The 72089-nt window shown below is 35.3% G+C and overlaps 1 protein-coding gene across 1 annotated transcript; it reads left to right on the forward strand.

Moving 5' to 3' along the window:
• The first annotated feature begins 570 nt into the window (after positions 1-570).
• Positions 571-2063, forward strand: LOC101898504 (septin-2-like). Its single transcript, XM_005186446.3, has one exon. The coding sequence runs from the start codon at positions 669-671 to the stop codon at positions 1926-1928; it is 1260 nt and encodes a 419-aa protein (XP_005186503.1). The 5' UTR covers positions 571-668; the 3' UTR covers positions 1929-2063.
• The last annotated feature ends 70026 nt before the right edge of the window (positions 2064-72089 follow it).

The following is a 72089-nucleotide window of genomic DNA, read 5'->3' on the forward strand; positions in this document are numbered from 1 at the left end:
GTTAAGAAAGAAGTCATTATGAGATCTTTCATATGAAGGAGTCATGTTTTGAGGTCTCTAAGCCGAATATATTTTCTTTGTTTTAAATATGAAATATATTTAGAGGTCTCCCAAAGATAGTTTGGCAGAAACATTTATACCGATACAGCTCTTAGCCCTCTGCGTAGCTGCCTCTCCTGCCTCATCCCTTTCAAAATATTTTTATTTTTACAACATTACCAAAATGTCACATTTTTGCTTCCATAAAAATATTCCAAGACATTTCACAGAAATTTTTAGCTGATGTTTAAGTGATGTTACATTTGCAGCTGCTTAAATATTTAGACCAACCCACATGCTACATATTAAGGACTTAAAAACCTCCTTGTACGATTATTGCTATTAGCTGCTTGTGCTAAGCCATAATCTTATTACCTGCTTTTATGATTTTAGTAAGACGAACTAAAACTCTTCTTGGAAAATAGGAAAAAAAAATCCAAAGGAAAATCGTAAAGGGCAGGACAATTAGATTTAGCAAACTCTGTCCTGCTTTCAGAGCAGGTAGGCGGAAATAAGCAAATAAATACAAGCGGAATGCTAAGGGCAAGCAACATTCGTAAAAACACACTCCCACCTACAGCAACGCTACTACTCAGCACGGAAGACAAAAATTAAGAGAAAAAGAAACCATGACCATTGAAGTATCAGTGCCGCCCACCAAGGATTTGGTCACCCGTGTCCTCAAGCAAGCTGGCCATGTGGGCTTCGACACCCTACCCGATCAGTTGGTGAATAAAAGTGTACAAAATGGCTTTGTTTTCAATGTCATGTGTATTGGAGAGACGGGATTGGGTAAGTCAACCCTAATGGACTCTCTGTTCAATACCAGTTTCGAATCGGTGGCCAGCCCCCATACCCTGCCCAATGTAAAGCTAAAAGCCAATACCTATGAGCTGCAAGAGAGCAATGTCCAGCTGAAACTGACCATATGCGATACGGTTGGCTTTGGTGATCAAATCAACAAGGAGAATTCCTTTAAGGCCGTGGTGGATTACATCGATGTACAATTCGAATCCTATCTGCAGGAGGAATTGAAAATCAACAGATCTTTGGTAAATTTCCATGATAGTCGCATACATGCCTGTCTGTATTTCCTGTGTCCCACGGGTCATGGTTTGAAATCTCTGGATTTGTTGTGCATGAAGCAACTGGATAGCAAAGTGAACATAATACCTATCATTGCCAAGGCGGATACGGTCTCCAAGGCAGAGCTACAACGTTTTAAGTCGAAAATCTTGGAAGAGTTGAGTAAAAATGGTGTAAACATTTATCGTTTCCCCACCGACGATGAAACCGTGGCCGATACCAACTCCACCATGAATGATCACATTCCCTTTGCCGTGGTGGGTAGTCGAGAATTTGTGAAGATTGGCAATAAACAAGTCCGCGCCCGTCAATATCCCTGGGGCACAGTGCAGGTGGAGAATGAGGTCCACTGTGACTTTGTAAAGCTGCGGGAAATGTTGATACGCACCAATATGGAAGATATGCGGGAGCAGACCCACCAAAAACACTACGCGTTGTATCGTCAAACTAGGCTACTGGAAATGGGTTTCTGTGATTTGGATAATGACAACAAACCCGTATCGTTCCAAGAGATATTCGAGGTAAAGAGATCGACTCATCTCAATGAATTGCAAGCCAAGGAGGAGGAGGTACGACAAATGTTCGTGCAACGTGTCAAAGCCAAAGAGGCAGAACTGAAGGATAACGAAAGGGAACTACATGCCCGTTTCGATAAACTGAAGAAGGAGCATGCCGAAGAGAAGCGAAGATTGGAGGAAACTCGTCAGAAGCTGGAAGAGGAATATATTGAATTCACCACCCATCGGAATCATTACAATTCCAGTAATCACACCATGACTCTGGGGAAAAGGGGAAAGAAGTAATTTCCTGGCGGAAAGGAAGTGTCATTTATTGTAGAATTTCTGAAATAAATCAAATCCGTACCAATTTGTTCAAAACATTTTGAGTTCTTTCTCCATCTAATTTTTAATAAAATTTTGAGTTTTTTAATTAACAAAGATCGAAATTATTTTTATAAAAATTTAGGTACAAAGGTACTCTTTAGTCTTCTGGGAGAAGATTTTCCGGTCTACTGGGAGTAGACTTTCTCGTTTCCTGGGAGTAGACTTTCTCGTTTCCTGGGAGAAGACTTTCTAGTCTTCTGGGAGAAGACCTTCTGGTCTTCTGTGAGAAGACCTTCCGGTCTTCGATGAGAAGACTTTCTGGTCTTCTGTGAGAAGACCTTCTGATCTTCTCTGAGAAGACCTTTAGGTCTTCTGTGAGAAGACCTTCTGGTCCTTTATGAGAAGACCTTCTGGGCTTCTGTGAGAAGACCTTCTGGTCTTCTGTGAGAAGACCTTCCGGTCTTCGATGAGAAGACTTTCTGGTCTTCTGTGAGAAGACCTTCTGGTCTTCTGTGAGAAGACCTTCTGGTCTTCTGTGAGAAGACATTCTGGTCCTTTATGAGAAGACCTTCTGGTCTTCTGTGAGAAGACCTTCTGCTCTTCTATGAGAACACCTACTGCTCTTCTATGAGAAGATCATCTGGTCTTCTATGAGAAGACCTTCGGGTCTTCTATGAGAAGACCTTCGGGTCTTCTATGAGAAGACCTTCGGGTCTTCTATGAGAAGACCTTCGGGTCTTCTATGAGAAGACCTTCGGGTCTTCTATGAGACGACCTTCGGGTCTTCTATGAGAAGACCTTCGGGTCTTCTATGAGAAGACCTTCGGGTCTTCTATGAGAAGACCTTCGGGTCTTCTATGAGAAGACCTTCTGGTCTTCTATGAGAAGACCTTTAATCTTCTATGAGAAGACAAGACCTTCTGGTGTTCTATGAGAAGACTTTCTGGTCTTCTACGAGAAGACCTTCTGGTCTTCTATGAGAAGACCTTCGGGTCTTCTATGAGAAGACCTTCTGGTCTTCTATGAGAAGACCTTTAATCTTCTATGAGAAGACCTTCGGGTCTTCTATGAGAAGACCTTCGGGTCTTCTATGAGAAGACCTTCGGGTCTTCTATGAGAAGACCTTCGGGTCTTCTATGAGAAGACCTTCTGGTCTTCTATGAGAAGACCTTTAATCTTCTATGAGAAGACAAGACCTTCTGGTCTTCTATGAGGAGACCTTCTGGTCTTCTATGAGAAGACCTTCTGGTCTTCTACGAGAAGACCTTCTGGTCTTCTATGAGAAGACCTTCTGGTCTTCTACGAGAAGACCTTCTGGTTTTCTATGAGAAGACCTTCTGGTCTTCAATGAGAAGACCTTCTGGTCTTCTAAGAGAAGACCTTCTGGTCTTCTATGAGAAGACCTTCTGGTCTTCTATGAGAAGACCTTCTGGTCTTCTATGAGAAGACCTTATGGTCTTCAATGAAAAGACCTACTGGTCTTCTATGGGAGGACCTACTGGTCTTCTATGAGAAGACCTACTGGTCTTCTATGAGGAGACGACACATACTTTTTTTAGCCAGCTCAGAAGCGAAATTTCTGCTATAGAAAATATAGTTTCTAATTACTGCCTATTTCTACACAAAGAAATCTGTTCTCAGTAAACTGATGACAATTTTTTTTACCCTCAGCCATATGACCAGGGAGGGTATCTACCATTTGATACAACCAAAAAGGTACCTAATCGAAATAACTGTTGTAGATTCTAGACTTCTAAGGACCAAAATCGTTTCAGAAGATTTGGAGTCGATCTAGCGATGTCCGTCCGTCTGTCTCTCTGGTTGGTGCGCACGATAACTCACTCCCCGATAATAATATCATTATTATATTATCATAATATTTGATAATATTATTATCAAAGTTTAATAGAGTTTGGGGATGGAATATGTCGGTCCAGTCCTTCTGGTACATCCCCACAAAAATTGAATATTTTCAAAGAAATAATTCAGTAAACAGAAAGAGAGGAGGTAATCCGATTCTGGTCCAACTTTGCAAATCCTAATATTTGCATCAGTGCTAGGTCAGGAGTGAAAAAGGAAAATATCGGTCCACTCCATTAAGTACCTCCCCCCACAAAGGGTCAACATTTTGAATATCCATGAAGCTCATAAAAGCGAAATTAACATCGGATTCCATTCAGCTTTGGCACATCTCAAGACTCCTATCAACAAAAGATCTGGTGTGAAGATGGCAGAGATCGGACAATTTCTTCTGATACTTCACCCGCAATGGTTGAAAGTTTTAAATAACCAAAACTATTATAAAATCCGAAATAAGCATACGATTCTCTTCATACCTCACACATCCCATTATTTCTACTAAAACAAGATCAGATGTGACGATGGGGTACATCGGTTCACTCCTTCTTGTACCTCCCTCACAAAAGTTCATAGGACGAGAAATTAACATCCGATCTCATATTTATTTTTCTCAACCAGAAAAAAATGTAAAAATAGTCTCACCTCATGGAATGAGATTTTTCAAATAAAAAAATCCATTAGCTCATTAAGGCTTGTTTTTTTCTTATAGGAAGCTTTCAGTCCTTTGCTCAATTAATTTAAATGTTTTAAGAAATGCATTCGTTATATTTCCTTCGAAGCCCATATCATTTGCTACAAAGAAAACATTTTCAAAAATATTCCCTCAACCAGAATTCCTTTTGATATCCTTGTATTGGCAAATTCCATTAAATTGGTAGGTTGGCATTCTTCTGCTGCACTCATTCATGTCTGGCAAATTATTAAATATTAAATGCTTCAATGGATGTGAATGTTAACAAATGTATTATTAAAATTGCAATTTTTATTAATCATCGAAGTGTGAATATATTTTAAAAGTAATTTTATCGGTCGTGGACGATAAGACATGCAAACGCTTTTGGGGGGGCAAGAGGGTCAATCTCTCATGGCATGACTGACCACAAAATTTTGCATCACATTTTGTAGGCCACAATTGGAATATGGAGATATCTCCTTAGTTGTTATTATGAATAATTAAATGAAGCGAGAGGGAAGAGATACAGAGAGATATCACATCCTCAGGTCATAACCTCAATCTTGGCTGCCTGTTTGGCCGGAAGTTGGTGCCAGAAATCAATTTGTTTATTGAGAATATCCATTCAAGCTGAAATTGATTAGATGTGAATGGGATTGGAAATAATTTTGAAGAAATTTGAAAATATTTAATGGTGTTGTGGTCGTGTAAGATGAAATGATTCTTTTAAATATTTTTAAATAAGTAAATCCGGAAACGGAAGCGATAGGAAAAAACAATATAATTTGTAAAGCATCAATTTTTATAGAAAAGAAACGACGGACACATAGACCTATATCAATGCAATTTTCCTTTGGTAAGTAATTTGGTATTACAGTTATGAGGTCATATTTCTGATATTGTTATATGAGGAAAAAATAATATTGCATGCACTGGAAAAAAAAGGATTTAACCTGTTCTAAGAATAGCTATGGAATAGAATCGATAACTTTGAAAAGATTTTAATGGCCTGTGTTTTTATACCCTACACCACAAGGTGGTCAGGATATTATATTTTTGTACATATGTTTGTAACAGGCAAAAGGAAACGAGATAGGCCCATAGTTCCTTTTGGTGATCAGCATAGAATCACATTATAAGTCGATTTCTGCATGTCCGTCTGTCCATTTAAATGAAATACAGGTAGCATTTATTATCCGATCCAGATGAAATTTTGCACAAGCCATTTGTTTGACCCAAGGACGAATCCTATTGAAATTGGAGATATTCGGTAAAAATTTGGATATAGCTCCCATATATATCTTTGTCCGATTTGCTTTCAATTGTGCACCAATTGTGTAATATCAGCCGAAATAGTATGGAATTCTGCGTATACGACCAAATTAAGCCTGGAAATAAGTATGCCAAATTTGATCAAAATCGGTTCAGATATAGCTATAGCTCCCATATATATTGTTCATCCGATTTGTTATTTTAGTCCTCCGCAGCCGCAGTATGCACTCTGAAACAACAATATTTGGGGAAAAATATATCAAACACAGCACAAAAATACCTTTCCCCAAATTTTTATACCCTCCGCCATATGGAGGGTATATTAACTTTGTCAGCGTAAAATTCTATGTCGATTGAGCGAAGTCCGTCTGTCTGCCTGGCAGTCCGTCTATCTGTCTGTCTGTAGTAATCACGCTATCATTCGAACGCATCAAGGTAGAAGGCTAAAATTGTGCATTCATGCGTATTTTGCCAGTAGGCAGGTTATGTTCGAAAATGGGCCATGTAGGTCCACGGTTTCTTATAGCCCCCATATAACGATACCTTCCGATATTCGGTATTTTGATGATTTTTAGCGACATTATTCACCGGAATTATTTCAAATTAGGTATTTGAAGATTGAAATGAATTCTACAGCCTATGCTGGTCCACATCTTCGTATAGCAACCATATGACGGTACCTCCCGATATTCGGTATTTTGATGATTTTAGCGACATTATTCATCGGAATTTTTTCAAATTTGATATTTGAAGCCTAAGACAAAAAATTGTCTGTGCTGGCCCACGTCTTCGTATTGCCCCCATATAACGATACCTCCCGATATTCGGTATTTTGATGACTTTAGCGACATTATTCGCAGGAATTGTTTCAAATTTGGTATTCGAAAATCGTAATGTATACTACAGCCTAAGACAGAAAATTGTTTGTGCTGGTCCACATCTTCGTATAGCACCCATATTACATTATTCACCGCAATTTTTTCAAATTTGGTATTTAAAGTCCCAAATGGATACTACAAATTTGGTATTTGAAGTTCCAATGGGATACTACAGCCTAAGACAGAAAATTGTATGTGCAGGCCTACGTCTTCTTATAGCCCCCACATAACGGTACCTTCCGATATTCGCTATTTTGATGATTTTAGCGACATTATTCACCGGAATCGTTTCAAATTTGGTATTTGAAGTTCCAAAGGGTTGCTACAGCCTAAGACAGAAAACTGTCTGTGCAGGTCCACGTCTTCGTGTAGCCCCCATATAACGGTATCTCCCGATATTCGGTATTTTAATGATTTTAGTGACATTATTCACCGGAATTGTTTCAAATTTGGTATTTGAAGTTCTAAAGGAATACTACAGCCTAAGACGGAAAATTGTCTGTGCAGGTCCACATCTTCGTATAACCCCCATATTACGTTACTCCCGATATTCGGCATTTTGATGATTTTTGCGACATTATTAGCCGGAATTTGGTATTTAAAATTCGTAATGGATACTACAGCCTAAGACAGAAAGTTGTCTGTGCAGATTCGCGTCTTCATATAGCTCTTATATAATGGCACCTCCCGATATTCGATATTTCTATGATTTTAGAGACATTATTCACTGGAACTGTTTCAAATTTCGTATTTGAAGTTCGTAACGGGTACTACAGCATATGGCAAAAAGGTTGACGCCTTCGTATAGTCCCCATATAACGGTTTGCAATTGAGTGGTGGTTTTCAGATTTTTTTTTTTAATTCAGTTTCCTTTCAAATGGTGAAAAGAATTAACAGGTCGGCCCGGCCGAATTAAGCTGCTTTTTACTTCTTAAATTTTGGATACAGCTTAGGTTTAGATTTGCATACAGCTCCCACATATATCTTCGTCCGATTTGGCTTTTATTGTGCACCAAACGTGTAATATTAGTCCAAATTGGATGGAATCAAATCAAATTTGGTGAAAATCGGTTCAGATGTAGCTGTAGCTCCCATATATATTGTTTTTCCGATTTGTTATATGAAGCTCAATTAAATATGCAAAGGGGTGTAGGGTATCATTAAATCAGCCCCAACCGACTATCTTTACTGATCCTGAATAATGTCATATGTAAATCTGCTTACGAATCAGTTTTTTCTGAGTGTATTTTATTTTCCCTTCATTTAGCAAATCTCATTGCATGTCTTTGTCTCCATAAATTTACCATTGTGCAAATCTGGCGGAGAAGGTATCAATGTGTATGTATGTAGATTGAAATATATGTACTTTACAGAAATGTATCTCTTAGATATTCAGGACATTTACTTCTTCCCTTTTGTCTTTTATCACTGGCCACCTACATACATGTATATGAATATTGAACCCAAAACAGCCAAGGCCACATGACCTGAATGCCTTGTAGCATAGAATCTTACCAACTGCCAAGACGAGCTAAGCGGACAAATAAACTAAAGAGGAATGCAATAGAATGAAATAGATTCAACATTTAAAATTTATGAATTGCAAAGTAAAATGCATAGTTTTGGCAATTATTTGTTATTGTTGTCACACCAGCTGAGCAGAAGCAAAAAAAAAAAAAATAGGGCTTTAAATGGACTTACCTTCGAGACATTATCAAATATTTTTGAAAATTTTTTGGGTTCGATAAATGATAATTATTTAAATGCTAGTCTATTGCTAGTGCTCTCGCAGAAGGTTAAATGGTCTTCTCATCAATGTCCAAAAGGAGTTTTCAAAGAAAGCCATCAAAATAAGAAGAGAGCAGAAGGTGTTCCCATAGAAGAAAGCAGAAGGTCTTCTCATTGAAGAGAGTAGAAGGTCTTCTCATAGAAGAGAGCAGAAGGTCTTCTTAAAGAAGAAAGCAGGAGGTCTTCTCATAGAAGAGAGCAGAAGGTCTTCTCTTGGAAGAGAGCAGAAGGTATTCTCATAGAAGAGAACAGAAGGTCTTCTCATAGAAGAGAGGAGAAGGTCTTCTCATAGAAGAGCTGAATACCTCTTCTCATAGAAGGACCAGAAGGTCTTCTCATAGAAAGACCAAAGGCTTTCTCATTGAAGAGCTGAAGGTCTTCTCATAGAAGAGCTAAGAGCTAAAGGTCTTCTTATAGAAGAGCGAAAGGTCTTCTTATAGAAGATCAGAAGGTCTGGTCTTCTCATAGAAGAGCTAATGGTCTTCTTATAGAAGAGCTAAATGTCTTCTTATAAAAGAGCTAAAGGTCTGGTCTTCTTATAGAAGAGCTAAAGTTCTTCTTATAGAAGACCTAAAGGTCTTCTCATAGAAGAGCTAACGGTCTTCTTATAGAAGAGCTAAAGGTCTTCTCATAGAAGAGTTAACGGTCTTCTTATAGAAGAGCTAAAGGTCTTCTTATAGAAAGAGCTTAAGGTCTTCTTATAGAAGAGCTAAAGGTCTTCTTATAGAAGAGCTTAAGGTCTTCTTATAGAAGAGCTTAAGGTCTTCTTATAGAAGAGCTTAAGGTCTTCTTATAGAAGAGCTTAAGGTCTTCTTATAGAAGAGCTTAAGGTCTTCTTATAGAAGAGCTTAAGGTCTTCTTATAGAAGAGCTTAAGGTCTTCTTATAGAAGAGCTTAAGGTCTTCTTATAGAAGAGCTTAAGGTCTTCTTATAGAAGAGCTTAAGGTCTTCTTATAGAAGAGCTTAAGGTCTTCTTATAGAAGAGCTTAAGGTCTTCTTATAGAAGAGCTTAAGGTCTTCTTATAGAAGAGCTTAGGTCTTCTTATAGAAGAGCTTAAGGTCTTCTTATAGAAGAGCTTAAGGTCTTCTTATAGAAGAGCTTAAGGTCTTCTTATAGAAGAGCTTAAGGTCTTCTTATAGAAGAGCTTAAGGTCCTTCTTATAGAAGAGCTTAAGGTCTTCTTATAGAAGAGCTTAAGGTCTTCTTATAGAAGAGCTTAAGGTCTTCTTATAGAAGAGCTTAAGGTCTTCTTATAGAAGAGCTTAAGGTCTTGCTTATAGAAGAGCTTAAGGTCTTCTTATAGAAGAGCTTAAGGTCTTCTTATAGAAGAGCTTAAGGTCTTCTTATAGAAGAGCTTAAGGTCTTCTTATAGAGAGCTTAAGGTCTTCTTATAGAAGAGCTTAAGGTCTTTTAGGAAAGAGCTTAAGGTCTTCTTATAAAAGAGCTAAAGGTCTTCTTATAGAAGAGCTAAGGTCTTCTTATAAGAAGAGCCTTAAGGTCTTCTTATAGAAGAGCCTTAAGGTCTTCTTATAGAAGAGCCTTAAGGTCTTCTTATAGAAGAGCCTTAAGGTCTTCTTATAGAAGAGCCTTAAGGTCTTCTTATAGAAGGTCTTCTTATAGAAGAGATTAAGGTCTTCTTATAGAAGAGCTTGAGGTCTTCTTATAGAAGAGCTTAAGGTCTTCTTATAGAAGAGCCTAAGGTCTTCTCATTGAAGAGCTGAAGGTCTTCTTATAGAAGAGCTTAAGGTCTTCTTATAGAAGAGCTTAAGGTCTTCTTATAGAAGAGCTTAAGGTCTTCTTATAGAAAAGCTTAAGGTCTTCTTATAGAAGAGCTTAAGGTCTTCTTATAGAAGAGCTTAAGGTCTTCTTATAGAAGAGCTTAAGGTCTTCTTATAGAAGAGCTTAAGGTCTTCTTATAGAAGAGCCTTAAGGTCTTCTTATAGAAGAGCCTTAAGGTCTTCTTATAGAAGAGCCTTAAGGTCTTCTTATAGAAGGTCTTCTTATAGAAGAGATTAAGGTCTTCTTATAGAAGAGCTTAAGGTCTTCTTATAGAAGAGCTTAAGGTCTTCTTATAGAAGAGCCTAAGGTCTTCTTATAGAAGAGCCTAAGGTCTTCTCATTGAAGAGCTGAAGGTCTTCTTATAGAAGAGCTAAAGGTCTTCTTATAGAAGAGCTACAGGTCTTCTTATAGTAGAGCTACAGGTCTTCTTATAGTAGAGCTACAGGTCTTCTTATAGTAGAGCTACAGGTCTTCTTATAGAAGAGCTACAGGTCTTCTCATAGAAGACGAGAAGGTGTTTTCATAGAAGACGAGAAGGTCTTCTCATAGAAGACGAGAAGGTCTTCTCATAGAAGAATAGAAGTTCTTCTCATAGAAGAGCAGAAGTTCTTCTCATAGAAGAACCCGAAAATCTTCTCATAGAAGGACCAGAAAATCTTATCATAGAAGGAACAGAAGGTTTTCTCATAGTAGGTCCGGAAGTTCTTCTCGTAGAGGACAGGAAGGTCTTGTCGCAGAGAACAGGAAGGTGTTTTCTTAGAGGACCATCAATCAAATCCAGCCCGGAATTCTAACCCAATTCTTTTGCTTAATTTATTGACTATCAGTCATCATGAGTAATTATCTCATTCCGTTTTCTTCTATCAATTAAAAATCAAGCACTTCCGCTTTTCTCTTGGAAACCACACTTGCGATTTGTAAAATCAACATTGCAATATAGGATTGAATAAATGAAAAAGCTTATCTTCAGACCACCTCTCTTTAATACTTCTACCTCTACACTCTCCCACTTTCTTTATCATTCTCTACCTCATCGACCTAGCGAATCCTTGTCATTCGATTAATATTTTGTAGTCATGTAGACAAACGATAAATATTCTCAGTGATAATGGGATGACGCACCTGGTTATTAACCTCAATTTTTATGGCGATTTTTTTGTCTCCACTTTCCTCTTCCGCTCTCCACTACAACTTCTCATTTTCATCTCGTTGGGTTCATCGCAGACTAATTGAGTTGAGTTTTCTTGGCTGCTAATTGCATTTGATTTCATTTTTTTGTAATATTTAGTTTCTTAATCCGAACGGGGAATCATGTTGCAAGGACTCTGTGTCTACTTTAAGTGGTACAAAGGAGACAAGTACAGACACAAAGGGAGGAAGAGAGAGACCGGGGACGAGACGATTTAGGGAGAACGAATTATATTGCCGCTGTCGTCATCGTTGTAAATTAATGTTAATAGTCAGGCCATAGCCTGGCACAAATACACAGACACACACACACGCCACCCACCCATACAGCCACAAACAAAATGAGACACTTCATTACATTGCAGTTCGTAATTTTTGTTTAAATTGCACAAGGACACGCACACACAGGCACACAAACATTTCGCGACAAAGATGCCTATTGTACTACAATGTCATCGTTAACTTTCACTGGGGTTATTTGTGCAGCGATCTACGACGACAATTCACTCGGATGGCTGGATGGACGGATAGATGCTGGTGGTAAATTACGGTTAATACGGTTATAATCAAACACTCTAAATACGTGCGCAAACACACACACACATAGGTACACCAACCAATAGGCCACCATGGTTATAATTTTGCCAACACAGTTGGTGTGTGTTTTTTAATAGGTTGCCGGGGTCTACCAGGAGTAATGGGGCAATAGTAATGAACTGTATCAAACACACACACACACACACAAATAGCGTGTTGAAGCTCATCGCTTGGCGTTTACAAATAATTAAATTTTATTGAACCTAAATATCATTAAATAACACACATAGAAGGACTCACACACACACGATTACATTTTCATTTGAAATGTCGTCTAATAATGATGGCATTTTCAAAGTTTAAATGCCTCTAAACAGCCAACAAAGGTATGGCGAGCAGAGTTGCCCAACAATTCGTTCTGAGATCAAGGAAACTAAGGAGAGTTCCCTAAGGAGAAAAACAAACCTTAGCAGTTATGTAAATAAAAAATAAAGAAGTAAAAAAGTATCGGTTGGTTTTGCCGACTGATGTATACCCTCAGCCCTCTTCACCCTCTATGGAGTGGGTTTTGAATGAATGGGTCAATATTGTTCATTTCGTATCCGACCTAAATAAATATGATATAAATATTATAATAGCAGATGGATAAATCAATTGTAAAGAATCGCTGAGTTGTTTCGCAACAGATAAAAATAGTGAAAATTGTGTCCCTTTGTGGGTGAGGTACCAGCAGGTGTTCGTAGATATATAGCATCTTCACAACAGATCTGGTGTTAGCAAAAATGCTTCTATGTGTGAAATTTGAAGAGAGTTGGATCCTTATTTCGCTTTCTTTGAGCGTTATGTTTTTCAAAATTAGATTATTGCTTCCCTTTCTGTACAGAAAATATATATTTTTAAAATTTCGACCATTTGTGGGGGAGGTACCAGAAGAAGTGGACCGATATACTCCATCTTTACACCAGACCTTGGGCTAATAAGATGATTGGGATGTGTGAAATGTGAAGACAATCGGACTCTTACATCACATTTTATGAGAGTTGTAATTATTTAAAATTTTGACCATTTGTGGGGGAGGTACCAGAAGGAGTGGACCGATATTGTCCATTTTCGCACCAGACTTACCACTGATGCAAATATTATGACTTGCAAAGTTGGAGCAAAATCGGATCATCGTTTCTCTTTCTGTGCAAAAAATATGTATTTTTTTGAAAATTTCGACCACTTGTGGGGGAGGTACCAGAAGGAGTGGACGGATATAATCCATCTTAACACCAGAGCTTGGGTTGATATAAATATTGGGATATCCGACATTTGAAGACAATCAGACAATTATGAGAGTTGTAATTATTCAAAATTTTGACCATTTATGGGGGAGGTACTTGAAGGAGTGGACCGATATTGTCCAATTTCACACCTGACCGAGTACTGACGCAAATATTAGGATTTGCAAAGTTGGAGCAAAATCGGATTATCCTTTCTCTTTCTGTGCAAAGAATATGACTTATTTCTGAGCTGTGAGCTGATATTAACCATTTGGCGCACAATTAACCCCAAATCGGTTGAAGATATATATGGGAGCTAAATCCTAATCTGATCCGATCTCGATTAAATTTGACAGAGGTATTATTGAGCGGGAGGGGATAGAGATAGAATTCTGAAATTTGATATTTAGATTAATGATTTTATTTGTGTTTCAATTATGGCAGTGGTATTGGTCGTAGGGATAGGGATCGAATCCTCAAATTTGATATTGAGGTTTGCGTTGGATCTGAATTTGTGATATAATGGTGGTTTTAGAAATTTGTACTATAATTGTACGAAAAGTACAAATTTTGTATTAGGTGAAGGAATAGGGATAAAATGCTAAAATTCGATATAGATGTCACTGTTGGTGTCTGTGGTTGAGATAAGAGCTGTTTTAGGAAATATGTACCATAATTTTTCGAAAAGTACTAAGTGGTACTAAATTGGGTGAATTAAGTGAAGGGATCCCGAAAATTGATATTGAAGTCTCTATTGGATCTGGAAATTAGATATGGAGTTCGGTTTGGAAATGTGTACTATAGTTGTTCGAAAAGTTCTAAATTTCTTAAAGCGGGAAGGGATAGAGATACAATTCTGAAATTCCATATTTAGAATACTGATGGCATCCGTGTCTGATATGGCGCTGGTTTGGAAATGTGTCCTATATTTGTACGAAAAGTAGTAAATGGTACTATATTGACATTGAGGTCTCCGTTGGTATCTGGAATTACGATGTGGAGGTAATTTTGGATATGCGTACTATAATTGTGCAGTGGTCTGGACATGCGTCCTATATTTGTACAAAATTGTACTAAATTTGGTATTGGATTAGCTTAAATCCTGAAATTTGATAAATTATGTTCTAATGGCAACCTTATACCATGGTTCTAATCGCTGTGGTGGGAATTGTTAGAAATGTCATATATTTTCTGTTTGTCTGAGTAGCATATGTATGGGTGTGTATAAATAGTGTTAATGTCTGTGTGGTGCCAGAGGACATAAAATTTATTATGTGTGTGTGTGTAGATTGTGCCAAGCCATAGCCCAGACGACATTTAACAATAATTTTTGTCGCTGTTGTCTTTTTTCTCCACCCGTTTGTCTCTGCTATACGATTTTAATTAAAAAACATCCAACATTAAATTAGAAAGCCAGCTGTAAATTAGAAAGCTAACATTAAATGTGCCAAAATGGCAGACTAATAAATGTTTCGAATGCCGAAAACAAAAAATAGTGCTTTGCGACTAAGCCAGCTTAGTGGCTACATGTACAAGGTTTGAGTTGCATTTGCTTATGGTCATGGTCTGTGCATCAATTAACCTGCCTTAGAACAATATCTGTAAGGTCTATTTGGATGGTATTTTTTTATAAAAACAAGTTGAAAAATATCAGTCGCTTTTGCCGACAGATGTTTACCCTCAGCCAATGTTCGATTATTAAAATATGTTTGACTTCTGTTATGATTATTCAAATTGTAGACCCTATATGGAGTTGGGTCCGAAGGAATGGGTCAATATTGTCCGTTTCTTATCGGGCCTAAATAAATATGATATAAATATTGCGACGTGCCAGGTTCTTCATTTTATATGAGGTATGTGATCATTTTTAGAAAATGCTAAAAGTGGTGTGTGCAAAATTTGAAGGAAATCGAACATTTATATCCAGTTTTATGGGAAATCATAAATTCCATATTCCTTGCAGATTTCTGGATATTTAGATATAGCAAGTTGTAAAGAATCGCTGATTTGTTTCGCAAGTTATGCCAGATATAAGTATTGAAAATTGTCACACTTTGTGAGTGAGGTACCAGAAGGGGTCGGATGATGTATATTGTCTTTACAACAGGTCTTGCGTTAGCAAAAATATTTGGATGTCTGGAGAGTTGGATGCTTATTTCGTTTTCTCTGAGCGTTTTCCTTTCCAAATTCTTGTGGAGATACCAGAAAAAATTGTGCGATCTTCACCATTTTTATAACAAATCTTATGTTGATGAAAATATTGAGATGTACCAAGCTTGAATAGAATCGGACGTTAATTTCGAGTTTAACAAAATGTTGACCCTTTGTGGGTGAGGTACCAGAAGGGGGTTCGCAGATATATATCAGCTTCAGACCAGATCCTCTTTTAGCAATTCGCTTTAATTGATTGTTTAGTATTTTGTATTTCAAAAGAGGTAAGAAATGGTCCGATCTCTATAAACTTAATAACAGATCTTGTGTTGATGGAAATACTGAAATACGGATGTTAATTTCGCGTTGTGTGAGCTTCATGGATATTCAAAATTTTTACGCTTTGTGGAGCAGGGACCCGAAGGAGTGGCCCGATATATCCTACTTCTGAGCAAATCTTGTGTTAGTAAAAATAATGGTTTTATAAACGTTTTATGACATTCATGGATATTCAAAACTTTGACCCTTTGTGGGGGATGTACCAGAAGGAATCGTCCGATCTCTACCACCTTTATACCAGATTTTGTGTTGACGGAAATATTGAGATGTGCCCATTCAGACTTGGCACATCTAAATATTTCCGTCAATCAGAACATAATTTCGTGTTTTATAAATTTAATGAATATTCAAAAGAAGTGGAGCGATATGTACCATCTACCATCAAAATTGTTAACCCTTGTCGGAGAAGCATTTGATAGAATGGACCGATATTATCCCTTTTTGCACCTGACCTAGAACTGACGCAAATATTGGGATTTGCAAAGTTGGAGCAAGATCGGATTATTGCTTTCCTTTCTGTGCAAAAAAAAACAAATTTCTTGAAAATTTTGAACTTCTGTGGGCGAGGTACCAGAAGGACCATCTTAACACCAGACCTTGGGTTACTAAAATTATTGGGATGTATGAATTTGGAAGACAATCGGACTCTTACATCACATTTTAAAAGAGTTTTAATTATTCAAAATGCTGATCCTTTGTGGGGGTGGTACTAGATGGAGTGGACCGATATTGACGATTATCGCACCTGACCTAGCACTGACGCAAATGGTAGGATTTGCAAAATTGGAGCAAAATCGGATTATCCTTTCTCTTTCTGTGTAGAAAATATAATTTTTGAAAATTGTTGGGGAGGTACCAGATGGAGTGGACCGATATTGCCCATCTTCGAACTCAATCTAAGTTTGATAAAAATATTACGATGTATCAAGTTTGGACCGAATCGGATACTCCCTTCGAGAGTTATCGCACAAGCCAGCCAGACAGACGGACGGACGGGCATCGCTAGATCGACTCCAAATGTCCTGAAACAGATTTGGTACAAACAGACCTAGGGTCTAAAACCGTTATTTCGAAGAGGTTCGTTTTGGACGTATCGTTTTGGACGTACCTCTAGCCATATGTCTGAGGGTATCATAATCGAACATTGAATGAGGGTATACATCTGTCGGCAAAGCCGATTGGTACTTTTTAACTTGTCTGCTGTTAACATGTGTTCTGTCAAACGTCAAAATCTGCCCTTGTATTTAAATTTTTCCGAAAATTGTAAAAGGAAAAATTATTCTAGACCAAATTTCAATGTGAGTCTCTGAACAAAAAAAAAATTGTGTGTTTAATATATAACACAAAAAACATTATCATCAATTTTTGTTAACAAAAACTTTATTTATTGCTGAAAAATTTAGCACTTTTTCCAATCCGCTGCAAACATTTGTTTATTTCACTGTCCCCCACAAAGGGTTAATATTTTGAAAAAACCATGACGCCCATAACACGTGCATATCACATTAAAATTTTGTATATCACAATACTTTTACCTACCAGAGACCTGGTGTCGATATGGAATTTATTGTCCTCTCCTTCTGATATCTTCCTCTCAAGGGGTTAACATTTTCAATAACTGGAACCCTTATTTATGTGAAGAAAGTTAGTGATTTACTTCAAATATCGTTCATCCGAATATTTCTGACAACAACACATTTAATGTAAATATAAGATATGTCGGTCCACTCTTTTTGGTAAACCGACATAGACTGAGATTATACATCCGTCCGCATAATCAATTAATACTTTTTAATTTGTTTTCCTACGTTTATTCCTATTTCCAAAATAAAAACTATTACTTTGTCCGTTTGTTTTGGCTTCATGTAGTTTCTATTCAAACGAATAAATAAGCCAATACATACACACATAAAAAGCTGTAAGTTCAGCCGGGCCGAATTTTCAATACCCTTCACCATTTGGAATGAATTTGACAACTGTCAAAAACAATAAAATCCGTTAAAACTGCTGTTAAAATCTTAAAAATACCGAATGTAGATATTATATTAGGGTCTATACGACAACATGAACCTGCGTAGGTAACATTTGTTATAAGCCATAACAATATTCAAATGCGAAACTTAAAAAAATCGATGAATAATGTAGCTAAAATCATCATAATTCCGAATATCGGAAGTTACCGTTATATAGGGGCTATACGAAGAAGTAGACCTGCACAGACAATTTTCTGTCGTAGGCTGTAGTATCCATTACGAACTTCATCCTAAAATCATTAAAATGCCGAATATCGGAAGGTACCGTTATATGGGGGCTTTACGAAGAGGTGGACCTACATAGCTCATTTTTTGACTTGGGATGTAGTACCCATTACGAACTTTAAATACCAAATTTGAAACAATTCCGGTGAATAAATTCGCTAAAATCATCAAAATACCGAATATCGGGAGATACCGTTATATGGGGGCTCTGCGAAGACGTGGACCTGCATAGACAATTTTCTGTCTTAGGCTGTAGTATCCATTATGAACTTCAAATACCAAATTTGAAACAATTCCGGTGAAGAAATTCGCTAAAATCATCAAAATACCGTATATCGGGAGGAACAGTTATATGTGGGCTATACCAAAACGTGGACCTACATGTCCTATTTTCAATACCAAAAGTCCTGCAGATATAACATACATTTGAGCAAAATTTTATAAATCTACTTCAATTCGTTCGGAAGCTAGAGTGAGTTCCACAGACGGACAGACGGATAGACCGACAGACGGACGGACATCGCTAAATCTACACAGAATTTTATGGTGATCAAGAATATATATACTTTGTGGGGCCTAAAATGTATATTTCGAGGTGTTACAAACGGAATGACAAACTTAATATACCCTCTATACTATGGTGGAGGGTATAAAAATATATATGAAAGTCGTGAAATTTGTTTTGCCACATTGAACCATTTAAAATGAGATTTATGTTTAATTAAGCATTTCGAATGTTTTATACGCAAATTACCCGCAACAGAATAATTTGTAGATGATGTTTGGCTATCGTACACATTAGTTGCATTCACATATATATGTACGTACAATACATAAGCTGGAAGAAAAAACACAAATATTGGAATTCTGTTTATGAAATCGAATCATTTTAGTTAAAGGGATCCAATGGAAGAGACCCATTTTAGTACTTCACACAGAAATATATTAAATCAGTTTAAATCACATACTTCCTCTCTATTGCTAAATTATGATCTGCCATGGCATAAAAGAAAATTTCTAAAATTCCCATTTATATAATTCTAGTTTCTTTTTTTCAAACTTAACACCAACATTGATTGCCACTTTAAGTTAAGACTTGAACCGCACAGAGCAAAAAACAACTCAGAAGAGCAACTTAAAAATGCCATTCAAAAAAAAAAAAAAAATAGCATCAGCAGCACAAATAACAACAACAACGGCAATCAATATCAAACAATTGAAACTTTTTATTTGTATACACGCGCACACACACACGCCCACCCACAGACTCACATTTATAAGCGAGGATAATAAAATAACAACAGGCACACACACTCACACATTTCCATGTATTATAAATGATGAGAGTATGTAAAGAGAATAAATATTCTTGAATGCCACAATGACCACAGAACAACGCAACAACACTCCAATCATCATCAGCATCATCATCAGAGGCAATATCCACAATTATTTAGCCTCCTGCAAGAGAGGGGGGGGCAATGCTGAAGTCAAGCCCTGCGGAGCACATGACTAACTGTATCGAAATGGGAACTCTCGAAATGGGAATTTTATAAGTTGTTTAGGCATCAAGTGGTACTTCTCATGAACTAACAATTCTTCTCTTGTAATTGTATTGGTTGTTGTTGTTGTTATTTACAACAACATGAAGAAGAAATATAAAAATAATATGCCAACAAATAAAATAACAATAATAATAAGAAATGGGGAAAAGGAAATTAAACAAGATGGAAAACAAGTCGTAAACTCTGTGAGGCAGAGGCGAAATTTGTGGGCCCTAATATTTTTATTAGATGACCAGTTTTAAATAAAAGTTTTTATAGAATAACTTTTTTAAAAATGTTTTAACAATTTTTTTGAAGGCTACAAAATCCGGTAGTTATAATTATTTATTTTGGAGGTCCACTAAGAATCTTGATAACAACTAAAGCATTGACAGAGATTTTAAAAAGATATTTTGTCATAGGCTCTCAAAAGTTGTTAGAATTTTCTTGAGAACCCTTCTGATGTGGTGATGTACTCCTTGATTTTTAAAGAATGGCTTTTATGAACCGACAATCTTTAGAACATTTATGACGAATCTTTTCAGAGAAAAAAAAAAAAAAGAATTAGAAGCTTAAATTGTGGATTAAAAAAAAGAGTTTGAAGGATTCTAAAGGATTTAGTCTTGAATTTCTTAGAGATGTAATCGTGGATTTTTTGACCAGTGGCTTATAATCGTGCATTGTTTTTAATTTAATTTTTAAAGACCAATCCTGTATATATCTATTATTAAGAAAGTTGTGTTAAGGACCAAGAAGATGAATTCTGCACAACAAAAAAATTAAGGACCGGAATCCTTAGAGGCCTTCTTAGGACACAAGGACTGTAATTGCGGCTTTTTTAGGATTTGCTTTAAAGACCAACAGCAATCTAGATTTAATGGGAATATTTCTTACGAGCCCGTACACGGATATTTGTGGATCTGTTAGGAAAAATTGCATTTTCTTGCGGATATTTTTAAAATATGTTGGTAGGGTTCTCAAGGTATATATCTCACTTTCTTGAGGACAATTTTTGAAAGTCCCGTGAGTTTGTAATACCGATTTTTTTCGTTATACCTTATAATTGCCCGGAGGCTGCAATGGTGCATTTTAAGTTTTCTTTTTAAGGAAATATCAATGCTGTCCTTGATTTATTGAATATTTTTGTATGACCCATAAGCTTTTATTTGTGTTTTTTAAGGATAAATCAAGAAGATTTCTTTAAGTTGCATTCGACGATTTCCTGGAGATAATGCTTAAAGATTCCCAGTATTTCATAAGAATATTTTTGGATGTTTCCTTAGATTTGAATCTTGAATTTTTAAGAATAATTTTTACTGAATCAATCAACAGTGAGTTTTTAAGGATGTAAGTAAGTTTAAATCGTGGATTTTTCCCAGAGGATTTTTGAACCCTCAGCCATATGGCTTAAGAGGGTTTTAGACCAAATCCGTTTCAGGATATTTGGAGTTGATCTAGGGATGTCCATCCGTCCGACCGTCAGTCTGTCTGGTTGGAGCGCACGATAATTCTCGAAGGGAGTATCTGATTTGATCCAAACTTGGTACATCGTTACATTATTATTAGACTTAGAACAAGTTCGGTATCGGTCCTCTTCGGTCCACCAGAAAAGGTCGAAATTTTCAAAAGTATTTTACTGCACAGAAAGAGATAGGATGATCCAATGTTGTTTCAACTTTGCAAATCCTAATTTTTGTATCAATCCTAGGTCATGTGCGAAAATAGAAAATGTCGGTCTACTCCAACATGTACCTCCCACACAAGGGTCAAAATTTGGAATAATTATAACTCTTATCAAATGCGCAATAAGCATCCAATTTTCGCACATCACAGTATCTCCACTAACAAAAGATTTGGCGTAAAGATGGAATAACACTTTGAATAATTATATCTCTTGTAATTTGCGAAATAAGTATCCGATTCTTTTCAAATTTCACAAAACACAATGTTTCTATAAACACATAATTTGGAGTGAAAATGAAATACAGAGTGAGATAAAAAACTGCAACAAAGTAAAGCGCAACAATTTTTACATTGCTTTTTTAAATTTTATTGAATGAAATCAAAAAATATTGGATATAGCATCAAATTTTAGAATCAGTTTAGATTTGTTCGAATTGGTCACCTTTGGCACGAATTATAGCCTTCAAAGGGCCAATGAAATGGTTGTTCTGCGGTATTTTGGTCCATTCCCGACGAAGCGCTTGCTTGAGGTGATCGACACTTTGGTATTTTTTAGTGCCAAACTTGATTTCCAAAATACTCAAGACACAATGGTCCAACGGATTGGTATCCTAAGATTTTGGTGGCGATTGTTTCGATGACGAACAAGGTTTTTTTTTTCAAATATACTTCTGAACTTCTTCGATAAGATTTTTTAGAGGGTAATTTATTTGTTTTGAAATGTCACTAGACTATAAGGACTTTCAAGTGTATATGCGTGGATCTTTAAATAACATTTCTTCAATTTTTTTAGGACTTCAGAGCCAATAGGCGTGGATAAGATAGATATCTGTCAAGAACTTTGGAAGTGACAAGAAAATTATTTTAAGGACTTTAGAGACTATAGTAAAATATGTGTTAGGAAGAGTTTCTAAAGCACTTTCATGGCTATATGTATGCGTGGATTTTGGTAAGATAAAATCTTCATGGATATGTCTTTAAGGACACGTAGGATAATTTTTAAAAATACTATTTTAAGAACCTTGGATCACAGCATAATCCTGGAATATTTTAAAATATTTCTTGAAGAAGGTTTAGGGCGTAGTTTTAAAAAAAATATTTTATTATGAACTTTTGTCCAATGGATGTAAATTTTTGAAGACAATATCTGAATATACTTTTTAAACGGATTTCCTAAAGAACAGGAATTTCGAGGCTATAAACGTGGATCTTATGAGAAGATTTCTTCTAGGATTTTGAAAATTAAAACGAGTAAATTTTTAAGATTTTTTTCTCGAAGGACTTTTCAAGGCTATAAAAGCGAATTTCTAGGAAGATATATTTTAATAGTTTCCAGGCTATAGATGTGGAGTTTTAAGTTATTTCTCCAAGTACTTCGAAGATAATAACCGTTGCAAAATAGTCAGGCTTAATCCCGTGTTGTTTTTTTTGTAATACAATTATTGTAAAGACTACCTAGATTGCACACGTGGATTTCTTTCGGGACTTCTAAGACTACAGAGTGAAATTTTTACAGATTCTCTGAAGATTCTTCAGGACTATAAACGTATATTTAATTTTGTAAGAATATTTCATATTTTTTAAGACGCTCAGGCGTGTTTTTTTTAATATTTTGTTATGACCATCAAATTTGGATTTTTTAAAGATTTCACCAAAAATTATTAGAGTTGGATATTTTAAAATACTTTTTAAGGACCTTCCAATTGGGGGTTTTTAAAAATTATTTTTTTAAGGACAATAAATAGCAAATTTTCAAGCACAAAAAGACGACGATTTTCTGAAGATCTTTTAAATTTATATTTTCGAAATTGTAGATATCTATGTAGAATACATGTTTTCTAATACTTCCACAATGAAACTCAATGTGCAGCCATCTCCACAAATCCTCAATGGACGACCAAAACAATAAAATTGCAACAATTATTTCCTCCTAAAGATGGATGTAATTGTTTTCTCGGTTTTGCTATCCGCAAAGATTTACTTTCTTGGGATAAGTGCTGTTCAGCGAAGAGAAACAAAACAAAACAACAACAGCAGCAATTGGAATAATGAAGAAGCGAAACAAATAGCAAACAGAGTTCAAACTCGGGAAAAAACCAAGTACTAACATAAAATTTCGCTAAAAATCGAAAAGAAGTTGCAACAAGGCTTGGTTAAGTGTGGTGGCGTATTTATTTTTTTTTTTGTTTTTGGATAAGAATTTTAACAAATTGTTTGTAATTTCCCATCCATGTATTTTTGTTGATTTTTTTCGTCGATTTTTATTACTAGAGAGCCCCATCAATGTTAAATGCTTTGTGGTTTTGGACAATAACCAGCAGGGCCATTAAGAACAACCAAGAAACCAAAAACTTCAAGAAGCTAGAAAAGAAAGTTTAAAATTAACCTTTTTAAGGGCTAACTTCACAACGGGGAGCGGGTGGAGTGAGAGAGTTGAGGGCTAAAGTCATTTTGGCGATAATAATAAATAATGGGGTATAAACGATAACGATTTAAAAAAAAGATTGGGATGACTTGTTGAGATGTGTTGAGGAGAGTTATAAATCGAAATGTCGAAGGTCCGTGGACATTTGCCTTGTATTAAAAGAAATCAGAATTGTAAAAGGAATACGTATCACACCTCTCTCCGTCTGAACTCGTTTGTGAGTTTTAAGAGAGGGTTAAAATGGGAAAGGTCAGAAAATATCTATGGAACCTTTGGAAATCTTCTTAGCTATCATTGATACAATTATCAAGAATTTCTCCTCCCGAGCCTATTTAGGCTCTGATCGAAATAAAATAAAAAATTATTCTCAAAATTACATAATCTCTCAATTTATATCGATTTCCCTTCTTGTGCGGTTTTAAGGTAACAATTTGTGCAAATTATCCACGATTTATGATTAATTCATAGTTTAAATGACATAATTCCCAATGATTTTTCGAATGAACGGAGATAAGCGGAAAAGTAAAACAAAACTTTTTTCTGCTGCCGCCCCTCAAAACCATGATGGCCTAGTTAGCTATGCTAAAATCCTAAGTTTAACATAAATTTGGAAATTATGGCGAAACAAAAAATTGCATTCAACTTCAATTTTGAGAGCTGGGGGGAAGGTAGGTTGGTAGGTAGAAGGTAGGTGTTAATAGACAATATTATTTGCAGCCACAGCGGATGGCAGCCAGGTTGTCATAGAGGAATCTGCACACAAAGAAGAATATAGGGGAATTTACCTTTATTTTAGAGAGAGTGGAATACAATTGTGTTAAAGTCCTTAAATAAAATATGAATTTGTTGAGAATGCAGTGGAAACATTTTTGGGAGATTTTCCACAATGACACCAAGCCCTTCTACAATTTTTGAAAATGAGTTGGAAATATTTGAGTGGAAAACAATTGCAAGCTATCTCCTTTTGGTAGGGTTAACAGTGATGCCTCTTCTGAGATTTATTTCTCCTTGACAATTGTTTGGTCAATATTGATCAACATTTTGTCAGAAGAAAAACCAGTAAAGAATGTCTTAAAAATATATATAGGGGCTATATCCAAATCTGAACCGATCTCGGTAAAAGTTGGCAAATATAGTTCTGTGCTGTATTTGATATATTTCCCGGAATATCGTTGTTACGGTGTGCATATTACGGTTGTAAAGAACAAAAATAACAAATCGGATAAACAATATATATGGGACCTATAACTATATCTGAACCGATTCTCACCAAATTTGGCATACATGTTTCTAGACTCAATTTGGTCGTAAGTGCCAAATTCCATCCCATTTGGGCTAAAATTGTATTAATAAATTGTATAAAATTTCTGAAAGGTATTTCTGAGCTGTATTTGGTATATTTCTACCAATATCGTTGTTGCAGAGTCCATATTACAAATCGGATAAACAATATGTGTGGGAGGTATAGCTATATCTAAGCCGATCTAGATCAAATTCGGCATACTTATTTTCAGGCCTAATTTCGTCGTATGTGCAAAATTTCATACTATTTGGGCTAATATTACACGTTTTGTGCACAATTTAAAGGCAAATCGGACGAAGGCATAAATGGGAGCTATATCTAAATTTTGACCGATTATGTACATTTTCAATAGGGTTCGTCCTTGGGTCAAACAAATGATTTGTGCAAAATTTCATGTGGATCTGGAAATTAATGCGACCTGTACTTTGTTTACAAGAATACATGGACAGTCGGACAGACGGACGGACGGACGAAGATGAATAAATCGACTCAAAATGTGGAGATCATCAAAAGGGTATATCTCGTTTCCTTTTGCCAGTTACAAACAAATGCACCAAGACATAATACCCTGACCACCTTGTGGTGTAGGGTGTAATGAAGTCAATGTCCTTCATAAATAAGCAAAATGTTTGAAAGCAAAATTTTTGATTTTTTAAGAACAAAAATAAAGGAATATTGAACACTGTATTTTAAAGAAAAAACATTTTAAGAACCTTCGGGTTCGTGGATTCGGAGAAGTGGATTTTTGAACCCATATGGCTACAGAAATACAGGGTGAGAAGAAAAAAAATCAACTAACTTCAGACTGCTGTAATTTTTAAGCCACTCGTCCGACAGCTGTAAAAATTATTCCAGTGATATCTCATTATATTGTTTACAAGCGTACACAAGCATTTTGGTGAGAATTTTCCGGAAAAAAGTTATTTGTGACGGAATTTAAGCGTGATTGTGTGAATTTTTTATATTCGGCTGGAAAACCACAAGTGGCTATCGTTAGAGCAAACCAGCATTTAAGTGTGAATAAATCTTTTGCGTTTCGTACTATTGCTCGTTACCGTGATACTGGTAGCGTAGCCCGACGTCAAGGAAGTGGACGGAAGAAAACAGCAACATCAGCAGAAATGGTTCGAAAAGTAAAGAAGCGACTTGATCGAAAACCACGTCGCAGTGGCCGAAAAATAGCTCGTGAGCTTAACATATCGCAATATTCAATTCTGCAAATATTGAAAAATGAACTGGGGGTAAAGCCATTGAAATTCCAAAAAGTGCAAGAACTTACAGAAAGAAAAGAGATTTAAAAGAGCTAAAGAGTTGCTTTGCTTGGCCAAAAGTGATGAACTGCCGAGTTTGGTTGTCGCCGATGATGACCGTGTTTACTGCCAAAGTGGTCAGCTGAAAATGTGCAACTTCGGTTGGCCACCAGAACTCAAGCGCCGGCCATGATGATTGTCTGGGCCGCCATAACAGCCGATGGTTGCTCTCCGCTCGTATTAATATAATAAAATAAATTTATAATAAATGCCGAATATAATCGACAAAATATTCTGGAGGGACTAGGGCACGCCAACATTTTGGCCGCATACCTTGGATACTACAACAGGACTCAGCACCATCGCACTTAGCACGCGCCACCCAAGAATGGTTACAAAATGAGGTTCCTCGCCGAATTTCCAGCGCACGTTGGCCACCAAAATCTCCGGATACCAATCCGTTGGACTACTGTATCTGGAGTATTTTGGAAAGCAAGGTTGGCACTAAAAAATACCAAAGTGTCGATCACCTCAAGCAAGCGCTTCGCCAGGAATGGGCCAACATACCGGGCAGCGTGTGACGGTTTCATTTGCCGTTTGAGGGCCATAATTCTTGTCAAAGGTGACCAATTCAAATAAATATAAAATTATTCTAAAATTGGATGCAATTTTCGACATTTCTTGCTTTCATTCAATAAAATTAAAAAAAATGTAAAAATTATGGCGTGTTGCAGTTTTTTATCACACCCTGTGTATTCTATTTTTAGCTCTGGCTTCATAATCTGTTGGATTTTTCCTGTATTTACATTTGGCAACCCTACTTCTAATTCGTCCCTCATCTCATAATGAAAAGAAAAAATCTCAGTAGCAGACCAAAGATATTTTTACCCCTACAGAAGACAATCATTTCACTCATCACAAAGTCCAGACAGGCAAATCTAACAGCAGCATCATCATCATCAACGTCAGTATCAGTCTCATTGCTAGACCCATCATCTCCAACTGCCACAGCAGAAGGGCCAAGCATTGTAGCTGCCATTCTGCAAGGCCATCCTAGTCATGGCATAGATAAGGACCGTGACGATGAGTGACTGTAACCAAATCGACAAATATATACATTTGCAATTGTAAATGGATGTTTGTGTGGGTGTGGATGTGGCTGTGTTTGTTTGTGTGCGTGTCTGCTGGCCAGGAAAATCAACATTGGCGATTTCAATTCTTGAACATTGAACAAATGAATGCAATTTCTATGCAACAGTAGACCAGAGTTTATGGTTTGCTTTTGATTGTTAATTCAAACTCGTCGACCGCCATCATCAGTCCGCCATCAGTCTCGTAAATATGTCGATGACAATCGCGACAATGACGAGGTGGATGATGATGAGTACACTGAGTACATTGATGTTGACTGTTGCATTTGAAGTAGCAAAAAGGGCTTAAAATTTTCACTGTTTTGAACAATTATTTGATATTCAGGAATGGAAATAAGAAAAGGGAATCCGTTTGCTGCTGATTGCAGGTGGACAATGCAAAAGAACCAAATAACTAGGAAACTGAAATAACGGATCAATGTTAGTGGCAGGTAAATTTGTTGAGTCTTTAACTGGTTTCAATGTCGTTTAACCCTTCTTTCCATAGTAATGACAATTTTCATCCTACCCAATATACATGCATATACAGGGTGAGATAAAAAAACTGCAACAAAATCAAACACGATAATTTTTACATTTTTTTAATTTTATTGAATGAGGCAAAAAACGTCGGAACTAGCATCAAATTTTAGAATAAGTTTAGATTTGTTCGAATTGGCCAACTTTAGCACGAATTATGACCCTCAAACGGCCAATGAAATCGTCACACGCTGCCCGAAAGTTGCTCTACGATATTTTGGCCCATTCCAGGCGAAGCGCTTGCTTCAGGTGATCGACACTTTGGTATTTTTTAGTGCCAACCTTGCTTTTCAAAATACTCCAGACACAATAGTCCAATGGATTGGTATCCGGAGATTTTGGTGGGCATTGTGCGCTGGAAATGAAGCGAGGAACCTCATTTTTTAACCATTCTTGGGTGGCGTGTGCTGAGTGCGATGGTGCTGAGTCCTGTTGGAATGACCAAGTTCTGCGACCAGAATGTTTGCATGCCCAAGGCTTTAATACATCCTCCAGAATATTTTCGCGATAATATTCGGCATTTATTTTGATGCCACGGTCGATTAATACGAGCGGAGAGCGACCATGGGCTGTTATGGCAGTCCACACCAACACCATGGCCGGCGCTTGAGTTCTGTTGGCCAAGCGAAGGTGCACATTTTCAGCTGACCTCTTTGGCAAGTTAACACGAGCGGATCATTTTGTTTGTTTACAAACTACTGGACAACGAATGCTTTCTCATCGGAGAAAACCAAATTCGACAGTTCATCACTTTTGCTCAAGCGAAGCAAGTCTTTAGCCATTTTCTTTCCGGTGTAAGTTCTTGTACTTTTTGGCATTTCAATGGCTTTACCCCGAGCTCATTTTTCAACATTTGCCAAATGGAATATTGAGATATGTTCAGCTCACGAGCCATTTTTCGGCCTCTGCGATGCGATCAAGTCGCTTCTTTACTTTTCGAACCATTTCTGCTGATGTTGCTGTTTTCTTCCGTCCACTTCCTTCACATATGTCGGGCTACGCTACCAGAATCACGGTAACGAGTGATGGTACGAGACAACATCGATTTATTCACATTTAAATGCTGAAGTGCTCTAGCGATAGCCACTTGTGGTTTTCCAGCCAAATATAAAGAAATCACACTATCACGCTTGAATTCCAACACGAATAACTTTTTTTCTGGAAAATTCTCACCAAAATGCTTTTGTACACCTGTAAACAATATAATGAGCTATCACTGGAATAATTTTAACAGCTGTCGGACGAGTGGCTTAGAAATTGCAGCAGTCTGAAGTTGGTTGCAGTTTTTTCATCTCACCCTGTAAATACCCAAAACTTATATGAAAACACAAATTTGCCGAAAGTTTTTGGTATGGGGAAGTTTTATTAATGTGTCCTGCAATAAACAATAACTATCAAAAATAAGAAAATGCAACTGCCTGTATTTTGAAATTTACAACCCCATATTTATGAGAGTTTCAATAAATATATGATTTTGCCTTTTACCCTTCATTTTAGAAGTATAACGTTAAAGACGAAAATATTCCCCATCAAATTTCACTGTAAGCTACCAAAGAAAATAAATCTCTACTTTCACTCTATATCAAAAATATATTTGCTTCAATGTTCCCAATAAAAACCTAAATATAGTTCCTAATTTTGTTATCATTTTTTCCTAGGCCGTTTTTTGAGTTGACACCTGAAATTGGCATAAAATGTCGTTTTATGCGAAAGGTATCAAAGAAAGAAATATTCTACACAAAATTTCATAAAAAATCTTAGAATAAACCATGTATCTAGGTACTATAGTTTCCAAGAAAATCACATTCGAAATTTATGTTCTACAAGTGAAAATTATGTATTTACTTTTTTACTATTAATTTAACACGTTTCCATTCCGAGTCAAATTCTCCCTTTATACTTCATTTAGAGGATTGACGTTAAAGACGAATATGTTCTTTACCAAATTTCACTATAAGTCGTCGAAGAAACGAAATCTCAATTTCCACTCTTTATCCAAAATATATTTGCCTCAATGTTCCCAATGAAAAAAAAAAAACCAAAATAGTTCCTAATTTTTTGATAATTTTTTCCTCGATCTTATTTCGAGTTAACGCCTGAAAGAAACATAAAATTTCGTTTTAGGCAGAATGTGTCAAAAGAAGAAATATTTTACACAAAGTTTCATAATAAATCTCAGAATAAACCGTGTATCTAGGTACGATAGTTTCTAAGAAAATCACATTTGAAATTTGTGTTCTACAAGTGAAAATCATGTGTTTGCTTTTCTTTGCGGTTAATTAAACACGTTTCCAATCCGAGTCAAATTCTCCCTTTATACTTCATTCAGAATATTTTTAGAGACATGAGGTTGAGGACAAATATATTCCTCATCAAATTTCACTATAAGTCGTCGAAGAAAAGAAATTTCAATTTCCATTCTATATCCGAAATATATTTGCCTCAATGTTCGCAAAAAAAAAAATATGTCCTAATTTTTTGATCAATTTTTCCTCGGTATTTTTTCAAGTTGACGCCTGAAAGAAACATAAAATTTCGTTTTTGGCAAAATATGTCAAAAGAAGAAATATTCTACACAAAATTTCATTATCGATCTCGGAATAAATCGTATCTCTAGGTACTATAGTTTCCAAGAAAATTACATTCGAAATTTGTGTTCTACAAGTGAAAATTATGTGTTTGCTTTTCTTTATGGGTAATTAAACACGTTTCCATTCTGAGTCAAAATCTCCCTTTATACTTCCTTCAGAATATTTTTAGAGACATGAGGTTGAGGACAAATATATTCCTCATCAAATTTCACTATAAGTCGTCGAAGAAACGAAATCTCAATTTCCATTCTATATCCTAAATATATTTGCTTCAATGTTCCCAATGAAAAAAAAAAAAAAAAAAAAACAAAATAATTTCTAATTTTTTTTCATCAATTTTTCCTCGGTATTTTTTCAAGTTGACGCCTAAAAGAAATATAAAATTTCGTTTTAGGCAGAATGTGTCAAAAGAAGAAATATTCTACACTAAAATTCATTATACATCTCAGAATAAGTCACATACACTACAGTTTCCAAGAAAATCACATCCGAAATTTGTGTTCTACAAGTGAAAATTATGTGTTTATTTTTTTTACTATTAATTTAACACATTTCCACTCCGACTCAAAATCTCCACTTATACTTCATTTTTTGCGGAAAGTGTCAAGGGAAGAATTATTCTACATCAAATTTTATTGTGAGTTTCTTGATAAAAGAAATTTGTATCATGACCTTAACGATATGATCAGATCGATTTAATCCATTTAACTAAATGTTTATGCTTTTTACCACTCACCCCTTGGTTATGTTGTCTATCGAAACACATAATATCGAAATCAAATATTTTTCTCCACTTCTTTTTATCGTTTTTCATTGTCAGCAGTATTTTTCGAACCATTATTTTTTTTTTAAATATTATATTTTCTTATTTTTGTCAATAATGAAAATAATTTTCATTAATCGTTTAGCAACAACTGCTGTGTCATCATCATAAATGCCAAATCCATGGTAATATTGGTAATTTGTTGTCCTATTGTTTGGCTAAATTCCCTTGGCTTTTGAACAATTGACGGGTCAAAGTAAATAACAACCAAAAATTTATATGTTTGCACATTAGTCTGCTGTTATAATAAAGCAAATATAAAGCGCACATATTTCAGATGGTAAAAAAATGAAAAAAGGCAACATTAACATGGGGTTGGCTGCAAACACAATGCCAATGAGTATAAAGAATATAATCGGCGATTTTATTGTTATTATTACTATTACTTTTTTTTAAGAATATTGCACACTTGATCCCAAAGATTTTAAACATCGATATTTAAAAAAAAAAACTCACTGCAAACAATAAAGCATTTTTAACGGACACATAGCCTTGATCATGGACAAATATGTATATTTTTTTAAAGACAACCGAACAATAATTTTAATTTTTTTAAAATATAATTTTTGGATTTTTCAAAATTATTTTTGGATTTTTCAAAACTATTTGTTATTTCCTTCGAGAAAAAACTTAGGATATTTATGTCAATAACACTGTACAACACAAAAAATGATTACGAGGATTATGATAGCGGTGCAAATAGCGGAGATAAATGCTAAGCGTGGGCAAGTTTCTCCATTTCCATACTTTTAGAAATGTTCGGATTAAGATTCCTTGGATTCCGTACATTTTCAACTGCTATTCCAAAAGGTGGACCTATGTCGATATATTTTTATTTTTTTTTCATTTATTAATTTATTTATTTATTACTTTTATTTTTATTATTATTATTATAATTATTATTATTATTATTATTATTATTATTATTATTATTATTATTATTATTATTATTATTATTATTATTATTATTATTATTATTATTATTATTATTATTATTATTATTATTATTATTATTATTATTATTATTATTATTATTATTATTATTATTATTATCATTATTATTATTATTATTATTAATAATAATATTATTATTATAATTATTATTATTATTATTATTATTACTAATAATAATATTATTATTATTAATATTCTTATTATTATTATTTTTTTTTTTTTTTTGTAAATTCTCTCCCAAAAAAAAAAAAAAATAAAAATTCAAAATCTCAAAATTTGGCAAAATTAAATGGAAAACTTGACCAAAATGTAAAAAATCGAAGTTATACTCACAAGGAAGTTAATCTAAATGGTGGACCAATGTGAACCGTTTACTTAAAAAATGATTCTGGATGTAATTTAAATTTCAAAACTCTATCCTAAATATAGGGTGACATAAAAAACTGCAACAAAGTCAAACGCCATAATTTTTACAATATTTTTTTTAAATTTTATTGAATGAAAGCAAAAAATGTCGGAATTAGCATCAAATTTAAGAATTTAGTTTAGATTTGTTCGAATTGGTCACCTTTGGCACGAATTGTGGTCTTCCAACGGCCAATGAAACCGTAAAACGCAGCCCGAATGTTGCTCTGCGGTAGTTTGCATGAGATGATCGAAACTTTGGTATTTTTTAGTGACAACCTTGCTTTCCAAAATACTCCAGACACAATAGTTCAATGGATTGGTATCCGGAGATTTTGGTGGCCATTGTGCGCTGGAAATGAAGCGAGGAACATCATTTTGTAACCATTCTTGGGTGACGCGTGCTGAGTCCTGTTGGAATATCCAAGGTCTGCGGCCAAAATGTTTGCGTGCCCAAGGCTTTAATACACCCTCCAGAATATTTTAGGGATAATATTCGGCATTTATTCTGATGCCACGGTCGATTAATACGAGCAGAGAGCAACCATTGGCTGTTATGGCGGCCCACACCATCACCATGGCCGGCTCTTGATTTCTGGTGGCCAACCGAAGTTGCACATATTCAGCTGACCTATTTGGCAAGTAAACACGATCATTTTGTTTGTTTACAAACTGCTGGACAAGAAATGTTTTCTCATCGGAGAAAATCAAATTCGGCAGTTCACCATTTTCGTCCAAGCAACTCTTTACCTCTTTTAAGTTTTTTTTCTTACTGTTGTTGTGTAAGTTTTAGCACTTTTTGGAGTTTCAATGACTTTACCCCGTCCCCGCTCATTTTCAATATTTGCCGAATGGAATATTGCGATATGTTAAGCTCACGAGCCATTGTTCACCCAGCCATTGTTCAAGTCGCTTCTTTACTTTTCGAACCATTTCTGCTGATGTTGCTATTTTCTTTCGTTCACTTCCTTGACGACGGGCTATTTGAAAAGGACCTTTCGGGCCATAAGGGTGGATATTTGGAAAATATCCTCTCAAAACTGTTTAAGGTCCTTTCAGGCTACCATAATCTAGTTTTTTTCGAGAACCATCTTCTGCTCTTATTTTGTTTAGTTTTTCTGATATTTAAAAAAAAAAAACATTTTTGAAGGATCTCCGTGAATTTCAATGAATGCTATTTTTGAACATTCCAGGCCATGACCATAACAATAACTATTCAGGACAATTTTTATTTGAAGTGTAATTTTTGATTGTTAAATATATTCTTTATTTCAAACCGACCAATTATTTTCGAACTTTAAGAATGTTTTTAAAGTGAATAATGCCTGATTTTTAAGAAACATTTTTGAAAGAATATCTGATTTTTTAAGCATAATTTTTAAAGCGCAGCTAAGGATATTTGTGTGGATCAAGTTTTTCTGAACTGAAATAAGCATCGATTCATACGAATATGTTCTCAAATAATAGTAGATTTTCCTGGGACCATCAGACACATCTTAAGACATTTCCTAAGATGTGTCTTTCTTTTTTCGGATTTTGTTAAAGGCCCTCTCAGAAATAACGACATTCAAATTTACTTAAAATCAAAAATTGAAAATTAAGCATAGAATGGGTTTCACTTTCGGATCGTCATGCAGAAACTACACTAAAATAGGCATTAAAAATTATATCACAGAATTTCTAAGGAGTATTTTTGGATTAGTTTTGAATTTTCTTAGTATTTTTGAAAATAATTCTTTTCTATTCTATTTTAATAACTGAGGATTTTTTAAAATATTTTTAATGGATCACTAAGGATTTTTGAGGATATAATCTTTGAATAATCATTAAGGGTATACATCTGAATTTTCTTGGAATATTTTCGAGGACTCTGAGAGATATATGGTATTCTTTTTATGGACCCATATTGCTGTTAACTTGGATTCACTTTATAATATACTTTGAATTTCTACACCAGTCTTTCGCAAATTTATAATTTTTTGCGTACACTAAAACAAATCTTTAATTTCAAAGAATTAAAAAAAAAAATAAATTAAATGAATTTTATATTCTTTGTAAAATCTTTTTGTCTGCATTCGCTTAGTTTAGATTTAATTTTGGGGATAATAAACAAAAACTACCCAACAATGACAACGCCAACACAAACATCCATAAATCTCTATGTCCATACACAGTATCCGACTAACTCTCGCTGTCTCTCTTTGAAGACTACGACAACAAGTTTAACCTTATGTGGTACTAACGAATTTTACCTTTACCCACATTTCGGTTATTGTTCTTTCCTAAGTACATTACGACATTATTTTTACTTTAGAACCCCCTCCCCCTCCAAACGGGAAGTACAGCTTAAAGAACTGGTTCAGACCAACATTTAAAGAAACACACACAAACAATGTGTTGTTACATACACATGCTTGCCAGGGCATGTGTGTATGTGTATGCATAAATCGCAACTACATATTTCACCTTCTCCATGTTTTTGCCTGGCTTTATTGTTGTAATTTATGCCAAAAGGCATTCAGCTTTACAACACCAAAACCGTCTTTTGTTATTTTGTTTCCTGTTAACAAAATACATTGTGTTGCAAGCGAACTTATGAGTGAGTGAGTGTGTGGAAGTGTGTTAACGTACATCATAAAGGCTAAAAGTGGTCCGTATATGATGAGCGTGTATTCGATGGGGTCGAAAGATGTAGTATGGATCAGGTGAGAGCTGAAAGAAGTTATGCATAGATAAGTGAAGGCATGATTTACAACTAAACACAGCAATCTTTTCAAGGACGACAATATCAAGAGATATTCCAAAAGGTTTCTTAAAAATATCTACCGTCTTTACAAATATAAGTCAAAAGATTTTAGTTTTAAACTCTACAAGTCCTTGAAAAATACCTCCCAAAAATCCGTGACCATACCTTCAATTGCACATAGTGGTAAGGGTATTATGTCTTTGTGAATTTATTTGTAACATGAAGAAAGAAGCGAGATAGACCCAAGTTCTTTTGAGGATCTTAATAGAATCCTGGAGATATTGTACCTAAGGAAACAGTTTTTGAGCAAAGGTTTTTGAGAAAGTCTTCTTGAGAAGTTTTAATGAAGAAGACATTATTTAATATCTTTAATTAATGAAACCTTTTCTGAGGTGGCATTTTTGGAGGTCTTTAACTGAAAATAGCCTTCTCGCGATCCTATTGTGAGATTTTCTATTGAAGACGACCTCTTTTGGGCATTTCTATTGGAAAAGAGGGATCCATGCCGGAAAAGCTTCTACCCAAACAAAAGGCCACGTCTGTTGTCTGGTAGTTGAAAAGAGCTCCTTTTTCTGGCCCTTTATTGAAGAAAGCCTCTCTTGAGTTCTGCTACTAAAGAAGACCTTCTTCGAAGGATTGTAATAAAGAAAAGCCATCTTCCAAGGTCTTCTTCTATAAAAAGAGGTCATTCATTGAAAGCGATTTTTTAAGCTTTTTATACCCTACACCACATAGTGGTAAGGGTATTATGTCTTTGAGTAATTGTTTGGAGGAAGGAAGAGAGATAGACCCATAGGAAGGAAGCGCGATAGACCCATATTTACTTTTGAGGATCTTCATAGAATCACTTTCTGAGTCGATGTATGCATGTCCGTCAGTCTGTCCACGTATTTTTCTGAACAAAATGCAGGTCGCATTTATTATCCAATTGAGGTAAAATTTTCCAAACAATATTTGTTTGGCCCAAGGACGAACCCTATTGAAATTGGTAAGAATCGGTTCAAATTAAGATATAGCTACCATATATATATTCAATGGATTTCGGGTTAATAATTCGCTAAATAGACAATCTCAGTCCAAATGACCTGAATTTTGGCACATCCGACCGAATTCAATCTAGAAGCAAGTACATGGTATTTGGAGAAAATCGGTTCAGATATAGCTATAGCTCCCATATATATGTTTCATCCGAAATGCACTCCGCATGAATGGTAATTGGTACCAGATATTTGATACAGCCCAGAAATTCCTCTGCCAAATTTTGTCAATATCGGTTCAGATTTGGATATAGCTCCCACATATATCTTTAACAGATTTGGGTTTAATTGTGCACCAACTGGCCAATATCAGTCGAAATGACCTGAATTTTTAAATTTTCGATTTGGATATAGCTTCCATATACATCTTCAACCGATTTCGGGTTAATTTTGCAACAAATGGCCAATATCAATCCAAATAATCTGAATTTTGGCACATCCGACCGAATTAAGTCTAGAAGCAAGTACATGAAATTTAGAGAAAATCAGTTCAGATATAGCTATAGCTCCCATATATATGTTTCATCCGATTTGTTGTTTAAGTGCCTCACATTCGTAATATGTACTCCAGAGGAATGATATTTGGTACCAGATACAGCCCAGAAACACCACTGTCAAATTTTATTAAGATCGATTTAGATTTGGATATAGCTCCGACATATATCTTCAATCAATTTCGGGTTAATTGTGCACGAAATGGCCAATATCTGTCCAAATGACTGATTTTGACAAATCCGAAAAGTTTAAACTAGAAGCAAGTTGCTCAAATTTGGTAAAAATCTGTTCAGATAAACCTTTATCTCCCATGTATAGGGTGCGATGAAAAAAACTGATCAGACTGATGTCATTTCTAAGCCACTCGTCCGACAGCTGTTAAAATTATTCCAGTGACAGTTCATTATATTGTTGACAAGCGTACAAAAGCATTTTGGTGAGAATTTTCCGGAAAAAAAAATTATTTATGACGGAATTTAAGCGTGATAGTGTGATTTTTTTTATATTCGGCTGGAAAACCACAAGTGGCTATCGTTAGAGCATTCCAGCATTTAAATGTGAATACAACTTTTTTGTCTCGTACCATCGCTCGTTGCCGTGATAATGATACTGGTAGCGTAGCCCGACTTCAAGGAATTGGACGGAAGAAAACAGCAACATCCGCAGAAATGGTTCGAAAAGTAAAGAAGCGACTTGATCGAAACCCGCGTCGCAGTGGCCGAAAAGCTTGTGAGCTGAACATATCGCAATATTCCATTGGGCAAATATTGAGAAATGAGCTCGGGGTAAAGCCATTGAAATTCCAAAAAGTGCAAGAACTAACACCGCAACAGAGAGAAAATAGACTCAAAAGAGCTAAAGAGTTGCTTCGCTTGGTCGAAAGTGGTGAACTGCCGAATTTGTTTTTTTTTTTTCGATGAGAAAACATTCTCATTCATATCCAGCAGTTTGTAAACAAACAAAATGATCGTGTTTACTTGCCAAAGAGGTCAGCTGAAAATGTGCACCTTCGGTTGGCCACCATAACTCAAGTGCCGGCCATGGTGATGGTGTTGGCCGCCATAACAGCCGATGGCAGAATAAATGCCGAATATTATCGCGAAAATAATCTGGAGGGTGTATTAAAGCCTTGGGCACGCAAACATTTTGTTCGCAGACCTTGGACATTCCAACAGGACTCAGCACCAAAATCAGAAAAGTATTCGTTACAAATCTTTAAATGATAGTCTGAATTCCTTTTGTAGACAATTTCCATTAGATATGATTTTTACGAGAAGCTTTTCCAACCTAAGGTGACCTCAAAATCATATTTCAAATGCAGATAAAGCCTTCTCCCCATAGAAAGTCTGTCGAATTTCGTCTTTTGATATAAGATTTCTATAAGTTTTAGTATCCCGAGAGAACCCATGGGCCTTCATTTCAAATAAATGTTAAGAAGTTATTCGATCCACTTTAAATATCTCTTCTACTTTTTTATTTTGAGACCCGCCGGAATTTTTCATAACCTATACCTTGGGGCGCCCCTTAATACCCCCATTATCATCGCCATAAAACCATCTCCTTACTTTGTTGGACTAAAGTGTTTTCACAAAAGGTGCATTTAAAGTCGTAAAAGAGTTCTTTTTTTTTTTGCTCCTGTAATAGAATTTCGCCTTGGCTTTATTTTGCATAAATGTATGAGTCGAATTCGTACACAATAACTTACACTCACACACATGCATAAAATTCCAACCAACTGCAGACATTTGAATAAATCTAAATGTTAGACAGGACATTTACATTTTCCCAGTGTGTGGTGGTGATTATTCGAAACTACATCGGAGAAGATTTGAAACAAACGAAATGTTTTTGTTGTTGTTTTTTTCCATAAAGGACGCCTTGACAAATTGCAGATTTTTGTTTCATACTTAGAAGTGTTTTAAAAAATAAACATCTCTGTATGTAAAATTGTTCTCATAATTTTTCTTCTTTTTCCCTTTCATTTTAATTTAGTTTTAAATATTGTGAAAAGAAAAAAAAAACAACGATAGCAGATTAAATTGTGTCAAAAGGACATAAGCAAGGAGCTGTACTAAAAAAAATTAAGAGAAAAATTAATAAATAGAAGGAAAAAATGTCAAAAAAAAATTCAATATTATATTATCCTTAGACGTGGTCAGAAAAAAGAGAGTCAGAGGTCCTAGAAAAAAATTCAGAAAAATCCACAAATATTTACCAGGAAAACTTCTTGACAAATTCATTATTTATTGAAATTAGAAGTTCAAAAAATCGTGATATTTCTAGGATTTTTAAAGAATTCAGAACATTTTTTCAAAGAAGTCCTTTGAAAAAATGTGAAAAACAGGACATTTCTTAAAAAAACAAAGTTTTAATCAGGATGTTCTTCAAAAAAAAATATTTGTAAAAAATTCTCCATTTTCATCTGTAAGAAAAAATTTAGAAAATTCGAAATTTTGATGCCAGAATGCTAGAACGGTACAAGAAGTATTAAAATGTACCAAATATAGTACCCTTTGTACTTGAGGAAACAGTAGAGCTAGAACTCTTAAATTTGGAATGAGGGTTTCTCTTAGAGTGTATGATAGATGTACCATAGCTTTTTTTTTTTTTTTTTTTTTTTTTTTGAAATTCGCTCTATAAGTGTACGAAAAGTGCTAAAATTTGGTACCATTTTGTATCATCTAAACGGTTAGAGCTAAAAACTTTAAATATGTAATGGGAATCAAAGTTGAGGAGTAGAGTCGATGTAAGGAGGTAGTTTTGGAAGTGTGTACTCATGTATACGAAAAATAATAAACGGTACTAAATTCCGTACAATTTGATTTTGGAGGAACTAATGGAGCTGGAATTCTGAAATTTGAAATTAACATTACTGGCGGAGTGCAGGACTGGGATATTGATAAAGTTTTTTAAATTTGTACTTTAGTGCACGAAAAGTGCAAAATGGTACTAAATTTGATACAATCTCGATTGGGGTGAACCGATACAACAAGAACTCTAAAATATAGAAATAAGATTGATATTACATTCCACGACTAAGGAATGTATGTAGTTTTGGAAATTGGTACTTATGTGCACTGATTGGTACTAAAATTGGTACAACCTAAATTTTGGGAGAACTAATAGGGTTGGAATTCTGAAATTTAGGCGTAAGATTATTATTGCATTCTAGAACTGAGAAATGTTGGTAATTTTAAGATTTCTATTGGACTGTAGGTAGTTACGAAAACTTATACTTAAGTGTACTAAATGGTATAAAATTTAGTACAATTTGTATTTGCGAGAACCAAAAGAGCTGGTTTTCTTAAAATTGGAAATAAGATTATTGTCGGAGAGTAGAATTTGGATATGTTAGTAGTTTTGGAAATCTGTACTTATGTGAACTAAAATATACTAAATTTGTTACAATTTGGATTTAGGTAGACCGATAGAGCTGAAATCCTGAAATTTGGAATTAAGATAACTGTGGGAGTGTAGTATGGGGTTATGTAGGACGCATTGGGAATTCGTACTTATCTGTGCAATATGGTACTAAATTTGATACAATTTAAGATTTTGGAGAACCGATAGAGTTAAAATCGTGAAATTTGAAAGTAAGATTTTCGAAAATTTGTGTTAAAGTGTACTAAATGGTACTTAATTTGGTGCAATTTGGGTGATTTGGGCGAACCAATAGAGCTGGTATCCTGAAAATTAGAAATAAGATTATTGTCGGTTTTGAAAGTTTGTACTTATATGCACTAAAATGTACTAAATTTGGTACAATTTGGATTTAGGTGAATTTTGATTACTGATTGCCAGATTACTGTGGAAGTGGTGTAGTATTGGATTATGTAGAAAGCTTTGGAAATTTGTACTAATGTGTACTAAATGGCACTAAATTTGATACAATTAAAATTTTGGGTGAACCGGTAGATTTGGAATCGTGAAATTTGAAGATAAGATTTCTACTGGACTTTATGATGTAGGTGGTAATGAAAATTTATACTTAATTGTACTAAATGGTAATAAATTTGGTACGATTTGGGTGAACCAATAGAGCTGGTATTCTGAAAAATGGAAATAAGATCATTGTCGGAGGTTGGATTTAGGATATGCAAGTAGTTTTGGAAATTTGTACTTATATCTACTAAAATGTACTAAATTTGGATTTCGGTGGACCGATAGAGCTGGAATCCTGACATAAAGATTACTGTTGGAGTTAGGTTTATGTAGGTTATTCAGGCAACTTTGGAAATTTGTACTTGTCTGTACTATATGGTACTAAATTTGGTTTTGGTTGAACAGATTGGTCTGGAAATTAAAAATATTGGTATTGGAATATCTGCTGGTTGGTAAGATTAGGATAAAGAGTTGGGCTTAGAAATGCATTCAGCAAGAGTACGAAAGGCACTAAATGGTACTAAATTTGGTATTGCTTGAACGCATTAAGGATCACTCTAAGTGTTTGGGGTTAGGATTTGGTGATGGTTTTGAAGATACGTACTTTAAAGTACTTAATGGTACCAAATTTCGTATTTAAGTAAGAGATTGAGTTTGGTCTGAAATATGGCATTTGGATCGCCATTTGTTCGGTTTGGAGGATACTTGGCGGTGGATTTGAAAATACGTACTAAAAAGTACCCAAGTTACTATCTTTGGTATTTGGAGAAGGACTAGAGCTGAAAAGCTGAAATTTGAAGTGAGTGTCTTTGATGTTGTGTAAGATCTACAAAGTAATTGGTTTTTCGAAATTCTAATAAAAAGTACACTAAATTTGGATAGAGTCAGAAATAGAACTCATTGAAATGGGGTGTTGGATTTGGATATTTTTTGAGTTTTTAAGTAAGGGAAGAAGCTGGTAATTTGAAATGTTGACAATTGGGGTTCCTGTTGTTGGTTTGTTTTGTGATAAAGAAGTAATTTTGGAAATTTGTACTACAGTGCACGAACAGTACTTCCTATATTTGTACGAAAATACTACTTCCTATATTTGAACGAAAAATACTAAGTGGTACTACATTTGGTATTGGGTAAAGGGAGCGGGCTAAAACCACGAAATTTTATATTGCCATAACTGTTGGTCTCTAGTATTGAGATTTTGAGCGGTTTTGCACATGAGTACTAAAATTATACGAAAAGTACAAAATGTTTGTACTTAGAAAAATTGGATTGAAGATTTTTAAGACTTTTTGGTTTAAAGGTTAACATTTTCCTGTTGTTCTTCTTTTTAAAAAACTCTGAAAGTCCGAACATTTAATGCGATTTATGAAGTTTGGAATAAAGAATTTTGTCAAACTGAGTAAATTGTGAACACTAAAAAGATCTAACATGAATTGTTAGAGCAAATCTTAATTTTTAAGAAGAACTTTACGATGACGAAGTAGCTGGCACTTGCTACGAGAATTTTTTTTTTAGTTTTATTTGAATCTCTCAAAGGCAGAAAATTTCCTAGAAAGCTTCATTTAAATATTTTTGGACATAATGACTGCTCAGACCCCGGTAGGTAGAAATTTCGGTTGCTCATAACGACCAAATTCAATACTAAACTCCAAGTCCCATAGGTGTCAAAACACGTTGTAATTTTTAGTTTCCTTTTAAAATCCCATATTTTATACAATTTTATTAAAAATTACGGCAAAACCCAAAATAAAACTTTTTATTATTGAACATAAATATTCTTGCTCATCTGAAAAAAAAAAAAAACTTAAAGAAACTTGTATATTTATCCTTCCTTGGTAGAAATAAAATGAATGTTTTTCCAATGCTTACTCTTGCAGTCAAATTGAAAACTATACGCATGAGTGTGTGTGTGTGGAAAAACAATGTAACATAAAAAGGATTTACCATGCTTCACCAATTCTTGCAATAAAAAACTTAAAGCCAAAGCATTGGAAATTTGTCCTTTTTGTTTCTGCATAAAACTTTTGCAGATTTTTTTAAATATTGGAGAAAGTTTTACATTTCTTTTTCGATGACTTTGAACTAATGGCAAGATTTGTTAGAATAACTTTTTTTTGATAATTGTTTCTTCATAAAATTTGTGAATTATGAGATTCATATTGGAGTGAACCAGAATGGAAGGGTATAATCTTAAAGAATGCAGGATATGCATAATATGTAGGTTTTTTAGATTAAATTAAATATGAAAGTATATATTAATTTCAAATAGGTATATAGGAGAAGATATTAAATAGCATTCTTCCTCTGGAAAAAAGTTGTATAAAATATTTGAAATGTGTACTTACATTTTCCTTAGATAAATCATATCTGAAAAAAAAACAGAATTAAAAATGTGATATTTTGAATATTTCAGAAGTAAATATATGATAAAAATTTTGAAAATTTCAAAAAAATAAAATAAGGAAAGGCTATAGCCGTGCGGGGCCGACCATGTGATACCCCACAGCACTGCAATATGTTGTAAGCTCCCTTATGTCCAAATCTATTTTGGAAGATTTCGATTTTGATATAATGTCATAGAGCCCTTCACAAATGTTACCCTTAGTTTTGCATTTATCTAATATTTACGCCCCCGAGGTGTTGATAGGTATTCAAAACAATTTCACACCAAAGTTGTGTTCCATTTTAAAACTAAATATAATTTAATGATCATCCAAAATGCTGGACTTCTTCCCTGTCCTTCTCCGTGTTGGTTGGTTTTCAAATGTAACCAGTAGAGCGACTGCGAAATCAGGTAAATTTTATTTATTTATTTATTTTTTGGACCATTTGAATATGCATATCCTCAGCAAATAGTGTTGCGACGTGTAGAAAAACTTTAGAAAAATTAGAATTCAAAATTGTAAGACCATTTCGTCCAGCGGTTCTTGTTTTATAAGCGGAAGAACTAAAATCGAATTTTTACATATAGATTTTAAATATTCTGTATCTTGATTACACATTAACATGGACATACGGACGGACGGATATGCATAGCTATATCGATTCAGTTCGGCAAGATGAGAAGATCCATATATAGGTTCCTACGTGGGGGACCAATATAGTGTTGTGGGGCATAAAAATTTAAAAGTCGGGAAGTTCTTGTAAAAATAGTATAGGGTCACTGATATTTTATATACCCTCAGCCATATGGCTAGAGAGGGTATATATCATTTGATACGGTCAAAACGTCGTACGTACGTAATATTATTATCAAACTAAGAACTAATTCGAACATGGTCAATATCGGTCCACTCTTTCGGGTACTTCCCCCACAAAAAGCCGAATTTTTCAAGAACAAATATTTTACTGCACAGAAAGAGAAAGTATAATCCGATTTTTTTCCAACTTTGCAAATATTAATAGTCTTGTCAGTGCTAGGTCTGGTGCCAAAATGGACAATGTCTGTCGACTCCATAAATTGCCTCCCCCACAAAGGGTCAGCATTTTGAGTAATGATAATTCTTATAAAATGTGATGTAAGAGTCAGACTGTTTTCATATTACACTCATCACAATATTTTTATTAACCCAAGGTCTGATGCGAAGATGGAATATATCGGTTCACGCCTTCTTGTACCTCCCCCATAAAGCGTCAAAATGAAGCCCATAACAGGCTAAATTAACGTCCGATTCCATTCAGACTTGGCACATTTCAATATTTCTATTAATGTTATGAAGATGGTAGAGATAGGACCATTTCTTCTGGTACCTCGCCCACAAAGGGTCAAAGATTTGAATAACCAAAACGATTATAGAATCCGAAATAAGTCTCCGGTTCTCACCATATTTCACACATCATAATATTTTTATTGATGCAAGGTCTGGGGTAAGGATATATTGATCCACTCTTCTGGTAATTTCCCCACAAAAGGTCAAAATTTTGAAAATCAATGAAGCTCATAAAATGCATTAATAACATCCGGTTCCATTCAGACATAGCACATCTCAATATTTGCATCAACACATGATATGACCAAAATTCGCATTCAAACATTTTTGCTGACACAAGATCTGTTTTGAAGATGATATATATTTGCGAACTCCTTCTGATACCTCACCCAAAATTTTCAATACTTTTATCTGTACTATCAAAACATGCAAAACAAGTCAACGATTTTTTAGAACTGCTTATATCTAAGTGTTTGTCTCAACCAGAAACCTCAGATAACTATGGAATTTATAATTTCGCATAAAATTGGCAAAAAATGTTTGATTTTCTTTGGTATTTTGCCCATACCAATATTTTCGTCCGTATTCGATGAAGTTTGAAAATGGAATACTTTGGTCTACTATATTTGCTAACTCACGTACATTTTTAAATTTTGTAAAAATTATCACATATTTCATATAAAGTGAAGGAAGTAATCGATATAGTCCAAACCTGGAACGTCTCAATATTTGTATCATATTTATTTAGGTCCGATACAATATGGACATTATTGGCCCATTTCTACGGAGCCTGCTACATAAAGGGTCAACAATTTGAATAATTATAACGGAAGTCAAAATATTTTTAAATAATCGAACATATAAATAATAGAAATTAAGGTTAGTTATAGGAAATTCAGGATTCCCAAATTTTATCATTCCACCTACTATGGCTTTCCTGTTGTTACTGATTCCTCATCACAATCAACTTTAGAAAATTTTTTAATTTTGTGATTTTTGTTTGGATATTGAATAGCTGGTCAAATTGATCGATTTAAAAAAATAATTTCTTGATAAGCCTTGTTGTTCCAAAATACAAAAATTATGGCATTTGAAAAATTCTAGTGGTCGAAAAACACCTCAACACCACACTCCCCCTTTCTGCTATAATATTTCAAACCCATAAATACTATATCACACCATAAATGTGTGTAGATAAAAAAATTCTTGCCAATCAAAATATGAAACTGTAGAAAATTCCCTTAGGAATTTTAACCGCAATATCTAAATGTAACAATTTCATTTTTTCCGATTTTATTATTAAAAATGCACATTCCTTGCAAAAATTCCTTAATTTATTTTGTGTGTTTAAAAAAAAACACCCAGGCTTATTGCTCTCTTTTTGCAGTAGATCTTTGGTTTAAAATAACAATGTTATTATTTGTTTAGCCCTCGGGCAAGAGGAGATTATTGCAAAATACAAATAATAATTGATAAGCCACCACTGGGGAGTTGTTGCCGGGCTCTTTTTTGCGAAGAGATACTAAAAAAAAACACAAATATTTTTGCTAAATTAAAGTTAAAAAAATAATAAAAAAATAAACAAGAAACGATAAAACTATTATAACTATCAGCAAATATGTCGAAATTGATAAAAATGTTTGCTTAAATAGGAATTTATGTTGGTAAGCATTTAATGAAATTTAATATTGAATAAATATTTTTGCATAAACATGAGCAATCAACCGAAAGTGAATATTGGGGTGGCACGAAGAGGAAATACACGTTTTTGAGAATCTTTTATTGTTGCCTGGAATTTTAAGAGTAAATGATGAAGTTTCCATTTTGCAGACTAGATTGTCAATCGAAGTTTTTAGAAAATATAAATTATTTTAGAAAAGAGGGGTCTAGATATATCCATTTAATTTTCCAGTTTATCACCCCTCAGGTTTTCTATATCTTGATCGTTTCTCATTTCTATGAAATTTTAAAAAACAAGTTAAAAAGTATCGGCAAATGTATACCGTCAGCCAATGTTCGTTTATTTAAATATATTTCGATTTTTGTTAAGATTATTCAAATTGTTGACCCTATATGGAGTAGGTTCCGAAGGAATGGGGTAATATTGTCCATTTAGTATTGGACCTAAATAAATATGATATAAATGTTGTGCCAGGTTTGGACTATATTGGTTACTTCCTTCCATTTATATGAGGTATGTGATAATTTTTAGAAAATGTTAAAATGTGGGTGAGGTACCAGATATAGTGGACCGAAGTATTCCATTTTCATGAATTTTCTAATACAGATAAAAATATTGGTATCGGCAAAATTACAAGGGAATCGAACATTTATATCCCATCTTGTGCGAAATCATAAATTCCATTTTTATCCAAGGTTTCTGCTTGAGAAAAATACTTGGATATATCAAGTTATAGGGAATCGCTTCGCAAGCTATGATAGATAAAAGCATTGAAAACTGTGATCCTTTGTGGGTAAGGTACCAGAAGCTGAGGTACAACACATCTTGTGTTGCAAAAAAGTTTGTATGTGTGAAATTTGAAGAGAGTTGGAGGTTTTTTCGCGTTCTGTGAGCGTTTTGATTTTCAAAATCTTGAACCCAATGTGGGGGAGGTACCAGCAGGAATGGTCCGATCTCTACCATCTATATAACAAATCGTGTGTTAATAGAATTATTGAGATTTACCTAGTCTGAATGGAATCGGATGTTAATTTCACGTTTTATGGGTTTCATGGATATTTAAAATTTGGCCCTCTGCGGTGGAAGTACCAGAAGGTGTGGACCGATATATTCCATCTTCGTAGCAGATTTTGTTTCAGTAGAAATAATGTGAGGTGGGAAATGTGAAGAGAATCAAATCCTTATTTCGGATTTTGTGATCGTTTTGATTATTTAATATTTTGACCCTTTATAGGAATGATCCCATCTCTACAATCTTCATAAGAGATCTCGTGTTAGTAAAAATATTGAGATATACCAAGTCCGAATGGAAGCGGATGTTAATTTCGCGTTTTATGGCCTTCATGTATATTCAAAATGTTGACCCTTTGTGAGGGAGGTACCAGAAGGAGTGGAGCGATATATTCCATCTTCACACACAGCATATCTTGTGTTAGTCGAAATAATCAGATGTGTGAAATATGAAGAGATCCAGATGTTTGTTTCGGATTTTATGAACGTTTTGGTTATTCAAAACTTTCTAAATGGAATCGGATGCTAATTTCGCGTTTTATGAGCTTTTTGGGTATTCAAAATTTTGACCCTTTGTGGGGGAGGTACGAGAAGGAGTGAATCGATATGTTCCATCTTCACAGCATATCTTGTCTTAGTCGAAATAATCAGGTGTGTGAAATGCGTAGAGAAACAGATGCTTCTTTCGAATTTTGTAATCGTTTTGGTTATTCCTAAGGTTGACCCTTTGTGGGGGAGGTACCAGAAGAAATAATCCGATCTCTACCATCTTTATATCTGACCTTGTGTTTATGGAAATATTGAAATGTGCCAAGTTTGGATGGAATCGGATGTTAATTATGCGTTGTATGAGCTTCATGGATATTCAAAATGTTGACCCTTTGTGGGGGAGGTGCCAGAAGAAGTGGACCGATATATTCCATCTTAACGCCAGACCTTGAGTTAGTAAAAATATTGGGATGTGTGATATTTGAAGACAATCGAACTCTTACATCACATTTTATAAGAGTTGTAATTATTCAAAAATTTTACCCTTTGTGAGGGAGGTACTTGATAGAGTGGCCCGATATGGTCCATTTTCGCAGCTAACCTAGCATTGATGCAAATATTAGGATTTGCAAAGTTGGAGCAAAATCGGATTGTCGTTTCTCCTTCTGTGCAGAAATATATTTCTTGAAAATTTCGACATTTTGTGGTGGAGGTACCGGAAGGAGTGGACCGATATTGTTCATCTCCGAACTCAATCAAAGTTTGAAAATATTACGATGTACCAAGTTTGGACCAAATCGAAGGGAGTACCCTTCGAAAGGTATCGTGCGCAGCAGACAGACAGATGGACGGACATTGCTAGATCGACTCCAAATGTCCTGAAATAGAGTTGGTCCAAAGAGACCTAGGGCATAAAACCGATATTTCGATGAGACAAATGGTAAATATCCTCTCCAGCCAAATGGTAAATACCCTCTCCAGTCAAGGGTATAATATATAAGGTCTTGGTAGATATATAATTAACTGGAGAATTACATGGTTAAATAGAAACATCTATTTTCTGGAATATTTCCAATTTTATAAAATGTTTTCAATTTTTCAAAAACTATCAAAAAATTCTTCCTCTCACCACCCTATTACATATATGCAAATATCTATATAGTTTTTTTTTTTTCAATTTTTTTCTCAAACACACACACACACACATATCGATATCAATATAATTTAGTTTCAATATCTATTACAGGCTTTGAGTTGCATCCTTAATCAATATGGTGGCCAATCAACTTGAAAAAAAAGACTGGTTGAATACCAAAGTTTTTTTTCCCCTGCATAGATATGAACTGGAGCAAAAAAAAAAAGCAGCAGCAACAAGAGTGCGATATAATACCTCTGTGTAAATTTTATTTAATTTTTAGCTTTACTAGCATATTTTGTTATTTGCTTACACAGAGACATAGCCATACATACATACACACACAGAGGCGCGCACACACACAAATGTATAGCAATCTGATAGTGATACCCACTAACACTTATTACTAAAATGGAATCATGTGCATCGAGACATATTGTATGTAATCATGTATGAAATTTATATCGGGTGTGTGGATATGGATGTGTATAGTTATGTATGTATGTGTTGGTGTGTGTCTATATGTGTGAGCGCGAGAATATATATATTTTTTGTTGTTGTTCTCAAAGGCAATGTTAGATGATTGATTGAGTTACAACCACCAACATCATCATTTTCAACACAAGGCAGTGGCAGGGATGGGAAATTTAGTAGCATGGTAGATTTTTACTACGATTTTATATCTATTTGCAAGGACTTGAAAAGTGGATTTTTTAAAGATAAAAAATTTTGAGGACTTTATGAGCCGTGTAATTTTGAAGGACATTATATCAATGATTTTTTAAAAACTTGGAATTTTATCGAATATTTTTCCAAGGACTTTTTTGAACGAGGATGTTCTGAAAATATTTGTCAACTACTATTTATTATTAACGGCATTTTTTTAAAAATTCTTTTAGGGACTATCGTCAACGTCGATTTTTTAAAGAATACATTTTTAAGGCAAGGATTTGAGAAGTGGATTTTTTAAAGATTAAAAATATTGAGGAGCCGTGTAATTTTGAAGGCCATTCTTTCAATGATTACTAAAAACTTGGAATCTTATCGAATATTTTTCCAAGGACATTTATGGACGTGGATTTTTTTAAAAATAATTTTTAATTGCTATTTATTATTAACGGAAATTTTTTAAAAATTCTTTAAGGGAATTTCGTCAACGTCGATTTTTTAGAGAATATATTTTTAAGGTCTATATTAATGTAGATTTTTTTTGCGAATATTTTGTCCCAGGACTGTTATAAATATGGATTATTTAAATGGTATGGTATTCCTCTCATTAGGGACCATCGTCAACGTCGATTTTTTAAAGAATACATTTTTAAGGCAAGGATTTGAGAAGTGGATTTTGTAAAGATAAAAAATATTGAGGAGCCGTTTAATTTTGAAGGTCATTATTTCAATGATTATTACAAACTTGAAATTTTATCAAATATTTTTCCAAGGACTATTATGAGTGAGGATTTTTTTTAAAAATAGTTTTTATTTACTATTTTTTATTAACGGAAATTTTTTTAAAAATTCTTTAAGCGACTATCGTCAACGTCGATTTTTTAAAGAATATATTTTTAAGGTCTAGATTTTTTTTGCGAATATTTTGTCAAGAACTATTATACACCTGGGTTTATTTAAGAATATTTATTCCAGGACTCTTATAGATATGGGGTTTTTAACATGAATATTTGTAACAAGGAATACAAAATAAACAATTTTAAGGATTATAATTATTAATATGGATTTTTTAAAAATATTTTTTCCAGGGAATATTATTTCAAAAATTTTTTTAAAGAAAGATTTTGGAAGAGTGCCAATCTTGAGGCGTAGACTTATGATGAGACTTGTTTTGGAAATTCGTACTAAAAAGGTATGGAAAGTCCTACGGAATGAGATGGAATTCTAAAATTTGGGATCAAAGTCACTGATGAAGTGCAGGATAGACATGCTAAAGGGTTTTTGGGAATTCAAACTTTAAGGTTAAGAAAAGTTCTACAATAGTACCAAACTTCTAAAATTATACGATTTGGTATTATGTGATTGAAAAGTAAGTTTAATACTTTGTTAGTCGTGGAAATGTGTACCTAATTTAAGAATTGTACTAAGAGGTACTAAATTTGGAAAAGTTCGGTTTAGGGTGAAGCTGGAATTTTGAAATTTAATCCAGGGGCCCCTGTAGGTGACAGTTTTGTGATAAAGAGGTGCTTTTGGAAATGTTTACCACAAGTGCACGAAAAGTACTACAGGGTGAGATAAAAAAAACTGCAACAAAGTCAAACGCCATAATTTATAATTTTTTAAATTTTATTAAATGAAAGCAAAAAATGTCGGAAATAGCCTCAAATCTAAACATATTCTAAAATTTGAGGCTATTTCCGACATTTTTTGCTTTCATTTAATAAAATTTAAAAAATTATAAATTATGGCGTTTGACTTTGTTGCAGTTTTTGCACCATTGGCACGAATTTTGTTTGCACCATTGGCCCGAATTATGGCCTTCAACCGACCAATGAAATGAATGAATGTCACACGCCGCCCGAATGTTGCCCTGCAGTACTTTGTCCAATTCCCGGCGAAGTGCTTGCTTGAGATGATCGATACTTTGGTATTTTTTAGTGCCAACCTTGCTTTCCAAAATACTCCAGACACAATAGTCCAAAGGATTGGCTTCCGGAGATTTTGGTGGCCATTGTGCGCTGGAAATAAAGCGAGGAACCTCATTTTGTAACCATTCTCTTGGGTGGTGCATGCTGAGTGCGATGGTGCTGAGTACGGTTGGAATGTCAAAGATCTGCGGCCCAAGGCCCAATGGGTGCTCAAGGCTTTAATACACCCTTCAGAATATTTTTGCTATAATATTCGGTATTTACTATGATGCCACGGTCGAAAATACGAGCGGAAAGCAACCACCGGCTGTTATGGCGGCCCACACCATCACCATGGCCGGAGTTTGAGTTCTGATGGCCAACAGAAGGTGCACATATCCAGCTGACCTCTTTGGCTGGCAAGTAAACACGAGCGGATCATTTTGTTTGTTTACAAACTGCTGGACAACGTATGTTTTCTCATCGGAGACGAAGAAAACCAAATTCGGAAGTTCACTACTTTCGGCCAAGCGAAGCAACTCTTCAGCTCTTTTGAGTCTATTTTCTTCTGGCTTTACCCCGAGCTCATTGTTCAATGGAATATAGCTCACGAGCCATTTTTCGGCCAATGCGACGCAGATTTCGATCAAGTCGCTTCTTTACTTTTCGAACCATTTCTGCTGATGTTGCTGTTTTCTTCCGTCCACTTCCATAACGTCGGGCTACGCTACTAGTGCCACGGTAACGGGCGATGGTACGAGACACAAAAATTCACATTTAAATGCTGGAGTGCTCTAACGATAGCCACCTGTGGTTTTCAAGCCAAAGATAAAGAAATCTCACTATCACGCTTGAATTCCATGACGAATAAGTTTTTATCTGGAAAATTCTCATTGAAATGCTTTTGTGCGTTTGTAAACAATATAAGGAGCTGTCCCTGGAATAATTGTTAGAGCTGTCGGATGAGTGGCTTAGAAATAACAGCAGTCTGATGTTTAAGGACTATCTCCTATAATAATAATGTGGAGTTTTTCAGAAAAAATGTTCAAGGATAATAGAAGCTTAAATAGAGGACATTTTATTAACATTTTTTAGGGACTATCGGAGTTATAATAAAGGATTAAAAAAACGGCTGCCGAAGATACAATTGAGGATTTCTAAAGAAACCTTTTAAATAACTATTGGAAACATGATCAATGAGGAATTATAATGAACATTTTTCAGGACAATCGAAGCTGTAATAGAGAATGTTTAAAGAATATTTTTACGGAACTATTGAGGCTATAAACCAAAAATATTTAATGCATACTTTCTAAAAGTCTATCCGATTTTCAACTGAAGATAAATCGAGAATATTTGAATCATATTTTTTTTTTTTTGAAGACTATTCGCGCTATGATTAAGGATTTTTATGAATATTTGTTCATGGAATTTCTCGACAGTGACTATATCTTACCTTCCTGGAGTTTGTAGGTTCAAGAACCTCAAAAAGCTATTTTCCATCCCTGATCATTGGTGTTACTCCCTCACCATAAAAAATAACGCCATAAACAATCGATTTTTTCCTACTGTAATTTTAGTTTTCGAAAAAAAAACGAACACACAGGTTAGTCGGGTTAAACTGTAGCAATTTAGTCTCGAATTTCACAAAGAAACAATTTCATTGTTCAACACAACTGCAAAAAGCGCTATTGTATGTCTGCGCGTGTAAATGAACAAATATTAACAAAATTAAAAATAAAATTATTTATTGCAATTGTCCATTGCCATTGGATTAGGTTGTTGGCTGATATTGTAAGCCGAAAAAATGAATAGAAAAAAATACGACCAAAAAACTATTTTAACTATAAATATGATAATTATGCAGAATTTATTAAAAATTTCCGGTAAACCAATAAAAAAATAAATTTGATATGCAAATAACAATGGACAACAAAATTCAATTATTTCAATAATTATGGGGAAATTGTAAGAGATTATGAAAGCAGAGCTAAAAATAAATGAAACTTGTGTCGATGATTTGAAGGTTTACATCGTAAAGTAGTAATAATAATGGGGCAAGGGGAAAATTCCCAAAAATGTTGCGGAGGGGAACATCAAAACTTTTAGAAATTTGTCGGATTGAGATTTCTTTGGAATTTGCGGATTTAAGGTATACAGTGACTTCGGTAAAATTGCAGACAAAAATAAGAGGCATATTTTGATTAAAAACTTTAACCCCAAAAGCGAGTCTTTTTCGCCATTTAAAATTTGTTTAAAAATTCACTTTAATCGGGATCGCAAGCAGGTCACAATGTTCAACAAAATTATTTTCCATAAAATTCGTTGGGTTAGATGAAAAAGGTGCAACCAACTTAAAACTGCTGCCATTTCTAAGCCACTCGTCCGACAGCTGTTAAAATTATTCCAGTGACAGCTCATTATATTGTTTAAAAGCGTACAAAAGCATTTAGGTGAGAATTTTCCAGAAAAAAAAATGATATTCGTTATAGACTCGAAAGAGCTAAAGATTTGCTTCGCTTGGCCGAAAGTGGCGAACTGCCGAATTTGAGTTTCTCCGAAGAGAAAACATTCGTTGTCCAGCAGTTTGTAAACAAACAAAATTATAGTGTTTACTTGCCATAGAGGTCAGCTGAAAATGTGCACCTTCGGCTGGCCACCATGGAGATGGTGTGGGCCGCCATAACAGCCGATGGTTGCTCTCCACTCATATTAATCGACCGTGGCATCAGAATAAATGTCGAATATTATGGCGAAAATATTCTGGAAGGTGTATTAAAGCCTTGGCCACGCAAACATTGTGGCCGCAGACCTTGGACATTTCAACAGGACTCAGGACCATCGCACCAATCCAAGAATGGTTACAAAATGCGGTTCCTTACTTCATTTCCAGCGCACAATGACCACAAAAATCTTTAGATATCAATCCGTTGGACTTTTGTGTCTGGAGTATTTTGGAAAGCAAGGTTGATACTAAAAAAATACCAAAGTATTTTTGATCACCTCAACCAAGCGCATCGACGGGAATGGAGCAAAATCCAGAGCAACATTTGGGCGATGTGTGTTGGTCTCATTGGCCGTTTGAAGGCCATAATTCGTGCCAATGGTGACCAATTAGAACATATCTAACCTTATTCTAAATTTTGATGCTATGTCCGATATTTTTTGCTTTCATTCAATAAAATTTAGAAAAAAAAAATGTAACAATTATGGCGTTTGACTTTGTTGCAGTTTTTTTATCTCACCCTGTGTGTTTTATTCTGAGACTTATAACAAAATTTTGTGGAGAATATTTCTTCTTTTGCCACCTTCAGCCTAAAACGAAATTTTATGTTGTTCAGAGGGGTCAAATAAAACAAAAGGCTGAGGGAAAATTAATCAAAAAAAAAAAAAAAAAAAAAAAAAAACAGGAACTATTTTTAATTTTTTTTTTTTTTTCGGACCTTTCATGCAAGTATATTTTGGATATATAATGAGATTTTTCTTCTTCGTTGACTGAAATTTCATGAAGAATATTTTCGTCTTTAACGCCACCCCTCAAAAATGATTCTGATTGAAGTATAAATGGAGATTTTGACTTAAATTTTCCGTAAAAAAGCAAACACATAATTTGCACCTGCCGAACATAAACTTCGAATGTGATTTTCTTTGGGACTATGGTACCTAGATAAACGGCTTATTCTGAGATTTGTAGTGAAAGTTTGTGTAGAATATTTCTTTTTCTGACATCATCCACCTCAAACGAAATTTTATGTTGCTTCCAGGCGTCAACTTGAAAAAAGGTCGGGGGATAAATTGATCAAAAATATTAGGACAGGAGATTTTTTTGCAACATTCATGCAAGTATATTTGGGATATACACTGGAAATTGCGATTTCTTTCTGTTGGTGACTCATAGTGAAATTTGATAAAGAATATTTTTGTCCTTGACGCCATCCCTCTCAAATGATTCAAAATTATGTATAAGGTGGGATTTGGACTCGGAGTGGAAACGTGTTAAATTTTCCTTTCATTTTCACTTGCTGAACATAAATTTCGAATAAAACGTATATCTAGGCACCATCGTTTCTACGAAAATCACATTCGAAATTTATGTTCTACAAGTGAAAATTATGCGTTTGCACAAGCAAGGGGCTGAATTTTTGTGCGTGGAGTATGAGTGACATTATGGCATCCTCCACTAAGTTTCATTTCTTTATTCCCACTAATAAGCGAGCCGGCGTAAATGGGTTAATAGTAAAAAAAGCAAACACATAATCTTCACTTGTAGTACTTACATTTCGAATGTGATTTTCTTGGAAACTATTGTGCCCTGGTACACGGTTTATTCTGAGAATTATAGTAAAATTTTGCGTAAAATATTTATTTTTTGTCACCTTTAGCTTAAAACGAAATTTTATGTCACTTTCAGGCATCGACTCAAAAGAGGAAAAATTGATTAGATAAATTTGGAAATATTTTCGGAATTTTTTGGGAAGATTGAAGCAATTAGTTTTTGGATATTAAATGGAGATTTGAATTTCTTTTATTCGGTGACTTATAGTGAAATTTGGTGAAGAATATTTTTGTCTTTGACAATATCCTTCTAAAATGATTCTGAATGAAGTATAAAGGGAGATTTTGACTCGGAGTGGAAATGTGTAAAAAATTAATAGTAAGAAAAGCTAACACGCAATCTTCACTTGCAGAACATTAATTTCGAATGTGATTTTCTTGGAAACTATTCTGAGATTGATAGAGAATTTTTGTGTAGAATATTTTGCCTTTTAACTTTTTTTTGCCTAAAACGAAATTTTATGTTACTTTCAGGTGTCAACTCGAAAAAAGTCCGAGGAAAGATTGATTAAATAAATGAAGAAAACATTTTCGGGATTTTTTGGGAACATTGATGCAAATATATTTTGGATATACAATGAGCTCTTATTATGACTGGTCACTATTTACCAAAACTTTTTTCCGGTTTTAGTTTTTGTGAGAGTCTAGGTCATATATTTTCTAATCTAATTTGGTTGGTTGGCATCAGAAAAATCGAACTATTATTATTCAAAAGGCTTTAAAATTCAGTTTTTTAATGATTTTTTTATTCATACTTATGCCTTGAATACAACATCCTTGCCAAATATCCTGCAAATACTTTCCATATCACTATTATAACAGCCCACAAACCCAAAATGCTTTTACTTATGGATGACACACAAATACACACTCTCCCAATTTAGACTCTATGCTCCCCATTCTCAATCTTGGTGTCTTTATTGAATTTGTCTATTTTTTTGTGCCTTGACAATCTGCCGATACTGGAATTATCGATAAACAAACTTTCAATGGCACCATGATTTCCATTGTGAAAGTTTAAACATGCGTTAAGGTAACAAAAATGCTTCTTTTTTTGCTCCTCCAAACTTTCCGGAAAGAATTTCATTATTCAGGCAACAGCAGCAACAAGGAGAAGAAGAAGAAAAAACTAAAAAAAAATTGGGATGAAAGAATCCACACACACACACTCCATCCAACTATTTGGCAAAATTTATCTTTCTCTGGTCGTTTTGTCTCTCAAAAGAAAATATTTGTCTAAACATAAGTGCGTTTGTGTGTGTAGAATGTGTGAGCATTAGGGGTTTCCCCAAGACCACCAATGCACACACACACACACACACACACATTTCATATTTGCTCAGTGGCTGTCATAAGAGAGTAAGTGAAATGTGATTGAATGTTAGAATAAGTATGATGATGATGATTACTTTCCCCCCTCCCCGCACCATCTCCTTCCCTACTTTCTTCTCCCATTGAAAGGAAATTCTATACAACCTTGATTCTTCGAAGAAAAAAAAAAACGCACAGTTCAGTATGTAATACATTTATGTACAGCTGAGGAAACCTCCTAACATACTGATACCAGCCACTTAAGGAAAATTGCTTTACTGCTCAGCTCTACTCTGCTCTGCTCTCCACCACTACTGCCGAAACGAAATATAAAATAAACATTTTTTTTTTGCTGTTACAAAACACAAGAATAAGATTGAATGTGAGTGTGCTCAACTATGTTAGATATGAGACAAAAACACACACACACATTGCACATACTCATACATGCGGAGAGGGAGGAAAAATTGTTGTTAGATTTGCGGAGGAGGAGAAGAAAAAATATATATTAAAATAGTTCGAAAGCGAAATGTCACAGAAATTGCAGTTGGTTGTGGTTACTTTTCAAAGAAAAGGTTCAAAATTCAAAGCTAAAAATTTTAATAACACTGTGCAAGACAAAAAATAACTGCAGTAAAAATCCAAGAGATTACGAAAGTAGAGCTAGAAACAGAATACACATGCATAGGCGTTTTAGAAGTTGACATCGACATGTTGAGAGAGGCCACTTCAACATTTCTAGAATTTTTCGAATTAAAATTCCTTGGAATCCGGAGATTTAAATTATATAGGGTGATATGAAAAAATTGAAACTTCAGGCTGTTGTCATTTCTAAGCCATTCGTCCGAGAGCTGTTAAAATTATTCCAGTGACAGCTCATTATATTGTTTACAAGCGTACAAAAGCATTTTGTTGAGAATTTCCCAGGAAAAAAGATATTCGTGATGGAATTAAAGCCTGATAGTGTGATTTCTTTATATTTCGCTGGAAAATCACAAGTGGCTATCGTTAGAGCACTCAAGAATTTAAATGTGAATAAATCTTTTGTATCTCGTACCATCGCTAGTTACCGTGACACTAGTAGCGTAGCCCGACGTCAAGGAAGTGGACGGATGAAAGCAGCAACATCAGCTGAAATGGTTCGAAAAGTAAAGAAGCGACTTGATCGAAACACGCGTCGCAGTGGCCGAGAAATGGCTCGTGAGCTGAACATATCGCAATATTCCATTCGGCAAATATTGAAAAATGAGCTCGGGGAAAAGCCATTGAAATTCCAAACAGTGCAAGAACTTACACCACAACAGAAAGAAAATAGACTCAAAAGAGCTACAGAGTTACTTGGCTTGGTCGAAAGTGCTGAACTGCCGAATTTGGGTTTCTCCGATGAGAAAACATTCGTTGTCCAGCAGTTTGTAAACAAACCAAATGATCGTGTTTACTTGCCAAAGAGGTCAGCTGAAAATGTGCACCTTCGTTTGGCCGCCACCACCACCAGAACTCAAGTGCCGGCCATGGTGATGGTGTGGGCCGCAATGACAGCCGATGGTCGCTCTCCGCTCATATTAGTCGAATCGAAATATTCTGGAGGGTGTATTAAAGCCTTGGGCACGCAAACATTTTGGCCACAGACTGTGGACATTCCAAGAGGACTCAGCACCACCGCACTCAGCACGCGCCACCCACGAATGGTTACAAAATGAATATCCTCGCTTCATTTCCAGCGCACAATGGCCACCAATATCTCCGGATACCAATCCGTTGGACTATTGTGTTTCGAGTATTTTGGAAAGCCAGGTTGGTGATGGTGTGGGCCTCCAGAACAACCGATGGTCGATCTCCGCTCGTATTAAGGGTGTATTAAAGCCTTGGGCACGCAAACATTTTGGCCGCAGACCTTGGACATTCGAAGAGGACTCAGCACCACCGCACTCAGCACGCGACAACCAAGAATGGTTACAAAATGAGGTTCCTCGCTACATTTCCAGCGCGCAATGGCTACCAAAATCTCCGGATACCAATCCGTTGGACTAATGTGTCGGGAGTATTTTGAAAAGCAAGGTTTGCACTAAAAAATACCGAAGTGTCGATCATCTTCATTAGCCGTTTGAAGGCCATAATTCGAGACCAATTTGAACAAATCTAAACTTATTCTAAAATTTGATGCTATTTCCGACATTTTTTGGTTTCATTCGAAAATATTTAAAAAAAATGTAAAAATTATGGCGTTTGATTTTGTTGCAGTCTTTTATCTCACCCTGCATTTGCGTCAATTTACCGAAAAAAAAACGAAAATAGTTCCCAATTGTTTATAACCTCATCCATATGGCCAGAAAGACAGTCCGACTGTCTTCAAATAACACACATCACAATATTTTTTATTAACCCAAGATCCGGTTGGTTGACTTGGCACATCTCAATAATTTCATCATCACAACATCTGTTAAAAATATGGTAGAGATCGGGCCATTCCTGCTGGTACCTCCCCCACAAAGGATCAACCTTTCGAATAATCAAAATGATTATAAAATCTACATAAGCATCCGGTTCTCTTAATATTTCACACATCCCATTACTTCCACTAACACAAGATCTGCTGTAAAGATGGAATACATCGGTCCACTCCTTCTCGTACCTCCCCCACATAGGGTCAATATTTTGAATATCCATGAAGCTCATAAAACGTGAAATTAACATCCGATTCCATTTAGACTTGGTATATCTCAATATTTCCATCAACACAAGATCTGTTGCAAAGATGGTAGAGATCGGACAATTTCTTCTAGTACCTCCTCCACATAGGGGAGGTACATTTTTATATTTTCTAAAAATTATAACATATCTCATATAAAGTGAAGGAAGTAGTCGATTTTTCCAAAAACTCACACAAAGTACGGCTTTAACCCTAAAATTTCTTTTCCATATATATGAATTCCTGGCGTTTAGGTAAGATTTAGACTTTTGTTATCTTCTAGCACCCATAGTAGAATTTTATCACAAATAATTTTGTAGAATATTTTGACTTGCTACTACCTAAGATCAAGGTAATTTTAAACCATATTTTGAAAAAAGGGCCACAAAGACCCCTTTAGTGAACGCTTGGGGGTTAACAGTTTCAATTAAAGTAAACCTCGTATTTTTGTCTGTAATATTGTCGAAGACATCCTATCCCTAAAATGCAAGGATTCCGAGAAATCTTAATCCAAATATTTCAAAAAAAGTGGAAGAGGGAAGAACTTGCCCCCCTCCATTTAGGTTAGTTTGCAATGTAACTTTCATAATCAGCAGAATTTTTCCTATAATTATTGAAAAAATTGAATTTTGTCGCATAGTATAGTTAGGAGATTTTATATATGGACCCAATCCGAAATCTGTGGTCCATCTGATGAACACATTTTTTAAGATTTATGTCGATCGTTAGTTAAGATCTTAAAATATCAAATTGCAATCACATGGAAGACATAGTCGGTGACCCTTAAAACACTTAAAATCAGTCGTTACAAGTAGTTGATGCTTTTGTCAAAATTTGAACCGATTTGAAAATTTTTTCGAAGGTCCCTTGGTACCACAACCCACCCTAATGTATAGATCATTCTACCATGTTTGTGGATTATTTATTTATTTAGCAAACAAATATGAAGAAAAAACCAAACCAAACCCAATAGCCACACTTTTCCTGCGACCTAAACACAGATCTAAAGGCATTCTTCACATGGAAACAAACAGACAGACAGACAAACACTGCAGGCCATCGCACAGCAGTCCTTCAGCAGCACCATCACACCCCATCCAGCGCCATCATGTTATTGATAATGTTCGTTAAAGTGAGTTCTTGTTAAAGTTGTTTCAAATCAACAACAACAATACACTGAATACGAAAAGAAATATTGAATTGAATTGGAATTTAGAAAATAAAAATATTCTGGAAAAATAAGTAACTGCAACGCAACTCCATGAATCAAGGAGTTTGTGTGCAGGAGTGTGTGTTTATTGGAGGATCTGTTTTTTCCAAAAATTCAATTGCAATGAATAGATGCGTGATTACAGATAACTCAGTGGTGTGCATCTCCCTCTCTGTTTTCCTCCACAACTCTTACGCCACAGGTAGCCGAATTTCTGGGAATTTTCTGTTTTTTTTTTCATTTCTTCAAATTCTGGCAATAATTCAAAGAGGAGGATATTTCTACGAAAATATCAAGGAAATAAACAAAACATATTGATTGCAATATTATTGGTTATTTATTTAATAGAATTTTTCAACACGCACACACTCACACATGAAGCTGTTGCATGTCAAAGTGCATGTGCTGAGGTTTTAAATGTAAAATAATTGAAAATTTATATTAAAAAAATGCAATCCATTTAGATATTAAATTTTTAAACAAAAAGGATTAGGGTAGGATATTTTTATATTTTAAGCTTGAAAAAGTTTTGCTGGCAATTTATTAAAAATAAATAAAAAATGTAGACAACAAAGGGAGGTAAAATGGGCAACAAACTTTGGAATGCAAAACAAGAAATTAGAGCTACTGCAAAAAGTTTGTTTTCCATCTTTAATTTTTGAGGAAAAATCTACTGCCACATTAATGGAAATACACAAAATTGAAATGTATACCCTCTTCCCTTGCATCTACGGAAATCAAGGACTAAAAAGGTGTAAATTGTGTCCTAATTCCTCTTGACCTCCCTAAAAAACCATTTGAAGCTCTTACATGGAAACTCTCTTGCAGCTTTGATAAACATATAGAACCTGTCATAAGCTCTTGGTTAGCAAAATATATTTTGAAGCGCTCAATGGGTTAAGTTTACCTATAGCTAGACGACATCTTCTGAAGCTGAAATGACTTCTAAAATTCTTTTTTTATAAAAGTCAATCTGAAGCGTTCCAATAGCTAAGAGATATTCCTATACCCCTTTAGAGCAGGAGGGCCTACCGATGACGTCATGAAACTCTTCTAAAAAAGAACTTTTTTTAGGTCTTGTTTAGCAGGACATTTAAGCTATTCAATAAAGGCAAGTTTCTCCATAGCTGGACAACATTTTCTAAAGCTTAAGGGCTTTCTAAGCTCTTTTATAACAGAAAGCTCTCCAAAGCTAGGAGGCATTCCAAAAGACATTTAGAGGTAGAGTTCTTCAAATGAACAAAAAATTTAAAAAGATCTTCTATAAAAGACATCTCACAATTCTTTTACAGGAGACCTCTGGAAGATCTTCTTAAGAAGACTTCAAGAAACTCTTTCCCCAAAGCCCTCCTGTATCTCTTTTATATGAGGTATTATTATGTTAGGTTAAAAAGGCAAATTAAGGTATTTCTAAATAAGGTTTTTAGAAGATATTTTATTGACAAATACGTATTCCTAAGCTTTCCTACAGATTGATGACTTTGAAGCTTTTTAACTTATGCTACATTTTTAGAATGCTTTCTCAAGCTCTTCTATACAAAAACGGTCTTTTCAAGCTTTCTATTCGTAGCAGACTGTTAAATGCCCTTCAATATGGAGAAACCGATTTTAAGTTATTCTACAAATTAAAACCCTTTTGAAGCTTTTCTATGAATATATGACCTTTTTTAAAGAATAGAAGACTTTCTGAGTCTTTTCTAGAGATAGAAGACCTTCTGAAACTCTTCTATAGGTGAAAGACCTCCTGAAGAGAAAATCAAGAAAATCTCTTGAGACTGAGGGAGAGTAATCGTCCTGATGCTCTTATCAAGATTGATGACTTACTGAAGCTCTCCTGCAGACAGAAGACTACCTCCCACAGACAGGAGATCACTTTTTAAGATCAAGATCTTTTATAGATAGAATGCTTTCTCAGTCAAAGTTCTTCTATGTAGGAAGCTGGTTTGAAGCTTTTCTTAGGGCAAAAAAGCAAGACCTTCTGATATCCTTCTATCGATAGAAGATCATCTGCCACTCTTCTTCTATTAATATAAGACCTTTAAAGCTTTTCTATGACTAAAAGACCTTTCAAAATTATTTATATCTAGAAGACCTTTTAAATACACTCTGAAGCTCTTCATAGACAGAAGAACTTCTGAAGAAATACCTTCTGAAGGACAGAACACCTTTTTAGACACTTCTATAACTAGAAGATCTTTTAAAGCACTTTTATAGTTAGAGGACTTATTAAAGTTGTTCTATAGGTAGAAGACCTTTTAAAGCTCTTAAATAGGTAGAAGACTTTTTAAGGCTTTCTATAGCTACAATATCCTGGAAAGCCCTTCTGCAGCTAAAAGGCTCTTTAGAGCTCTTCTATAGCAAGAAGATAATTTACAGATCGTCTACAGCTTGAAAACCTTTTAAAGCTCTTCTAGAGCTTAAAGACCTTTTAAAGCTCTTCAATACCCAAAATACCTTTTAGAGCTCTTCTATATCCAAAAGATCTTCGGAAGTTCTCCTGTAGCTAGAAGGCCTTTTGAAGCTCGGCTGTAGATAGAAGGCCTTTTAAAGCTTTTCTATGGCTAGAAGACCTTGAAAGCTCTTTTATAGCTAGAAAACCTTCTAAAGCTCTTCTATGAGTAGAAGACCTTCTGAAGTTCTTCTATGACTAGCAGACCTTCTGAAAATCTTCTATGAATATAAATCTTATGAAAAAATGTTTCTATAGTTTCTTTGGATAAAAAATCTTCTGATGATTTTAAATTGATAGAAGAATCTGCTAGACTTTTCTAAGGCTAAAAAAACTTTTTGAAGCTCTTATAAACATAGAGTACCTGCTGAAGCTCTTTTGTGATAGGAGGATCTCCTTAAGGTCTTCCCTTGATATAAGGCCTTTCAAAGCTCTTCTACAAGTATACGACTTCCTTAAGCTTCCGTGGATTTAAATGCTTTTGAAGCTATTCTATAAACAGTAGGCTTCCTGATGTTTTTACAATACTTTTCCCTTTTCCTCTTTAGACGAATATGAATAGCAACCCTTCCAATGTTTTTCTTTTGACCTTTACAATCTATTCTATTGATATAAGATTTTCCTCTACATGAAATTGAAACCTTAGAAGCTCGTCTGTGAGTAGAAGACCTTCTGAATGAAAAAGCATTTGAAGCTTCTTTGGATAGAAGACTTTTTGAAGCCCTTCTAAAGATAGAGTATCTGCTGAAATTATTCTATGATTCGAAGGCCTCCTGAAACTTGTGTTTAGAAATAAAGCCTTTCAAAACTCGTCTACAAATATGAGACTTCCTAAAGCTCCGGTGGATCTAAGACCTTCTACAGCTGTTCTATGAACAGTAGGCATCAAAAGAATGTTTTACGAAACTTGTTCTATTTTTTTTTTTTCTTTTTTTTTTTTTCTTTTTTTGATAATGGACGTTTTTTTGGTTTTTCCTGAATAGCAACCCTTCGTTCTACTTTGGAACTTCTTAATCTGTTTTATGGATACATAGGATTTTTCCCATGGATATAAGACTTTACCTCTGTAAATAACATGGCTTCTGAAGCTGGTCTATAATTAGAAGATTCTCTGAAATTCTTGCGTAGACTAAAGACATGTTGCAGCTCTTCTATGGGAAGAAGATCTTTGTAAAAGTTTTCTGCAGATATAAAAGTTATTGATTTCTTAAAATCGCCCATGGAGCTTTGACGTTATTTTATGGACAAAATATCCATTGAGCTGTTTCATTGGATAGAATACATTTTAAAGCTCTTAAATGTCGATTACACTCAGAAGATTTTTTTAAACTATAGATGGTCTATAGCTGGTCTATGGCTTGGAGACCTGATGTTGTTCTTTGTTGTTCTAAGCGTAACACCGAATTTTCTAAAATTAAAAAAAGGCTCGTCTTTCAAAACAACTTTGTGAAACCTTTGATGTATTTACGTTCCCCAAAATAGTCAGTAGACTACCTATGTTACAGTTACGATATGGAACGGAATTTACATTGTCCATTTACAAACAATAACCCCTTTCCTCTATATCCCAAAAAATCTCTATCTCAGCATAATTTTCTGACAACAGTTTTTATGAATCTCTCCTCATAAGTGTGATATTTACAATAATTTTACAACCAAATTACCATAATACAATAAACGAATGGCCGACTGTAGAGCTTTACACAGACAGACACACACACACACACACCGAGATTTACAAAACATTTCATTGTAAATGGTTGTAAAAATTTCATGAATTTTAAAATAAAAATTGAATTTATTATTAAAATATGCATATTTCTATGAATATGTGTGGAGGTATCTCTTCACAGCATAAGCATGCAGACACACACACAAACAGACAAACACATATGCACTCATAAGGACATAAGTTTTTACAGGCATTTTAACAAAGAAGATTATATTTTATTATTATTATTACTACAACAAGTTTGCATGTGTGGGTGTGAGTGCCTTTTAGTGTTGTTGGGATGGTTAGTTTATTTGTTTATTCTGGCCGTTGCCACATACAATCTTGGACAATTTAAGTGGTTTATGGGGAAGACATATGCATGTGTCTACAGGGTGGGATAAAAAACTGCAACAAATTCAAGCGCCATAATTTTTACATTTTTCTTTTTTTAATTTTTTAATTGAATGAAAGCAAAAAATGTCGGAAGTAGTATCAAATTTTAGAATAAGTTAAGATTTGTTCGAATTGGCCACCTTTGGTACGAATCACGAATTATGGCCTTCAAACAGCCAATGAAACCATCAAAGGTTGCCCGTATGTTGTTCCGCGGTATTTTGGGCCAGTCCCGGCGAAGCGCTTGCTTGAGTTGATCGACATTTTGGTATTTTTAGTGCCAATCTTGCTTTCCAAAATTCTTTAGACACCAACTCCAGAGTCCAACGGATTAGTATCCGGAGATTTTGGTGGCCATTGTAGAAATGCTGGAAAAGAAGCGAGAAACCTCATTCTGTAACCATTCTTGGTTGGCGCGTGCTCAGTCCGATGGCCCTGAGTCCTGCTGGTGCTGAGTCCAAGGTTTGCTGCCAAAATGTTTGCGTGCCCAAGGCTTTAATACACCCTCCAGAATATTTTTGCGACAATATTCGACATTTATTCTGATGCCACGGTCGATTAATACGGAGCGGAGAGCGACCATCGGCTGTTATGGCGGCCCACACCATCACCATGGCCGGCGCATGATTTCTGGTGGCCAACGCAAGGTGCACATTTTCAGCTGAACTCTTTGGCAAATGAAACCGTCACACGCTGTCCGAATGTTGTTCTGCGGTAGTTTTACCCATTCCCGGCGAAGCGCTTGCTTGAGGTGATCGACCCTTGGGTATTTTTTAGTGCCAACCTTGCTTTCCAAAATACTGTAGACACCAATTCCAGAGTCCAACGGATTGGTATCCGAAGATTTTGGTGGCCATTGTGCACTGGAAATGAAACGAGGAACCTCATTTTCTAACCATTCTTGGGGGGCGCGTGCTGAGTGCGATGGTGCTGAGTTCTGTTGGAATGTCCAGGTCTGCGGCCAAAATGTTTGCGTGCCCAAGGCTTTAATACACCCTCAAGAATATTTTCGCTATAATATTCGGCATTTATTCTGATGCCACGGCCGATTAATACCAGCGGAGAACGACCGTAGGCTGTTATGGCAGCCCACACCATCCACACATGGCCGGCGCTTGAGTTCTGGTGGCCAACCGAAGGTGCACATTTTCAGCTGACCTCTTTGGCAAGTAAACACGATTATCTTGCTTGTTTACAAACTGCCAGACAACGAATGTTTTTCGATCGGAGCGGAGAAAACCAAATTCGGCAGTTCACCACTTTCGGCCAAGCGAAGCAACTCTTTAACGAATGTCTTCTCATCGAAGAAAACCAAATTCGGCAGTTCACCACCATTGGCCAAGCGAAGCAACTCGGTAGCTCTTTTGAGCCTTTTTTCTTTCTGTTGCGGTGCAAGTTCTTGCCCCATTTGGAATTTCAATGGCTTTACCCCGAGCTCGTTTTTCAATATTTGCCGAATGGAATATGCGATATATTCAGCTCACGAGCCATTTTTCGGTCACTGCCACGTGGGTTTCGAAGAAGTCGCTTCTTTACTTTTCGAACCATTTCTGCTGATGTTGCTGTTTTCTTCCGTCCACTTCCTTAACGTCGGGCTACGCTACCATTATCACGTAACGAGCGATGGTACGAGACACAAAAGATTTATTCACATTTAAATGATGGAGTACCCTAACGATAGCCACTTTTAGTTTTCCAGCCAAATATAAAGAAATCACACTATCAGGCTTGAATTCCATCACGAATAACTTTTTTTCAGGAAAATTCTCACCAAAATGTAATGAAATATAAGGAGCTGTCACTGGAATAATTATAGCAGCTTTAGGACGAGTGGCTTGGAAAAGGCAGTAGTCTGAATTTGCTGTGTTTTCATCTCATCCTGTATATAATTCTGGTATGAAATGGACAATATTGGCCCATTTCTTCGGATCCTACTTTGAATAATTATAACACAGGTTAAAATATATTTATATAATCGCACAGGCCCTATACAGGATTGCCCATATTCGACGGACCCATGTTTTTTTTTCATTTTCGATGACTCTTTGGGCCCTGAGGACGAGGCTTGTCCTCAGGCAACATTATTTGCGTTAATTGAATTTTGTACGGGAACAAATGCAAAGCAATGCGAATAATCCGTTGTAAAGTGGACCGAGCCATGCCCAACTGCTGAGAACGGCGTTTTTGGGATGTTCTTGGGGACCTCTCAACACTGGCTCGTACGGCAGCGATATTCTCGGCCGATCGCCTTGGTCGACTTTTACATGGCCTCTTCGGATTAGTAAGAGCCTTACCAGTCGAAGATTTTTCGTATAAACACTTAATGGTGTTCTTAGAAGGCGCACTTCTCACATTTTTTAATGTTTTAAAAGCACGTTGAGTTTTCACAATTGACTTCTTCTGTTGAATGTAAATTTCAACTATTTCAGAGCGCTCGCGTGACGTGTATTGGTTCATGGTAAAAATCTGCTTGGACTGACGCTTCAAACACGGTATGTCATTAAACGATGTGACTTTGTTAAAAGTTATGGCGTTGCCATATGGGTCCGTCGTATAGCTGTTAATTGCAGTTTTTTCATCTCCCCCTGTACATATGTCTGAATACAATTGACTGTGGCTATGACATATTTTAAAATTCTCAGATGCCTAAGATTGCCACAGGACTTAGAAATAATTTCTTAACTTTTGGAACTATAAGATTTTTTGCAGCCACTGTAAAAATCGAAAACGCTGATGTCCCACTGTAGTTGACACAAACTATCAAATCAAATATTCCAGTGACTTTTCATCTCAGTTGGAAACTTTAAAATTGTCTTATCTTCCACCATCTCTGAATGTGGTATTCAACACAAGCATATTAATGTGTGTATGTACATATGTATGTGTGTATGTATATATGCATGTCTATGTGGGTGTTTGTCCGACAAAAATGAAAGTAATTAAAAAGTTATTGTCGAAATTGTGTTTCAAAAGTACTCTTCTCTGTGACTTGTAGTCCTTGCTTGTTGTTTTTGTTCATAAACTCTTTATGCGCTTAGCTTCATTTCATTTTGAATATTTTTTTTGTGGAGTTGTTGTTTTTGTTTTTGCTTTTCTGATGTTTGCTCTTCGCTTCTTCGAATAAAATATTTACATAAAGTTTTTGATTTGCCTAATTGAGAATGCAATTTGTTAGAAAAATAAATATTAGTTTTAATTAATTGCATTGGGTGGATGATGATGATGATGACGACGATAAAGATGATAATTCTGACGATGATGAGTGTGTGTGTGTGTGTCTGAGTGTGAATTTTATGTAAAATTAAAAATTATAACGATTATGCATCGGTCAAACATTTGGATAGACTCCGGCATACAAAGGATTGCAAAGTTTTGCACAAAGTATGACCAAGTGTTACAAATAGCTATTAAATAATAATTAAATAGATAATTTTAAATTTTCTAATCGTTTATTGTTGTTTGTGAGGCAAACAATAACTCAGCTCATTGGCAATCAGGTGGGATTTTAAGGCGTATGGAAATTAGTTTGTTATATTTACATATTGTGTATACGCCATGGTGTGCTCACAGGTCTTGGTAGCAACATTGGCAGCCAGGTAAAAATAAGTAGTCTTAATAAAAATGAACTTTGAAAAGCTTTCAATTTATAGTAGAACTTTGAAAGCTATTATAAACACGGAATAGCCTCAGAAGCTTTTCTAGCTATGAAAGACCTTCCAAAATTATTCAAGCTATAGAAGCCCTTCAGGAGGTATTTAAACTACAAAGGACTTTTCGAAAGAGCTTCACAGGGTTTACTATCTATAGGAGGGCTTCAGAAGGTATTATATTCAAAGAAGAACTGTAGAAGGGCTTACATCTATAAAGAAGAGCTTTAGAATATATTCTAGCAATAGAAGATATTCAAAAGGTCTTCCAGTCATAGAGGAGTTTAAGAAGATATTGGAGCTATAGAAGAGTTTAAGAAGGTCTTCTAGCTATAGAAGAACTGCAGAAGCTGTTCTAGGTATAGAAGAGCTTCCGGAGGACTTCTAGCCATAGAAGAGCTATAAAAGATCTTCGGCTGTAGAAGAGTTTCAGAAGATATTCATAGAAGAGCTTCAGAGAGTCTTCCATCCATAGAAGGGCTTCAGAAGGTTTTCTGGCTATAGAAGAGCTTCAGAAGGTTTTCTGAAGAGCATCAGAAGGTTTTCTGGCTATAGAAGGGCTTCAGAGAGTCTTCTAGCCATAGAAGAGCTTCAGAAGGTCTTCTAGCCATAGAAGAGCTTCAGAAGGTCTTCCCTCCATAGAAGAGCTTCAGAAGGTCTACCATCCATAGAAGAGCTTCAGAAGGTCTTCCATCCATAGAAGAGCTTCATTAGGTCGTCTAGCCACAAACGAGCTTCAGAAGGTTTTCTAGCCATAGAAGAGTTTCAGAAGATCTCCTAGCCATAGAAAAACGTTAGAAGATCTTCTAGACATAGAAGAGCTTTAAAATGTATTCCATCCATAAAAGAGCTTCAGAAGGTCTTCCATCCATAGAAGAGCTTCAGAAGGTCTTCCATCCATAGAAGAGCTTCAGAAGGTCTTCCCTCCATAGAAGAGCTTCAGAAGGTCTACCATCCATAGAAGAGCTTCAGAAGGTCTTCCATCCATAGAAGAGCTTCATTAGGTCGTCTAGCCACAAACGAGCTTCAGAAGGTTTTCTAGCCATAGAAGAGTTTCAGAAGATCTCCTAGCCATAGAAAAACGTTAGAAGATCTTCTAGCCATAGAAGAGATGCAAAAGGTCTTCTAGCCATAAAGGCGCTTGAGAAGGTCTTCTAGCCATAATGGCGCTTCAGAAGGTCTTCTAGGCATAGAAGAGCTTCTGAAGGTCTACCATCCATAGAAGAGCATCAGTAGGTCTTTCATTCATAGAATAACTTCGGAAGATCTTTTAGCTATATAAGAGCTTAAAGTCTTCTAGCTATGGAAGAGCTGCAAAAGGTCTTCTAGCCATAAAGGCGCTTTAGCCATAAAGGCGCTTTAGAAGAAGAGCTACAGCCCATCTATGGCGACCAGAAGAGCTACAGCTCTTCGATGGCGACCAGAAGAGCTACAGCTATTCTATGGCGCCGAGAAGAGCTACAGCTATTCTATGGCGCCGAGAAGAGCTACAGCTCTTCTATTGCGACCAGACGTGCTACAGCTCTTCTATGGTGATCAAAAAAGCTACAGCTCCCTGTTGAGTCTATTTGAGGCATGCAAAAAAAATTAAACATCTTCAAATATCCGTATTTAGGTGTTTTTCGCCTAAATTAGTATTCCAGGCTTCCATGTCACCTAAATTTGCAACCATCAGCACCAAACGTTGAATTTTACATATTCTCGTCCTTTGTTGTGTTATCTCATACCATTCATCTTTCCAATTTTTGTATTTTAAACTTGGAAGGACAAATGTGAGGATGTGAAAAAATATTAGGGCAACCTTTCGTCAACATGTCAACGGTAGTAATCCTTAAAGCTGTTAACCCAAAGACCCATATCCCATTGCCGGCTATGGCAGGGGGCAACAACTTTTTGAAGGATAATGTTTGCAAGGACAAATAAGTAAATATGTCAGGTTTTTTGTTGGGGACATTTTAGATGTATAGCAATGACAATAACTGACTCAACAGAAAATTTAGGGAGATTTTTTTTATTCTGGAAGGAGAAAGAGCTATAACATTGTTACATTAACAAAATAAATAATAATTAGATCCCTGGACAACAAGTACTTCCTTCACTCCGAACAATAGTGTTGATGTCAGTATCTGAAGAAAATAAGAAGCCTAAAGTATGCTACATGGAGTAATAGGGTTCTTGCTGTCATAGAATCAAAAAAAATTTTCTCACCTTCATGCACTGACTTCTACATCCGCAACCCCCAAATATTTCATTCCCAGTCCGGTGCCATTGGCCGAACTTGACAAATGCATGTCATTGTGGGAAAACAAAATTGTTGTCATTCATAATTTCCAGTTGCTATGTGGCCAAACATTTAGCTCATTATAGGCTGTAAATTATCTCGCTTTGGAAATTCCGGAAGACGGGGCATTATTCAAAGCTGCAAATCACTGGCGTCCTGTGGTCTCATAACTTATGGGTGTTCCCCACCAAAACACACACACACTCACTGGGAATCCATTTCAGAATGCCACACAATACCTTTGCCTGCAAACATATGCCGGGTTGCCTAAAATTATGCTTCGCTTTGTGTGTACTCCCAACAGAAACATGTCCTCCAATCCTTGCGAACAACATTTCAACAGGATTTTCTGTGTGTATGTGTGTGTGTGTGTAATTCTATTTTGTGCTGGCAAAGGCAGATATTTCAACACAATATTTGGCTAAATATACACCTGGCCAATACACACACACACACACATACACTCTCTGATATATTCAGTTTACCCGATAAGCCCAACAACACTTTTTCAGTTATCCAGAGATGATGTTTGCCTTTTAAGTGCCACCAGTTAACATTTGCCCAGAACTTCTCTCCAAACACTGAGCCAGCAACTTTAGCCGATGCCATTTCACCTTAACAGCGAATGGGAGGACTCTGCAAATGTGGACCACAGCTTTTCCTGGAAAACGTTATTATGCCTGGCCTCCTTTATTTTTTTTTTTTTTTTGTAT

The sequence above is a fragment of the Musca domestica genome, unplaced genomic scaffold (assembly GCF_030504385.1).
Source record: "Musca domestica strain aabys unplaced genomic scaffold, Musca_domestica.polishedcontigs.V.1.1 8, whole genome shotgun sequence".
Classification (NCBI taxonomy): Eukaryota; Metazoa; Arthropoda; class Insecta; order Diptera; family Muscidae; genus Musca; species Musca domestica.

Excerpts from the sequence above, each read along its gene's own strand:
- LOC101898504 (XM_005186446.3), top strand. The coding sequence starts at position 669 with ATGACCATTGAAGTATCAGTGCCGCCCACCAAGGATTTGGTCACCCGT.